This window comes from Microtus pennsylvanicus, chromosome 1 (assembly GCF_037038515.1).
Source record: "Microtus pennsylvanicus isolate mMicPen1 chromosome 1, mMicPen1.hap1, whole genome shotgun sequence".
In the NCBI taxonomy this organism is placed as follows: Eukaryota; Metazoa; Chordata; class Mammalia; order Rodentia; family Cricetidae; genus Microtus; species Microtus pennsylvanicus.
The window spans coordinates 153,921,687-153,993,775 of NC_134579.1; the positions used below are offsets into that span (position 1 = coordinate 153,921,687).

At 36.4% G+C, this 72,089-nt stretch overlaps 1 protein-coding gene across 5 annotated transcripts; it reads right to left on the reverse strand.

Moving 5' to 3' along the window:
• Window positions 1-5,742: 5,742 nt before the first annotated feature.
• LOC142842463 (vomeronasal type-2 receptor 116-like) lies at window positions 5,743-52,994 on the reverse strand. Of its 5 annotated transcripts, none has more exons than XM_075959184.1 (7): window positions 52,798-52,994; window positions 31,822-31,843; window positions 24,003-24,272; window positions 22,916-23,728; window positions 21,310-21,537; window positions 14,705-14,828; window positions 5,743-6,647 (listed from the first exon to the last, which is right to left on the reverse strand). In XM_075959184.1, the coding sequence occupies exons 1-7, from the start codon at window positions 52,992-52,994 to the stop codon at window positions 5,743-5,745; spliced, it is 2,559 nt and encodes an 852-aa protein (XP_075815299.1). The 5 variants fall into 5 exon arrangements, with proteins under 5 accessions (XP_075815299.1, XP_075815302.1, XP_075815301.1 ...); XM_075959187.1 differs by lacking the exon at window positions 31,822-31,843 and adding an exon at window positions 48,958-48,960 and having other exon boundaries at window positions 24,003-24,291; window positions 52,798-52,910; XM_075959186.1 differs by lacking the exon at window positions 31,822-31,843 and having other exon boundaries at window positions 24,045-24,291.
• Between the last annotated feature and the right edge of the window lie 19,095 nt (window positions 52,995-72,089).

The following is a 72,089-nucleotide window of genomic DNA, read 5'->3' on the forward strand; positions in this document are numbered from 1 at the left end:
CATCTGTCTGGAGTGGGGCAATCATGGCGACTCCTCGACTCAGCTTCTTTCTCCCAGCATTTTGTTCTGTTTATTCATCCCACCTATGTTTTAACCTATGAGGCCAAGCAGTTTCTTTATTACTTAACCAATGACCTTCCTCCATCACATATCCACTCTTTCTCCATCCCAACCATCCCTTTCCCCCAAGTTCTCCCCATTCTCATTTTCTCCCTTCTCTCACCCCATTTCCCCTTACTCCAACCCGCCCACCCCCAAGCTCTCAATTTTTGCCTGGCAATCTTGTCTACTACATGTTTTTCTTTGGGTTCACCTTCCAATTTAGCTTCTTTAGGATCATGAATTATAGGCTCAATATCCTTTATTTATGGCTAGAATTCACTAATGAGTGAATACATACTATATATATTGATACAAATTTAAGGCCAATTTTGTTATATGTATATTTATGCTCTTGATTGAGGTATTAGGTGTGTGTAGCTCATTTAAAAATGTAATGTATGATTTAAAAATATAGGTTAATAGATATAATAGTCAAGCTTGTAGTCATGTTAGTTAGATTTTCTAGGTCTATAGAGACAAATTTCAATTAGATTCTTCAAATTTCTAGAGGACTTTAGAATATGGCATTTAAATATTTTAATAACTTAGGACTTTTCATGGCATGAGACACATCTGCTCATGGCAACACCAATCTACTTCAAGAGGAAGATGGGCATTGAGGAGGCTCCTTACAAAGTCTGTTAGTCATTTATGCAAGAATTTGATTTTGCCTTGACTGCAAACTGGACATGCAGGACCCACAGAGAAATGACTGCTGAGCTTGCCTAAAATGAGATAATTCTTCATGGTTCCTGCTTCATGAAAGAGTCTGCTAGACATTCTGCAGGACACATAAAAATATGACTGAAAAACTGCTGATATAGGCAGAACTGTCTTTGAAATTTCCTACTTCATGGAAAAATCTGCTGGATACTATGGGCCTGTAGGCTGAAGATGAGTGCCCTAACTGTATAGAAGAACTTTGGGAGACTGTCCAGGCAGTGAGATGTCTCTGTCAATTCTAGAATTCTTAAAGTTGCTTACTAATGAACATAGATGTAAAAATACTCAGTAAAATACTGGCACACCAAATCCATTAGCTCATCAGAAAATCATCCCCATAATCAAGTTGGATTCATCCAAAGGATGCAGGTATTGTTCATCATACAAAAAAAAATCTTTGGCATAATCTACAATATAAACAAACTAAAACAATAAAAACCAAATCATCATCTCATTAGATGTTGAAATAGCATTCAACAAAATTGAACATCCCTTAAGGATAAAGGTTTTGGAGAGATAAGGGATAAATGAACATATATAAACATTAAAAAACAAGATAGAGGAATCCAAGAGCTAAAATCAAACCACTGGAAGAAAACTTAAAGCAATTCCACTAAAATCAGGAACAAGACCAGGCTTTCCATTCTCTATATTTATCCAATATAGTACTCAAATTTCTAGCAAGAGCAATAAGACAACAAAAGATTAAAGGGATTCACTTTGGAAAGGAAAAAGTCAAACTCTCACTATTTGTAAATGATATGGTAGTATACATAAGTGATGCCAAAATCTCTACCACGGAATTCCTACAGCTGGTAAACACCTTAAAGAATGTGCCAGGATACAAAATCACCTCAAAAAAATTAGTACTCCTTCTATATTCAAATCATAAAATGGCTGAGAAATAAATGAAAACAACATCACCATTTACAATAACCACAAAGAACATAAAATATCTTAGGGTAAAACTAACCAAACAAGTGAAAACTGTGTATGACCAGGACTTTAATTCTTTGAAGAAGAAATTTGTCAAAGATATAAGCAAAAAATTCCCATGCAGTTGGATAGGTAAAGACAAAATAGTAAAAATGGCAATCCTACCAAAAGCACTCAACAAATTCAATGCAATCCCCATCAAAATCCTAGTATAAATCTTCACAGACCTTGGAGAACATTATTCAACTTCATATGAGAAAACAAAAACCAATAATAACCAAAACAGTCTTCTATAATAAAGGAACTTCTGCAGGCATTCCCATTCCTGAAATCAAGCTTTATTATTGAGCTACAGTAATAAAAACTGCTTGGTATTGGCATAAATTCAGACAGGTAGACCAATGGAATTGAAACAAAAATGCTGACATTATTCCACACACTTATGAACACCTAATTTTTGACCAAGAAGCTAAAATTATACAATGAAAAAAAGTGTTGGGAGAAGAGGGAGGCTACATTTTGGTTCCAGGCTGCCCGTCAGCTTAAACTCAAAATAATCAAACAGAAACTTTATTAATTAAATCAATGCTTGGCCCATTAGCTCTATCTTCTTATTGACTAACTCATATTAATTTAACTCATTCTATTTATAAGTATATCACCAACTGGCTGTATCTTATTGGTAAATTCATTAGCTTTTATCTCTGGTAGCTCCGTGCCTTTTATCTATCATCCTCATAAAGTTATATTTGAAATCATTTTCTTCTCTTGTTCTGGGTTAGCATGATGAAGTCTTGCTGTAATACTGAGTTTTGTTGTTACTATGTTGTTTTTTAGGTATTTGGAGAAATTCTTGTATTGGTCCCAGCAGTATCTTTGTATATTGTTCAATCCTTGGTGTAGCTGTCTGTGTCTTGGGGAACGTTTCTGTTCTGCTCTGTACTATTGCTCTCTGTGTCTCAGGTAGACAGGGAGTTCTCTCTGGGCCCTGCTCTCTTATTCCACTCTGTGCAATCACAGTTTGTGCTTCACATTTCCTCTATTCATCCTCTCTGTGTAATAGCAGGCTGTGTTTCAGAGTTCCACTGAGATCGTGGTTGGGTGATAAGAAGGTTTGGGGGTGTAGTGGGACTTGTAGCTTTCATGGTCCGAAGGATGGTTTGGAGTGCTGGAACAGCCTACCCGCAGGAATCTTGACTGCTGGCTCGCTGGAGAAGCTGACACAAGTATAGAAGGAAAACTGTGTGTTTTTCAATGAAAGATAGAATGGAGTGGATAACATAATGTGGTTTTGGGGAGGGTTATGGAAGAATAAAGGAATAAAGGAAGAAGAAGCCATAATCAGGAGATATTATGTGGAAAAATATTTGCAATGAAGAAAAAAGAACACCAGTGTTCCATTTCAGTGTTTTGCAAAATTCAATTTTAAGAAGAACATTATATCCATCCATTTTATCCTGAGTGAAGTAACCCAGACCTAAAAAGACGAACATGGGATGTACTCACTCATTACTAGTTTCTAGCCAAAAATAAAGAACATTGAGCCTATAATTCGTGATCCTAGAAAAGCTAAATAAAAAGGTGAACCCAAAGAGAAACATATAGTCATCCTTCTGGATATTGAAAGTAGACAAGACTGCTGGGCAAAAATTTGGGAGATTGGGGGTGGGGTAGGATGGGGGTAAAAGAAAATGGGGATTGAAAAGTGAGAGGGGGAGGATGGAGAGAGTTTGGGGGAATTGGATGGTTGGGATAAAGGAAGGGTGGATATGGGAGCAGGGAAGTATATATCTTAATTAAGGAAGCAAATTTAGGGTTGGCAAGAGACTTGACTCTAGAGGTGTCCCCACGTGTCCATAGAGACGTCCCCAGCTAGATATTTGGACAGCTGAGGAGAGGCAGCCTGAAATGGCCCTATCCTATAGCCATATTGACAAATATCTTTGCATTTCACCATAGAACCTTCATTTGGCGATGGATGGAGATAGAGACAGAGACCCACACTGGAGCACTGGACTGAGTTTCCAAGGTCCCAATGAGGAGTGGAATGAGGGAGAAGATGAGCAAGGAAGTCAGGACGGCGAGAGGTGTACCCACCCTTTGAGACAGTGGAGCTGGTCTATTGGGAGCTCACCAAGGCCAGCTTGACTGGGACTGTAAAGCATAGGATAAAACCGGACTCACTGAACATGGCGGACAATGAGTGATGACTGAGAAGCCAAGGACAATGGTACTGGGTTTTGATCCTATTGCGTGAACTGGCGTTGCTGGGAGCCTAGCCTGTTTGGATGCTCACCTCCCTAGACCTGGTTGGAGGGTGGGGACCTTGGACTTCCCACAGGGCAGGGAACCCTCAGTGTACTTCTGACTGAGAGGGAGGGGTAGAGGTGTGGGGGGAGGAGGAGGGAAATGGGAGTCGGGGAGGAGGAGGAAATTTTTAATAATAAATAAATAAATGAGACACAGACACATACAAAGAACATTACCTTTTAATACAATCTGTACTCTCAATGAGGAATGTGTTTTATTATGTAGAGCTAACAAAGCACAGTATAGGAGAGTCTGTGGTCTGTGTGTCTATGCTCAAAGATCACAATAAGACTGACAAATGAGAAAACAACCTCATGTAATAGACAAAAGCATATGGTCACCACACTAACTTTACATCTTCACAGAACCTCTATTAAAGTATTTCAGTTTCAGGAATTAAGTTTGTCAAAGTCTAAAGCTAACCACTGAAAGATATCTATCCATATGTTTAAGTATATCTAGATAAATATATATTTTTCGTATTTTCTTCTGTGTTTTAAAAAGGAAGATAGTACAGCAATGAATTCAGTATAATTAATCAAAGATATACAATATTCAGTTTTATATTTTTCCATTCAAAACAACAAATGAGAAATATACATTATAAAGTCTCTATTAACATAATGTAACCAAAATAAAATAATTGTGTGGATATTTTATACATTGTTCTATACTATATAATGTACAATATGAGCATGTATTGTTAAATTGCATCATATTTAAATTCTCATCTTTATTTTTATTTGTATTATCTGTAATAAAAGACTCCTAAATTTAAAAAAAATTAATTTAATTTCAATTATGTATATGTGTGCTTTTTGAGTATGTTATTATGTGCACATCTGTATGGAGGTGTTCTTGGAAGCCAGAGAGAGCAATGCTTTCATTGGAGCTATTATTATTGGAAATTGTGAACTACAAGTTCTGAGGAATGGGAAGTGAACTCATCTCCTTGGAAAAAACATACATGATGCCTGGCAGTGGGGGCGCATGCCTTTAATCCCAGCACTTGGAAAAAAGAGGCATTCAGATCTCTATGAGATCGAGGCCAGCCGGGGCCACAGGAGCTAGTTCCAGGACAGGCTCCAAAGCTACAAAAAAACCCTGTCTCAAAAAACCACAAATAATAAGGAAAAAAAAAACATACATGACTTTAAATGCTGAGACAACTTTCCAACTTTCTTAATATCTTTTATATTTATTTATGAAACATTTTTCTATCCCTCTCCTAAATTCTACTCTTCTTACTCTCAGGATTCAAAATGATTCTCTTTTATTTCCATAAGAGTGGGCAAATTTTTTTTACCATCTGAAAGCTTTATTTCTCTCTACTATAAGATTTCTCTGATTTCATTTGTATTCAAAGTCCCTCATTCACTCAGATATCAATAAAGTTACTTGAGTTTATGTCAAATCTTACTGTGAAATTGTGAAAGAAAGGAAAACATCCCCTATGTGCTAATGTTCAAGAACTGGATCTTATAAAGTAAGTGGCTGTGTGGATGATTATGGATCACAGTGTAGAGAAAAGTAGTGTAAATGACACTGCTGTGCCTCCTCATTAGAAGAAATGATGAGACTCAGTAGCCATTCATGCAGTTTACATTGTATTGTATTTGGTGGTTCTGTGCCAGTTCTGTAGTTGTCAGTTACAATTTATGAAATGTGTGTTCAGGAAGATGTTTTCTCCCTTAACTTTTGAAGAGAATTTCTCTCTGGTCTTAACAAAATTATGTAACACTTGGGGATAAAAATGCATCCCAGTAGGCCTGCACTGGAAGCCAAGATGGACATGACCTCCACAGCCACCATTATCTTGCCCTTGGTGCTGTGGTAGACAGGAAGGAATGTTATCCAGACACTGCAAAACAACAGCATGCTGAAGGTCAGCAACTTGGCTTCATTGAATGTGTCAGGGAGATTCCTGGCCAAGAAAGCCACAATGAAGCTCGCTAATGCAAGGGAGCCATGGTATCCCAGGACACAGTAGAATGCAGTAACTGAGCCCTTGTTGCACACAATGATGATTTGGCCGTGCTCAGAATGCACATCTTTGTCAATAAAAGGAGGAGAAAATTGCAGCCAGATGGTACAGAGAATAATTTGGATGAGCGTACAGATGGCAATGATGTAGTTGGGAACACCAGAAGCCAGAAAATACCTCATCCTTGTTCTAGGGGCTGTGACTTTGAAAGCAAGCAGCACAGTCACAGTTTTGGCCAACACAGTGGAAACAGCCACAGTGAATACAATTCCAAATGTGATTTGTTGCAGAACACAGGTAGCTGAGTTGGGATGCCCAATGAAAAGCAAGGGACAGAGAAAACAAAAGATGAGTGAAATTAGCAAGATGTAGCTGAGATTCTGGTTATTGGCCTTGACAATGGGAGTGTTGTGATGTTTCACAAATATCCCAAGAACCACAGTTGTGAATGCAGAGAAGAACAAGGCCATTAAGGTCAGAACCATCCCTAAGGTGTCTATATAGTTCAGAAAGACCACAGCTTTTTTAATACACTGATTCTGCTCTATGTTAGCATACTCATCCTCTGGACACCTCACACATTTTTCCACATCTGCTGGAGACAGAAAAGCATGATTAGTACAATGTACAACTTCTGCCATTTACTGAGAGAATATTTAAATTAAGTGTCTTAAATAAACATTGTGATATCTGCCTTCTTTACTGATGTAGTTGAGAGACACGGCTGCATAGCAATACTTTCACTTCAGAATACTCACTCATTATTATTATGGGGAATTAAATAAAACAATATGTTGTCTATTTGACTCTTTGTGTTGATGATAATATTTTTTATGTTATCAGAAAATACAGATATTTTCAGTACTTTCTGAATGCTATAATGAATTCTGTGAAACTAGGAGTTTAGAGATTAAAATAATTAATCATAGTATTGCACAGAGTGTATTTTAATATTTCAGACGTCATGGTTACCTAGATGCCTGATTCCTTTCTGTCTGTTTTATTAGTGCTTTTCCTGAAATAGATGTGTCTTCTATTGGTATAAGTTATGTGATATATTATCTAGTATGAATTCACCAGCCCAAACACACTGACATAAAAGAAACAGGAAACAGAATCTGTAGAGACCCATGGCGTCTGCATACAACAGGCTAAGATCAACTTCTCAACTAAAAAGAGATTGGTTTTTCGAAGAGGACAATGGATAGGTAGTGAAAGTCAAAGACAGAAGACAAAGAATGGATAAGAGTATTCAATAAGAGAGGAGAGAATGCGATTTGGTAAAAGAGAACATTGTTCTGCCTCTGGTTAGATGAGTCAGCCATGGCGGGCAGGAAAATAGCAGTTTATAAAGGTAGAAGGGGAACCCCCTGATAGGACAAATAATTTAGTTTTGATTGGATAGGTCAATTAGGACTGCCATAAAACACTTTTTGCTGTAGAAACAAGTAGTTGAAACTTGTACTGCCCTTTTCTGACCCTAGTCTATTTGGATGCACAGCTTCCTAGACTTGGATGAAGATGGAAGGGCCTTGGACCTCCCACAGCAAAGGGTAACTTGCCCTCTGTTAAGGTGGAGGGGGATGGAGGATGTAGATTAGGGGAGAGGGAAGTGAATGGGAGGAGGGGGGAAGTGGAAATTTTTAAATGGAAAAATATATAAAAAAGAAAACAAAGAAATAAAAAATAACAAAAATAAATATAAAAATATAACAAAAAAACACTTTTTGCTAGTTGGAGTTACATACTTTGATAGCTGGACCTTGAAAGTGAGAGCTTGTTTCCTATTTGAGGAATATACTAGTCATGTTAGTGTTTCTGAGGATGTGAAAAGAAACCAAGACCATAGTTACTCTTACAACGAAAAGCATTTACTTGGGTGTCATGAAGTTTGGAGGCTAAATCCATTATTATCATCCTGGGACATGTTGGTATGAAGGCAGACATGATGCTTGAAGAGGAGCTGAGTATTCTATATCTTTGATCTATAGGCAAAAGTAAGTAAATGGTCTAACTGGTAATGGCCTAAGCATATGAAACCTCAAAATCTCCCTCTACTATGACAAGTTTCCACCAAATGACGACACCTATTCTAAGAAGGCAACATCTGCGAAATGGCCAATTACTATCACTGTTCACTCTAATATAATGTTGTAATCAAAGCGAAGGGAATGCGGAGAAGAAGAAGACTTTCTAGAGTCATGCCTTATATTCTCAGGTTGGCAAAAGTCCCTTTAGAATCAGTAAGTTATATGTGTTTGTATATTTACATGTTTGTATACATGTAAAAGTAACAATAGAGCTTGAATATCAGAGTTATTAATTTACATGGGGAATATAGGAAAGTGAGCAAAAGGGAAAAAAGGTTTATAAATATAATTTTTTTATTTTCAAATGAAAATATATTTAAAGAAAATAATGTGTTCACTTGTGTCCTCATCAGGCAGTAGGGATGCCATTCAAAAGATAGATACCTCTGTGCATACTTAACATTAAAAAGCCCTCCATATTTATTCTATCACTTTTGGGAACAAATAACTTAATGCCTTATAACATTTTATTCAAGACCAAGACTCTGTAAATGTAGTCTGGTATCAAGTAGATATTGATATAACACCATGATTATGAAGAGAGGTTATTCAGGCATGTACAAAAGGTTTCCTTTGAAGAATAGTACTGTATTCATAAGATGTACTTTCCTACCTAGAAAATTAAGGAAATGTGATTCAAAATGTTTTTATCTATTGGATAATTGTGAAGAGTAATGATGTGTCCCAGGTTTTAAACATTTTTTATTTAGAAAGATGAATTTATGGACACATGCAATTATTTAATTTATTTAAGTGCTGGAAATTTATTCCAGTTATCAAGAGAATATACTATCCTTGCACAATACCTGAGTTTAATTCACAGCATCCATGTTATCTGTCTCACAATTGTCTGTAATTCTAACTACAGGGGCATTGGATGCCTCTCACATGCACCTGCAATTGTGTATGCAAAACCACCCATCTCACATATATACACATATTTCAACAGTTAATAAATTATTTTTGTTTAACTTTTGTTGTAAATACCCTTTATTCTTATATATTTTTATTTATAAGACAATTTTATTGCAGTTTGATTAATTTGGAGTATGCTCTATGTGCAGGTCCATAGAGATCTGAGCACAATCTTAATGAGTTGGCAACCACTTCCTACCACATGGGGCCAGGGATGAGATCACCATCAGATTTAGTGGCAAAAGATTTATCTTGTGAGTCATCTTACCACTCATAAATATTCTTTATAAACCTTAATTTTCTAGAACGTCAGGCAATAGGGGAGAAAACTATCTATTTGCCATTTTATGTAAGCAACTCTAAACAACCATTTAACTAATAGGAGCTGTGTAGGAGATAGCACCATTTGGGTAATTGTGGCTAGTTGCTTTCACAGAAAATTATTTTAATCCTCTACTCCTTGACATTACTATCGGTGTGCTTTATGTAAAATGGCGATTATAAGACTCCACATTTTCTACATCATGTGCTTCCCTAGATTGCCAATCACATTGATCTTTGAAACAAGGATCTTTTGTTATTGCTTGAAGTCTTCTGTTTAATAAAGAACAGTAGTTGAAAAATTTACAAGTAATTTTTTTACCTCTTCATTCATCTTAGAGTATACTTGAATTTGGCTCCCAAGATATACAAAATAGAATTTAATTACTCTGACTTCTATTCAGCATCGATTTTGCAAATATATGGTGGCTATAAAAATATAGTGAAATATAGAGATATGAAAATTGAAAGAAAGTAAATATTAGTAAAGATTCATGACTGGAATACAATCTATATGTAGTTACAGAAGATATTAATCACTAATAAAAACCTTATGTAGAACTTGGTCACACTGTTGTGTTACTGTGAAAACTGTTTCTTTGAGAAAAGGCCCCTTAATATAGACTTTCAATGAATCAAAGAGGTATGTCATGGTATGAAGCACTTTTAAGAACAACTCAGGGTCAGAAATTGGGGTTCAACCTGAAGATCTAAAAATCAAAACAGCCAGCCACTGCCTTTTAACTCAACCTCCGTCTGAAATGGCTATCCTGGCTCCTGGAATCACAGAAACAGACTTTGTCTGAGAGCTGTCTCCCCCCATTTTTTATTCCCTTTTATTGCTGGGATTAAAGGCATGCATCACTGGGATAAAGGCATGCACTGCCCAATTTCTATATTAACTATGGTGGCTACTGGGATTAAAGTTTTTTTTCCAAAATCTTCTATATAAGGCTGACCAAAGAAATTGCTTTACTCTCAGAACTTCAGGTAGTCTTCATTTATTAAATACAATTAAAATGTCTCTACATTTCTCCTTTTTGTCAAAAAATAATAAAAAGAAGGCTATATTAATATAAGAAAACTATATATAATAAGTATATTGACTATATATAATATATCAGGGAAGAAATATACCCACATTATTTAGTCAATTTGCATTTGACAAATTCAGAGAATATATTTTATATATTGTTATCTTATACTTAATTTATTTCCTATCCTTGACTTTTTTTCACAAAGTAAACTTTATGAAGAGATTCTTCAGTGTCCCTTATCTTCTCTGAACTAGATTGGTCTGCTCTATTTTACTATACAGTTAATATGCTAGTTTTCAAGGACTAGAAATTTGTATTACATTGTTAAAGGAGCCGTATAGATACTATATCTTGAATAATATTCAAAATATTTGTACAATCTGTTTTAAGAAAATTAATCCCAAGTTTGTATGAATATCTAAAATTGGTTTACAGTATACATAAGTAAAACCAATGTGAGATATTTAAAACTAACATTTGCTTTGAAACAGTCAATTCAAAAATCTACTTTTATACCTTGTCATATCTGTATCCTCCTTTTTTCTTTTCAGAGTAGATTCAATAATCTACATTTCTATTTTATACTATTTATATCCCATTTTCTTTCCATTTCTTATTTCATTATCTCACTTTCTTATTTCTTTCTCTCGTTTTTTCTTTCTTTCTTTCTTTCTTTTGAGACAGGATTTTTCAGTAACTATAGAGCCTGTCCTGCAACTCAGTCTGCAGTCCAGGCTGACCTTGAACTCACAGATTCTACCTGCTTCTGCCTCCCAAGTGCTGTGATTAAAAGTATGCATCACCACAGCATGACTTTTTTTCAAAACAAGAATCTTGCATCTAATTTCTTTGCTTAGCTTTTTTTCCTGAATATTAGCCATAATAACTTGTAATGGACATTTCAAACAAAACATATCCATAAGTCGTTGAGGGGGGATTTGTGCATAGTTATCTAGGCTATATCCTGCTGATTGTGGGTGCTGATAATGTTTTGGTGACACAAAGAAAATTTATGATTATAGTCAAGTCCTTATTGGAGTATTGTTTGAGGCTGGATCATTTCAGTAAGTAGTCTTTTTTTAAAAAATTTATTTATTTATTAAGGATTTCTGCCTCCTCCCCGCAACCGCCTCCCATTTACCTCCCCCGATCAAGTCCCTATCCCTCATCTGCTGGAAGAGCAATCAGGATTCCCTGACCTGTGGGAAGCCCAAGGACCGCCCACCTATATCCAGGTCTCCTAAGGTGAGCATCCAAACTGCCTAGGCTCCCCCAAACCCAGTACATGCAGTAGGATCAAAAACCCACTGCGATTGTTCTTGAGTTGTCAGTATTCCTCATTGTCCGCTATGTTCAGCTAGTCCGGGTTTATCCCATGCTTTTTCAGACCCAGGCCAGCTGGCATTGGTGAGTTCCCGATAGAACATCCCCATTGTCTCAGTGTGTGTGTGTGCCCCTCGCGGTTTTGAGTTCTTGTTGGTCGCGAAGAATTAGAAGCTGTAATCAAAAATCTCCCTTCGAAAAAAAGCCCAGGACCAGATGGTTTCAATGCAGAATTCTACCAGAACTTCCAAGAAGAACTAATTCCTATACTCCTTAATGTATTTCACAATATAGAAACAGAAGAGTCATTGCCAAATTCCTTTTATGAAGCTATAGTTACCCTGATACCAAAACCACACAAAGACCCAACCAAGAAAGAGAATCACAGACCTATCTCACTCATTAATATTGACGGAAAAATTCTCAATAAAATACTGGCAAACCGAATCCAAGAACACATAAGAAAAATTATCCATTATGATCAAGTAGGCTTCATTCCAGAGATGCAGGGCTGGTTCAACATAGGCAAATCTATCAATGTAATCCACCATATAAATAAACTGAAAGAAAAAAAAAACATATGATCATTTCACTAGATGCTGAAAAAGCATTCGACAAATTCAACACCCCTTTATGATAAAGGTCTTGGAGAGAATAGGGATACAAGGGTCCTATCTAAATATAATAAAAGCTATTTAAAGCAAGCCAACAGCTAACATTAAATGAAACGGAGAAAAACTCAAAGCTATCCAACTAAAATCAGGAACACGACAAGGATGTCCACTCTTTCCATACCTCTTCAATATAGTGCTTGAAGTTCTAGCAACAGCAATAAGACAACATAAGGAGATCAAGGGGATTCGCATTGGAAAGGAAGAAGTTAAGCTTTTGTTATTTGCAGATGATATGATAGTATACAAAAATGTCCCCAAAAATTCTACCAAATAACTCCTACAGCTGATAAACACCTTTAGTAATGTGGCAGGATACAACATCAACTCCAAAAAATCAGTTGCCTTCCTATACACTAAGGATAAGGAAGCAGAGAGGGAAATCAGAGAAGCATCACCTTTCACGATAGCCACAAATAGCATAAAATATCTTGGGGTAACTCTGACCAAGGAAGTGAAAGATCTATTTGACAAGAACTATAAGTCTTTGAAGAAAGGAATTGAAGAAGACACCAGAAAATGGAAGGACCTCGCTTGCTCTTGGATTGGGAGGATCAACATAGTAAAAATGGCAATTCTACCAAAAGCAATCTATAGATTCAATGCAATCCCATCAAAATCCCATCAAAATTCTTCACAGATCTGGAGAAGACAATAATCAACTTTATATGGAAAAACAAAAAACCCAGGATAGCCAAAACAATCTTGTACAATAAAGGATTGTCTGGAGGCATTACCATCCCTGACTTCAAACTCTATTACAGAGCTACAGTATTGAAAACAGTGTGGTATTGGCATAAAAACAGAGAAGTCGACCAATGGAATCGAATAGAAGACCCTGCCTTTAATCCACAAACCTATGAACACCTGATTTTCGATAAAGGAGCTAAAAGTATACAATGGATAAAAAGAGAGCATCTTCAACAAACTGTGCTGGCAAAACTGGATGTCAATCTGTAGAAGAATGAAAATAGATCCATATCTATCACCATGCACAAAACTCAAGTCTAAATGGATTAAAGACCTCAATATCAGTCCGAACACACTGAACCTGACATAAAGGCAACCCACTTACTGGGAGAAGATTTTCACCAACCCCGCAACTGAAAAAGATTAGATCTCCAAAATATATAAAGAAATCAGTAAGTAGTCTTAAAGCTGTTCTGAATGCAGAACTCAGAAGAAACTGCAACAAACGTACTCTGAATTGTTGGATCATCTGGGTCATCCATTCTCACTTGAGATTTTTCAGGGAGCCTTTGCCAATGAAACCTTATCATTCTTGACCCAGAATCCACAGCCTCTTACTTCCTTTGGAAACAAAAGTAAAATCTCTTTTCCAAAGCAACATATCTTTTGATTTAAATTTTGAAGTAAAGGCATTTTCAAAATATATAGGTTAGATCAATCCAGCAGCACTAATAAACAAATATCTTTTGTTGTTTCTTTCCCAGAAGTCAAACAATTCAAAGACACCACATTAGCATAAAGTATCCAGATTCTCTGTGTATTTTGGATCTTTACATGGAAGCTAAGACAGGGAAGATGGGAGCTTGGAGCTTTAGTTTATCTCTGAAACCAGGTGGCTAGTTTTCATTCCAGCTCCTAGAACTAGAATTCCAATCCCATCTGTGGCTTGGGCCGGTGGATAAAAAGCCACAAGTAAATGTCATTTTCTTGAATTTGTATCAAAAAATGTTAGGTACCAAATGAAGCATGATTATTAAATATTCAGTGTCTGCAACTAGGGTTCAACCTGATGATCTAAAAAGCAAAAGAGCCACAAACTCTTACTTATCCTCAGTCCTCAGTTTGAAATGGGTATCCTGCCTCTCAGAATCTCAAAAAGAGACTATGTCTGAGAGCTGTCACATATTCCTCTCTAGGGCTGGGACTAAAGGCATGGACCACTGGGGTTAAAGGTATGCACCAACCAAATTCCATATCAGCCTAGGGTAGTTCCTGGGATTAAATGTGCATCGCATTGTGGCTACTGGGTTTAAAGGTGTATGTTATTATATTGAAGTCTGTAAGGCTGACCAGTGGGACTGTTTTACTCTCAGATATGCAGGCAGTTTTTATGTTTTAAAATACAATTGAAATGCCACATCAATGGTATGACAATTTACTTAAAGTGACCTTGTTAATAATCATAGTTTTATAAAAACTAAGTTAGGAAAGTAATATATTTCATTTCCTCAGTTGACTTTTGGACCATTAGATCATCCCAGTATAACTGAGAGGAGATGATCTATGTGGTCTGAAGGATTTATCTTAATAGCCAAAACTTACTTGTCTCATTAGAAATTTCATTTTGTTGGCAGTGGCTGCAAACAAAACAGCAGTCTGCCATTCCCTCCTGTGAGAACTTTCTGAATCCAGGACCACAATCAGAACTGCACACAGAGCGCGGTATCTGTGAAAAATCAGACACAAGCTGGTGTCAGGAGTTTCAGCTACTCCTATAACTATATTTTATTATTACATTGATATACCAATAAATCAATTTTATAAACATCAAAGGAGTGATCAGATTAAACTTAATATATTTTATAACACCAGGAATACAAATGTATGTACACAAACTGATGTAAATTTGAGTAGCTTCCCAAATCTAGAAATTTAGGAGAAAGAATGGGTTAGTTGATATGGACAAATACTATAGAGCTTACAAAGTGGTTTTTCTATTTAATTTTCATCACCTTGACATAAAGTACATAATAAGTTAGAGGGAACCATAACTAAAATATTTCTCTCCATCAAATTAGCCTACTGTCAAATCATTTAATCATTTTTTGAATGGGCAATTGATGTAGGACTGTCCTGCACACTTTGGGCAGTGCTGTTCCTAGTCAGGGCTGTGTGAGAATTCAGAGAAAGCCAGTAAGCTATGTTCCTTCAGAATCTACGATGAATTGTAGTCTCCATATGCCTGCCTGCCTTGTTATTTCTTTGCTGTAATTTATGATCCCAATCAAAACTCCTCCTCCATATGAATTTGGTCAGTATTTAATCACAGCAATATCACAGAAGGCTAAGATGAATGTATGTCTGAAATAGGTGGAATATCTCTTTAAATGTCAGATAACACACAGGAACTACAAAAACATCATTAGAAAGAATGACATATTATAAAGAAAAAAAAAAGCTAAATAGGCAGAGTAAGGGCATAATTGATATGTATGTAGCTGGTAGAAATGGTGTTTCCAGAGGTTTAAATGCTTTACAAAGCCTGCAAATATTTGGGGAATCTGAATAAAAGTTTGATTTGGATTATTTGTTCTTTTGAAGACAAATTTCATGAGTTTTTAGTATATTTTGGAGATCAGAACTCTGTATAATGTGGGATCAGTGAAGATCTTTTCCCATTCAGTAGGCTGTGATTTTTGTCTTGTTGGCCTTGTCATTTGCTTTACAGAAGTTTTACAGTTTCAAGATCTCCCATTTATTAACTGTTTCTCTCAGTTTCTGTGCTGTTAGGATTATATTTAGGAAGTGGTCCCCTGTGCAAATGCATTTAAATTTACGTCTACTTTCTCTTCTATAAGTTTCGCTGTGGCTAGCTTTATGTTGAGGTCTTTGATCCATGTATGCTGTAAAGGTTGTGGGGTAAAAGTAACACGTCTGCATTCCTTGGGTCAATGCAAGCTGGTACAGACACTTTGAATGACAGTGTGGTGATTTCTATGAGAATTAGGAAACAACATTTCTTAAAACCCAGTAATATCACTTTTGGATATATATCCAAAGCATACTCAATTGTGCCACAAGGACATGTGCTCAACCATTTTCATAGCAGCATTGTTTGTAATACCAGAACCTGGAGAACACCGAAATGCCCCTCAGCTGAAGAATGGATAAGGAAAATATGGTACATTTACAGAATGTAATACTACACAGCAGAAAAAATGATGACATCTTGAATTTTGCAAGAAAATGGATGGAGCTAGAAAACATAATTTTGAGTGAGGTAACCCAGACACAAAAACAATTATCACATGTACTCTCACAGAAGTGGTGTTTAAACATAAATCAAAGAAAACCAGCTTGCAAATCACAATCACAGAGAACTTAGACAACAAAGAGGACACTAAGAGAGACAGATCCTGAGTAAATTTGGACAACACATAAGACACTAAAAGAGACATACATAGATCTAATCTACATGGTAAGAAGAAAAAGACAAAATCTCCTGAGTAAATTCAGAAATAATGCTTGCGGGAGGATTGAAGGGGAGGGGAAAAGCAAGGAGTGAAGTAGAGAAAAATAAAAATCAATAAAAATAAAAACCACACCTATTCACATAAAATATAATAAAATATAAAAGTTTGATTTTGTAAAAATTACACTGAAGTGTTTCTTACAATTTAAAATAAAGGAACTTTGTATAAAGAAAAAGCTCTTGATTGGTTTCTATACACTCTTTTAGACATCTGCTATTGTTGTGTGCTCACTCTGCATCCACTGTTCAGAACTGAGTTATATGTCATCACCACAGTGTCTCCTCTACATTGTTTTTTTCATGTTCTCCACAAGTTGATTAAATCCAAACCATTTTTTCTCTTGTGGTTTTCTTGAAACAGAGTCTCAAATTGTAGTATTGGTAGACCTCAAATCCTTATCTAGAATATGTTTACTTAGATCACACAGAAATCTCCATCTCCTGCCTTCTGAATACTGGGATTAAATATGTAAGCTATCAGTGCTTTTATTTCTTCTCTTCTTTTCTTTCTTTATTTTTTACTATTTCTTTTTTTTTTTGCTAAGGTATTAAGGACTATTTTCAAGAATAGTGGAGAAAATACTCATCCTTGTCCAATCTCTGTTTGTTTATTTGAGCCAAGGTCTGTTTATGCAACCCTAGTCACTAGGACATGCTAAGCAGTCCAGACTGGCCATAAACAGTAGGGGTTTTTTCATCCTCTGCCACCCAAGAGTTTTGATTAAGCATACTCACCAACACATACAAATGACCTCACTTAGGATTTCATTGGAAATTCTTTGAGTTTATTTTCCTGTAGTACAATGTTGTCAATATGATTGTCATAGAAAACTTTTTAATATGATCAGACTCTAAAACATTGAGTAATTAATGCTTTAACTCTTTTTAAGTCAAGATGGGTTCCTCTGATTGTGAGGACTTCCCATAGGGCAGGGCACACTGACTTCTCTTAGCACTGGAGAGGAAGGGGAGGGCGATTGTGGTGAGTAGTTGGGAAATGCGAGGATGGGCAGAGGTGAAAATTTTTAATAAATAAATAAATAAATACAAATAAAACAAAAACAAACAAAATGAATTGTGTTTGATTTAAATTTTAACTCTCAATGAATGCTAAATTTTATTAAGAGCCATTTCTGCACATATTTGAATAATCATGTAGGCCTCTGCTTGGGTCTATTTCTGGGCTACATTTACTTAACTGATTTGCATATGTTGACCAATCTTTGTAACCTTGGAATAAAGTCATGTCTGTCACAGGGACAGATCTTTCTGTTCTGTTGTTTAAGTATAGTATTCAGTGTTTAGTTGAGAATTTTCCATTCAAGCCATGAAAATGTGTAGTGTCTGATGTTCTTTATTATGTCTCATTTCCATAAGATACCTTTCCTCCATATTTATAGAAAGGATCTTTTTATATTGGTAACTGAGGTTTGTTTTTGGAAGCACAAATATATGTAGGTTTTACAAACCAAAATTTTTGTTTGTGTATAATGATAGGAGAATATGAAAATTAATATTTAGTTTTGAGAATAATTTTCTAATTATTTTTAAATTTTTATAGCTATATATAAAAATTTTCTAATGGTTGTTGTTCTGTCTTTTGTTCAATGCCGTCAATGTCTTGCTGGACTACATATTCATCTTGGTTTTCAGTTTGTAGGAGTTCTTCAAGTGTCTTCTATTGTGGTCATAAATTCCTATAAATTATATGCATCAATGAATATTCATCTATTTCTGTATTAGTTATGGTTTCCCAAAAGAAATAAAATTTAAAGAATTATCCTGCCTCTCTCTATGTTTCTCTGACTCTCTCTCTTTATATATATGATGTCATTTAGTTTGTGGTCTAGCTAATCCAACAATTGCTAGATAAAAATTGGCTAAGAATACAGAAGCTACTCAGTTCATGATGCTTAAATGTCTCAATCTTCAGTAAACACTTGAATCCCAAGCATGTTGGTTCATTATAATTCCAATGAAGGAATAGACTTTCTAGCAAGGTGAGAGCCAGCAGACAGAGTACAAGTTTCTTTCTCTTTGCTCTTGTATAGGTATCCAGCAAAGTGTCTAGCACATACTGTAAGGAATTTTCAAGATCAAATTGTCTAAATGCCCGTCCAGCACAGGGTGTAGCACAGATTATAGGAAGATTTTCCAAATCAAATGAACTAAATGCTTAAAGTTTGTCTTCCTAATTTAAGATTTAGAAAATTAATGCTTTTTCCCCAAATTAGATTAGAAGATGCGATGTAAAGGCATGACTTCCTTCCTTCCTTCCTTCCTTCCTTCCTTCCTTCCTTCCTTCCTTCCTTCCACCTTCTCTCTCTCTCTCTTTCTTTAATTTTTTTGGTTTTATTTTAGAGTCAAATTTCTCTTTCTATCCCTGGTTGTCTTAGAACTTGCTATGTAGAAGAGGTTCCCTCTAACCAAGAGATCCACCTTCATTGCCCTCTGAATTCTGGGATTAAAGACATATTTTACCACAACCTAATGTAAGGCATGTCTTTCTAGCTCAAAGATCTCTGTCTCAAGTGTATCTTCTTGCTTCAAGTTAAGTAAAAAATAACTCACAAGTGTGCTGTCCATTTTTGGGTTCTAATAAATTCCAGATATCATCAAAATTATAATCATGAAGTGCCCTCACAGCCTCTTTTGTTTATAAAGGATATATTTGTTGGGTAAAGTAACAAGATTGTGCACATATATCTCTAACTCCTTTAATTGCATCACTGGTACTCTGCCCTTTTAAGTGAAATCATGAAGGAACCTTCTGTACATAAGGGGTCTTTCTACGAATAGGTTTTCTCACATGCTGCCTTCAATTTTCATTTTTTTCTACCAATATAATACAAATTTAAAGTAAAATACTTCATAGGAAGTTTTTCTCTCTAATATTATGTGTTTAACATTTAAATTTGTCCTGTCTCCAGATGGCCACATATCTCAATGCATTTGCGGAAATTACTACTACATTTTATTGAACATATTGCTTAAGCCTTCATCAGTTCTTTTTCTTCTTCTCCTCTGTCCAGTTTTTGTAACTTTGATTATTTAATCACATTCCCTTTATCTGATATATATTTCAATTGTCTTTACTTATAACTGTCATAGTTTCAGTTTTCTAGTTCTTCTGCTTGTCTTTGAGCACTGCCATCCTTTAATCAACTTGATGTTTTTTGAGATGTTTTATGAGAAATTTTTTTGAGACATTTATATAATTGCTTTTTTGTTTCCTTTACATATTTTAGTTTGAATATTTTTTATCATTTTATACCATTTGAAAGCGTCTGTCACATGCTCACTCAGTTCTTTACGGTAAGCAAGATTTGACGGTTTCATTGCCTTCTGCTAAAAGTGATTTGTGTCCTGTTTGCTGTCCTGGAATTTGGTTATTAATCTTCTTTGAATTTTTCCAGTATGTCTTTGAACATACTCTTTTTTATCCTATGACTATAATATTTGTAGTTGTGTTGGCTTGAAGACTCATATTTTGTTCATTTGTTTTTGCATGAAATTTGCCTATATGGGAGATGAGCACTGGTGGCAGGGTTCATAATCATCTGTATTCTCCAGTGGATTTTTTTGCAATGCTCAATTTGGCTTGGAAAGAGCATACTTGAAAAATTCTTGCTGCTCCCTGAATGGATGTGTTGGTCAGTGGCTATACTTCAGTTTTTATTTTTTTTCCCCTGATAGTGACTCTCCTCATCACTGTAAGAAAGAATATTACTTTGAACATTTTATACTGTTGGTATATCTAATTTAATTTCAAAATTAGCTCTACAAGTTTCCTGAAATTAACTCCTTTAAATTTCAAGCCACATAATACTGAAAACCATTCACAGCAGAATTCACACTTATAGCTTACTTTAGACCCATAATGTAATTCATCATTTATAAATGTCCAAAGTAATTTCTTTTATTACCAATACTTCCTCCCCACACAGATAAGGTAACTAGACACACAGTCTTTGGTTTGAGTGAAATGTGAAAAGATTTACAGGATCAAGCAATGTTCTTCTAGATAGCAATTACTCTAACAGCTCTGCATCCATTGTCACCACACATAGCAGTGTTGCAGAGACATATACACAAACAAAGCACCCATGTCAATTTTAACCAAAAAGAAAGAAAAATGAATAAAATTAAAATTCATAGGATTATGAAAATATTGCGTTAATATGTTTTTCAAGATGTTGGCAATTTAGGAACTGTTGGTAAAGAGATTTAGTAAAAATTATCTAATAAAAATTAATGATTTGTATGTGTTTACTTCTCTCTTCCATTAGAGTTAGCCTCAATCTTTCACACCTGTGTCCATTGTTCTGCAAAAATGAGGACAATAACAGTCTAGCTATCAGAATAGTACCAAGATAAGTGGCTCTCTTACTGGACACAGTATAGCATAGAAGTACAATGTATACATTATACATTGTATATTAAAAACAAAGAAGAAATTCTGGAATGATAAAAATTCATTGTATGCATATGTGAACTCCACAAAGTATTAATAAAATGTCTCAAAAAGAGAAATGTAGAAACCTAAAATAGGAGGTGAGAAAATGTTCTGTAATGTGATTATTTATTTGTAGTTTGTTACAAGACAGCACAAATCTATCCCATTGTGCACGTTACTGCTGTGTATTGCAAAAGAATACAGTTCAATCAGACCCACCTGTCTACTTCCTGTTGCATGCTCTATCATGTCTTCATATAAATGCAGCTGCTGTCCATATGGAAAATATGAGCTAAACTCTCCTATTTTCACCTTTAGTCCAAGACCGTATGGGAAATTCCAAATATGAAAAATGCTATACTCTTCCTGAAGTTTGTCTTTCTGGTTCATAATCACTCTGTCTCCAAGTGGATTAGTGAAGCGTGTTTTCCTCAGAAAGGAGTGCAGCTGAAAGAGACACACCATTCTATAGTGTGTGTGCCCTTCCTTGAATTCATAAAATGCATTTTATTTCATCTTAATGGCAGTATTATTGAAGATGTCCAGCGGTTCATTAACCATGAATCCAGCGGACTATTAATACTATCATAATGTTTCTAGAATTTAAGTTCTTTCAGAAAAAAAAAAACTCCCAAACAGAAACACAGACTTACATGCAAATACCAAACACTAACATGAAAACACATGTACACACACACACACATACACACACACACAGCATGAAAGAGATAGAGACAGACAGAGAAAGCGACGGAAGTTCACTTCCATTCAGACATACATAATGCAGCTACTTACATTTTATACAGATATACTCATAAATGCCAACACTCACACACGAAAACAAAGCTAAATACAGTGAGATATATGTACAAAAACAGACACACAAAAACAGAAAACTACAAAACACATAAACAGGCCCACAAATACATGCACACTTTAATTTACATTACACACATGGGGACAGTTACAGACAAAAACACCTACACAGAGAGATATTGATATAGTTAGATTTATGCTCAAATACAAAGAAAGATTCTGAGAGGTAAGCAGACACACAGGCACACAGAAATAAAAATATCCATATGTGCAAGCAGTATACAACAGTGAGATCAACACATATAAACACATGCACTGAAAAAATACACAGAAAAATATTTACAGAAACAAACTCCTATGCAAAAAGACGTTGACACAAGACACATTCATGTTCAGTTCCACATACAGATAGATATGTAGATATACAGAAACAAATATATATACATATATACTGATAAAACAGAGGTAAACAGGACACACAATCATACAACCGTATACAAGAAGAACCACGCATGCATACATATGGATGCAAATCTATTACCTTAAGTGAAAAATGACACTGTTTACTGTGTAACTGCTTTCACTCAGGATGTGAAATAATGTCCCTAGAGCCTACAGTGTGAGCAGAATCAGTTTTGAACACTTGTGGAACATGATCTCATAAGCTGATTATCACATATTTGACAATAAATTCAAAAGGATTAATTTTCTCATGAGTAAGAGAATTAAGGAGAAAGGACTTAGGCTTGCAATTTTAGAATAGTTGTGGTTATAGTCAGGTACTCTGTAACAAAATCAGTGATCTTCCTTTACAAATTGTTTCTTCCACACCATTGCTTTTGCATTAAGATTTATACCAGCTTCTAGATTTACATTGCTTCTGAAAAAATTCCAGAAATGTTTCTATTTTATGAAATATTCCCTAATTTAGTAAATTGGGATATTTGACAGACACTTAAAGACTTCGATATTGATTCTATCAAATTTCATCTAAAAGATAAAACACTACCTTGAAGCAGTGATTATAGTATCTTTTTCCATTATCCATTGGTTGATTATATACATGCTGAAGAAGCATTTCATGGAAGGCATGGGCCACAGTATACACTACATTATATATGTCATAACTCTCTTCATTAAAGGCCATGCCAAATGTCTGTGCTTTTAGCAATTGCAATGAGGCATTGGACAAACAATTTTTTAGGGTCTTAAACATAGAAGTTGAGACTTTGCAGTTCATGCTCATCCACTCCAGCTTAGCCAGGAATTCATCAGTGTATTTGAGAGGGTTCAGTGTCTGTACAAAAGTTTTAAAGCTAGAAATCTCAGAATGCTTGTGTGCAAAAGTTATTTTCCCATTGAATGAATTAAGTGGGAAGTCATTCTTAGTTGCAGTGCCATCCCACTGTGAGGTGGTGACCCATATTCTCTGTAAACCTAGAGATTCCCATCTTCTAACGCCCACAGCTAGAATACTGTCTGGGTCACCATAAATGATAACTACATTTGTGGATGATGTTACCATTTGGTTATAATACACTTCAGCTCTTTGCAAGAATAAATCCATCTTGACTGGGATCACACTCACAAAGGCAAAGCAGACTGTAATTTTTTCCATCTCTCCTCTTAATTGTGCGAGAAATTGAGTACCCTGATCATTGTCTGAGATGGCCAGGCCAATCCAATTCCAGTTGAAGTAAATCATCAAAGAGATCATGGCCAGAGCTAAAGATGTGTCCTTGGCAGCCATCTGATACAGAATGGGAAACTGTTCATGATTGCTCAGGATGGGATGGAAAGGTCCGTAGGTAATCTGAAGGAACTACAACACAGGGAGCAGCATGAGGTGGCACACACTCAGAAGAACTTGTAAACACATTTTTGGTCAAGAGTTCCTTAAAAACAACTTATATATTACTTTTTCCCTCATCTCAATTTCAAAACAGGAAATGAAGCCCCATCAAGCCTGAATAATAACCATGAACTACACTGTTTAACACAAATTTGAAGGTACTATCCTCCTCACAATCTACTTAGCATCTAGGACTTATAACGGGAGAATGAGAATTTGTGTCAAACACATCACAAAATCTCACCTGTTGAGGTAGGAAGAGGTTAAACATGGTCCCAAGAATCACAGATATTGCCAAATTTGGTCCTGTAAGCACTATTTCACACATAGACTGTTTATAGCAGATATAATTAGGGGGTAACTGATGAACTTCTTCAGAAAATCTCAAGTGACCATAAAATTTAATCCCAAATGCACAATCACCTTCTGAACATTCAAATACAAATGATGAATTTGGTAAAAGATTAGGGTTCCTGTTGACTTCATCCATGGCAAAAGCTAAGGCCAGTGCAAACTGGATGTTTTTAGTTGTTCTGTAAAATAAATATGGTTATTAATATGTACAAAGATCTACAGATGATCCTGTGTAGTCAATAGATGTACTATTTTGAGTTGTAGAGTATTCCCAACCACTGCCAATACTGAAACAATGGCCTATGCTTTGAGATTGGAATAATATAAGTAGCTGGAAGCTTGTAATAAGCTTTAAAAGTTAATCAAAGTGCATCTTCTATAAAAAAGATGAGCCATCAGCATATTTCAAAAAGGTTGTTTTCAACTTCTGGTTTTTGAGTGCTTACTCTAAAGAAAAAGACAATGGCAAAGGCTTTAACCAAACAATATACCTATTTATGTATTTATTTTTATTTATTTTTGTTTTTTTCTTCTTTTTTTTCTTTTTTTTGGAGAATAAAGAAAAGAAAAAAAAAACAAATTTCTACCTCCTCCCAGCCTCCCATTTCCCTCCCCCTCCTCCCACTCTTCTCCTCCTCCTCCCACTCTTCTCCCCCTCCTCCCACCCCTCTCCCCTTCCCCCCACTCCTCTCCCCCTCCCTTTCCAGTCCAAAGAGCTGTCAGGGTTCCCTGCCTTGTGGTAAGTCCTAGGTCTTCCCCCCTCCATCCATATCTAGGAAGGTGAACATCCAGACTGGCTAGGCTCCCACCAAGCCAGCACATTACATAGGATCAAAACCACGTGCCATTGTCCTTGGCATCTCATCAGCCCTCATTGTTCGCCATGTTCTGAAAGCCAAGTTTTATCCCATGCATTTTTGGTAACAGTCCAGCTGGCCTTGGTGAGCTCCCAGTAGATCATCTCCACTGTCTCAGTGGGTGGGTGCACTCCTCGTGGTCCCGACATCTTTGCTCATGTTCTCACTCCTTCTGCACAAACCCCGCAACAGACAAAGGTCTGATCTCCAAAATATATAGAGAACTCAAGAAACTAGACTTTAAAATGCTAATTAACCCAATTAAAAAATGGGGCGCTGAACTGAACAGAGAATTCTCAACAGAAGTTCAAATGGCCAAAAGACACTTAAAGTCATGCTCAACCTCCTTAGCGATCAGGGAAATGCAAATCAAAACAACTTTGAGATATCATCTTACACCTGTCAGATTGGCTAAAGTCAAAAACACCAAGGATAGCCTTTGCTGGAGAGGCTGTGGAGAAAGGGGTACCCTCATCCATTGCTGGTGGGAATGCAATCTTGTGCAACCATTGTGGAAGTCATTGTTTCGGTTTCTCAGGAAATTCGGGATCAACCTACCCCTGGACCCAGCAATACCACTCTTGGGAATTTACCCAAGAGATGCTCTATCACATGTCAAAAGCATTTGTTCAACTATGTTCATAGCAGTATTATTTGTATGTATTTATTTTTAAATCATAGAGCAATGTGAAAAATTAAAGAGACATGTGAACCAATAAGTTTATCATAATTTCTACAGATGAGACTGTCCTCAAATGTACAGAGATACGCCAGCATGCCAGCTCCAGGTTCTTGGTGCAGAGATTAAGGCCATGTACTACCTTCTAAGTACTCTTCACCTGTTTTATGTTTACAAAGAATGTCATATATTCACACTGGATATATCTGACCAATATATTTTTTATACTAACAAACTACTTTTACTACCTTTCCAGTTACAGTTACACAACAATAGTATCCTACATAAATTTGTATATGCCAGTTAACGTCTTTGTAAAACAGAACATGATAAATTATAAAATGCGAGGAAAATGTTTATGAGGCTTTTTTTGGTAATAAAATCGGGTAACAACTATGTTGGAAGTGAATAATACCAATTTGTGTTTATATTTTTGGGAAGAGCTTTAACTTCTGTCTCTTCCTAGTCATTTCATATTATCTGACTGATAAACATCAATTATTCCTTGGTGTGGGAGAATTGTTTGTAGTCTGTCAATCATGTTCTAAATAAACACTGTTTGGCAGGTAGCCAGGCAAGAAATATAGGCAGGAAAACCAGACAGGAAGTAGAGGTGGATCAGAGAGAACAGGAGTATTCTAGGAAGAAGGAAGCTATTTCTGCAGTCCAGCACAGATCACCGAAGAAGTGGGATGTGACCAATGCCACTGAAAAAGGTAACAAGCCATGTGGCTAACATAGATAAGAATAATGGGTTAATATAAGTTATAAAAGCTAACAGGAAGCCTGAGCTAATGGGCCAATCAGTTTATTATCTAATGTAGACTCTCTGTGTGATTTTCTTTGGGGCTTACCGGCTGTTGGGCCCTGGCAGGACAGAAACCCCAACAAGAAGCCCCTCATGTTATAGAATGGTACCCAATGTCCTCTTATAATACCTCTTTGTTCTAAATAATTCACTCAGAGTAAAATGAATCTATTTCCCACTTAGATATTGTACTGCTATGATATCTTTATGTATTTACCTATACATTTTAAAATTAAAAATATATTTTGAATATTTTTATTATCACACAGAAAAAGTGTCATTGAAAATTGAGTAATCACAACAGGAATCTGAGACTAGATCTTGTGAAGCCAAAACACTAATTTCTTTCCCCCAAACATTAAGAAACATAAATCCCTTGAGCAGTTAGAGTGTCCCAGTAGACTAAATTTCTATATTTGATAACAACATTATTGTTTGTTTTTATTTTTTTTAATTTTAAAAATAAAACAAAAATATCCCACTTTCTTCCCTCCTCCTACTTTCCACCTTCTCCTCCCACCCTCTCTAGAAGGTGCCCTGGGGGATGTCCAAGGCCCTCACCACTATATCCAGGCTGAGTAAGGTATGCATCCAAAGAGATTAGGATCTTAAAAGGCCAGTACATGCAATAGATACAAATCCAATGCCATTGTCATTGGCACCCCAGTCTGCCGAACTGTCAACCACATTCAGAGGGAACAGTTTGATCCCATGCTCATTAATTCCTAGTCCAACTGTACTTTGTGAGCTCCCATTAAATCAGGTACACAGTCTCAGTGGGTGAAGCCCTCACAGTCCTGACTTCCTTGCTTATATTCTCCCTTCTTCTACTCTTCAACTGGACCTTGGAAGCTTAGTCCAGTGCTCTGATGTGGGCCTCTGTCTCTGTCTCCATCTGTTGCCAGATGAAGTTTCTATGGTGATATTCAAGATACTCATCAGTTTGACTATGGGACAAGACCAGTTCAGGCACCCTCTCCTTCACTGCCCAGGTTCCTAGCTGAGGTCATCCCCATAAACTCCTGAAAACCCCTTCAGAGCCAAGCCTCTTGACAACCCCAAAATGGCTCCCTCAAATAAGATATCTCCTTCCCCTCCCATATCCATCCTTTCTCCATCTCAGCCATCCCACCAACACTAGCTCTCCCCAAACCTCTCCTTCTCCCCTCTCTCTCACTCTTTTCTTTTCCCTCTTCCACTCTTCCTCCTCCATGTTCCAAATATGCCTGGCAATCTTGTCTGTTTCCAATTTCAATGTTGATCTATACATGATTTTCTTTTGGTTCACCTTATAATTTAGCTTCTCCTGGATCATGAACTATAGGCTCAATGTTTTTTATTAATGGCTATAATCCAATTATGAGTTTGTACATACCATATTCATATCTGTGGGTCTCTGTTATCTCACTCAGGGTAGTGCTTTCCATATCCATCCATTTGCATGTAAAATTCAAGTTTCATTGCTTTTTTTTTAAACAATGAGCAGTACTGTAATGTATATATGTGCTACACATTTTTATCCATTCTTCCATTGAGGGCATCTAGGTTTTCCCCAGGTTCTTGCATATTACAAATAATGCTGCTATGAACGTAGTTGAACAAAAGCTTTTGTTGTATGATTGGGCATCTCTTGGGACTATTCCCAAGAGTGTTCTTGCTGGATCCTGAGGTAGGGTGTTTCCTAGTTTTCTGAGAAACCACCACACTGATTTCCAAAGTGTCTACTTCCCACTTTCTCTTCTATCAGGTTTAGTATGGTCAGATTCATATTGAGGTCTTTCATCCATTTGGACTTGCATGGTGATGGCTATGAATATATTTTCATTCTTCTACAGGTTGACAGCCAGTTAGGCTTTAGCACATGCTAGCACATGCTTTAGGACATATACATTGATGAATTCCATCAGTTGATTATATTCTATAACCATTTACTTTGGCCCATATATGATGATACTAATTGAAATAGAATGTGGTTTTATTTAATAAGTCATCTCTTGATACAATGCTATAGAAACTGTAAAGTGGATGGATATATATTATGGAACAATGTAGAGAGTTCTTCTTTTAGTCAGCATCCAGTCTCAAAAATTAGAGGATAACTGTGTTTAAAACAGAACAATTGTTGGACAAAATAAAAGAAGAAAAATATCATTAATTTTCTAAAAGAATTTCGATTTGCATATTGGTGTGCAGGCTGTAAAAACAGGACAGAAAATTCATACCATTTTTCTGATTTTCATTGTCTTTTTCTCAAGTAATATTTATGGTGACATTTCATACAAAGCATTATATTGTATATTCAAACTTTTGTCGAAAGCTCATTTTCTACATACATAGACACTTGTGCATTCCTGATTCCCTATTTTTGAAAGCATTTCCTCAAACACTGAGATCTTCAACACTCCTTTCAAAGGTACTGCATCTGAAGTCTGTAGTCCATGTGATGAATGCATATGAGACAAATTCAGGTAGTTTAATGACATTCCTCTTCCTTGAAGGCATTAAAGCCATTTTAACCAAAATCTAGTCCTTACATTGTTTTGAGAACTAATAATCAAACTATATCCTGAAAATTTCTATATTCTAATATTCCAAAACTATCCAGCACATCATAGAACCACAGTTCAATTACATTTTAAATGCTGATTTTTAAATATTCAACAAAATCCAGAGAGAACAGCAGACTTGTGATTCATTTCATCCACTACATAAGACCTATCACTCCTCTTCTCAAACAATCATTAATAATGAGAAGGCAAACTGAATATTTAATATCTAGCAATTATATCCCTCCATGATGCTCTATTCTCGCAGATCAATTAAATCTGTTGACTAATTTTTTTCTGCTTTGTCTTTCATTTTCTTTTTATTCATTTTTTTGCTCACTTTACAATCTAGTAGTTGCTGCAAAGAAATCTTTTGTCGATTATCTTAGAAGCAAATGGAAGCTAGGAAGTGACATTCTTATACCATTTCTCTAATCATGTATTTAGTTTTCTCTCAAAATCCTGCACTAAAAATAGGATTTGGGAGGAGACACTTGTTTGTACTGGGCACCTCTGTTTCTGATGGCAGTAGCTCCATGGTGTCCCTCCAACTCTACCTTCTTCCTCCCAGCATTTTGTTTAGTTTTCCTCACCTACCTAAGTTCTGACCTAACAACAGGCAAGGCAGTTTTTTTATTCATTAATGGTAATCACAGCATACAGAGGGGACTCCCATATTACGATGTGGGAATCCTTTCTTAACAAAAAGTTTTCGTTATTAGAGCTAAAATATTTGCATGTATTTACACACTCACATTGTCTTTAATAATTAAAAAAGAAGTAAAACTTATTAGTTGTAAAGAAAATCGCATTACTAAATTTTCGTGTTGGCCATAGGCTATCTCTAGACTGCATCCATCTTGATGATTTCTGTTCTTTACATACTTATTATCTTCAGTACTTTTACAATGAAGTGCTGTTCTATTTTGTTATCTAATGAGATGATCACATGTTCTTTCTTTTTCTTTTTGCTTATATCATTGAAACATTAGTTGATTTTTTTATATTGATCCATCCCTGCATGTCTGTGATGATCATTTTGATGAGATTTTAGATTATGTTTACAATTATTTTACTGAGTATTTCTTCATTGATACCCACAAGGGAAATTGATCTGTCATTCCCCCTTTTATTGCTCATCTGTGGTATGGTTATCATATCAGGGAAATATAGTTATTAGGGAAACTATAGCTCATAAAAATATTTAGTCAATATTTATTTTGTTTCTGTTCTATGGAATGACTTGAGATGCATTTGTGTTGAATCATCTTTGAAAGCATAATTCTATTCTGTACTAAAATTATATAACTGCTGGCTTCCCCTTCTTGGAAGATTTATAATGACTGCTTCTCTTCCCCGAGGGGTACTGGGTACTGTATCAAAAGATGAACTTGTAAATAAGCACATTGGTCTATATTCACCACAAAGTCAGACCCTAGAAACCAGTGCTACTATACTATCAGCAACACCTGAAGCAATATGTCACTACCAATGTCAGTTATCTTACTACTACAAAACCTCACAGTTCCAGCACAACTGAAGCATAATCAAAGTCTTTAAAACCAACTTCATGAATATGAGTGAGGACCTTAAAGAGGAAATGAATAAATACATGAAGGAAATTGAGAAAAGGGGAAACTAAAAAATGTAGTAAATGAAATATATTACTTAAGGAAAGCAAAGAAAACATAATCAGTTGAAAGAAATGAATAAAAATGTTTAAGACATAAAATAGGCAGCTGGTACATGAAATAAAACAAAATCTGAAGGAATTGTGCAAAAGGAAAGTCTATGTAAGCAATAGGAACTACAGAAACATGGATCACAAACAGAATACAATAGATGAAAATATAGAAACAATTATCAAAGGAAATATTAAATCTAAAAAGTCCTTGAGATGAAGCATCCAAAAACCCTGAAACTCTTTGAAAAGATTACACATAAGAATAATAGAAATAGAAAAATGAGAATAATCCCAACACAAGTTCCCAGAAAATATCTTTTACATACTACAGAAGAAATTTTTCATAACCCAAAAAAGGAGAACCATCAAAAGGCACAAAAATTTACAAAATGCTTAATAGATCTGAACAGAAAACAGATGCCCTCACAAAATAGTAATTAAAATGTTAAATAAACAGAAAAAGAAAGAATATTAAATACCCCACGGTAAAAAGGTCAAGTAACATATAAATGTAGACTTATATGAATTTCACTGCAATTTTCAATGAGTACAAAAGACACAATATTGTTTTCAATTGACCTGTAGATTCCAAAAGAATACAGATTTCAATCCATACCACTATACCCTGCAAAACATTCAATCCTCAGAGACTGGGAGAAGATATCCACCATAAATGCAAATTTAAACAATATCTACCCACGTATAGAGCACTAAAGAAGGTACCACAAGGAAAACTCAACCATGAGTGGTTAATTACATGCACATAAAAACAAGAAATAAAGATTCTCTTCCGAGGAAAACAAGAACAGGAAACATCCACACAAACCACCATCGTAGCCATCAACAACAACAAATAACAAAAATAGAAATTTAACAATGACTTGTCATTGATATTTAAGTGGTATCATCTCCAAAACAAAAAGTCACAGGCCAAAAGAATAAATGCGGAAGGAGTTCATCCTTCTGGAAACAATAAAAATACCGCCAACACAAAGAGAGTCATGCCTCAGAGGAGTTAATGAATGAAAAAAGTTTTCATGAAAATGACCTAGGACACAAGAGAGTGAAGCCTTTTTCACATCTAATGAAATATACTTCAAACATCAAATTAATAGAAGAAGATGATAAAAGGTACTTGGTGTAGGAGGGTCTTCTGTCTATGTGCTACGTTCATTGGTTAAATAAAGAAGTTGCCTTGGCCTTTTGATAGGCCAGCCCTTAGGTGGGTGGAGTAGACAGAAGAGAATGTTGGGAGAAAGGAGGCAATGAAAGAGAGATGCTGCTATGAAGCTGCCAGTTCAGACATGCTGAATCTTTCCTGGGGTTGAAGGCAAGATAAATGTAGCTACTTTCCTCTCATGAATGGAAAATTCACAGAGAGCTTAGATTCTGTATATTGTATTTTCTTTAAATTTTTTGACTGAAAGGAAGCTAAAAACATAGAGACATTATATTTTGTGAGCTACTAAGCTGATCTAGCATATATGTTCTAAAGTTATCATGACTTTAGAATTTGGATTTAAGGATATGATGCTTTGGAAAAGAGGTCCTTTTATTTTTACAGAGGATGAGACCCTATGGATTGTTTCTAGAACAATATGTTATGAGAGACCATGCCCTCCTGAAAGGTTGCTGTGAATACCTTCATAAACTACTTCACTAAACTGCTGACTGAGATAAACCTAGCAAACAGGATACACCATGAAAGACCTGATTAACAGCGCCTCCATAGAGTATGAAACAGTTTGGAGAGAAATAACTACGTCCATATTCCCAAATATTGTTTATAAATGTTCTTTTACATTTAAAGGGGGATATGATATATATATGAATAATTTGCATTGATGTGAAGCTTGGTTTGCTGAATCTAATTTAAGGTCAATTTTGTTATATGTATTTCTGATCTTGATTAAGGTATTGTGATTGTGTAGTTCATTTAAAAATGTAATGTATAATTAGGAAATATAGGTTGTTAATGGATAATCACTGATAATAGTCAAGCTTGTAGTCATGTTAGTTAGATTTCTTAGTTATATAGAGATATATTTCAGTTAGATAGGCATTCTTCATATTTTTCAAAGACTACAGGCATTTAAAGTTTTAATAACTTAGGGCTTTTCACGACAATTTGACATGTCTGCTCCTGACAGCACCAAGCTTCTTTAAGAGTCAGATAGCATCAAAGAGGCTCCTTATGGAGTTTGCCAGCTTTTGGGCAAGAAACTGCTCTTGCTTGAATTGTTGCATAAACTGCACACAAAGAACCCGCAGATAGAGGACTGCTGAACTTGCCTAAAGGTGAAATGATATTTCGGGGATCCTGATTCATGAATGGATCTGTGAAACATTCTGCAGGATACAAAAGAAAGTGACTGAACTGTCTTTGAAATTTCCCAATGGGCCAGGCAGTGTTTAAATGAATACAATTTGTGTGTTGTTATTTTGGGATATAAGCTAGCTGGAAGGCCAGGAGCCAGGCAGCGGGAAGTGGCTCGCTGCTTCTATTACTACAGGTACTTCATTTTTATTATAGTATACAACCCAAAGATTACATTATTTCTTAATGTCTATAGTTTAATGCATCCAGACTCACATTTGCTAAAGAAATATAACTAAACTTACATGACACACTGTCTTTCAGATATTTCACCATCCTACTTTCTCCAAAAAACAGGTCATCCGAACAAAGCAAGGCAAAGAAATACTTCTAGTAAGAGATATTATAACAAAATAACCTCTCAAATATCTCCAGAATGCTGAATACAAACACAAACTAGTATTTCATCTTTTCAGGATCTAATGGAATTTTCCCCAAAATTGACCACATACTTGGTCATAAAGCAAACCTCAAATGATGCAAGAAAAGTAAAATAACCCACCGCACCCTATCAAATAAACAGAGTTTAAACTTGAATATCAGCTTTAAGAGAAAAACAGAAAACTTTCACACTGAAAACAACTTTCAAATGAATGATGAGAGAATCAAGGTAACAATAATGAAATTAAAGACTTTTTAGACCTAATTAAATATCAATACTACATATACCCAAACATATTGACAAAGTGATAGCAGTGGTGAAAGAAAATGTCATTTAGGGCAAGAAAACCTGCTTCTGTGCTGGGGGGATCTAGAGAGGTCCTTGGAGCCAATTAAGACTCCCTACTCCCATGTTGAGGTTAATCCAAAGAACCCTCCTTTTTGTCTTCTCGGTACTTGGAACCCAGTAAGAAAACCTATTACCATGTTGGGGGTATATGGAGAGCTTGCCTTTTTGTCTGTAAGGTGCTTGGAGCCCATCAAGAGGCCCTGCTCCCATGTAGGGAATCTGGAGAGGAGGAGATAAGATGTGTAGGCAGCAATCAAGAATTCCTACAACATCCTAAAAAGCAACATGTTATCACCAGAACACAGTGGACAGACACAACAGGAAGACTTGAACATCCTAACCCAGAAGAAGTAAAAGAAGTCAACTTTAAAAGTAACCCCATGATAATGATGGACACTGTATTCATTTAAACACTGCTTGACTCATTTCTACCTAGCATCTTCTAGGCTAACTCTCCCACCTGGACTAGCCCATTTCTTATCATCTGTATAGCACTTAAACAGGAAGTGAAAAATTCTCTCAAAAAAATAGAAAAGAAGACAAACAAAAAGTTAGAAAATATTAATAAATCCCTCAAAGATACCCAAGAAACCCAAGAAAAAGCAATCAAACAGGTAAAGGAAGCTGTTCAAGATTTGAAGACTGAAATGGAGGTAATAAAGAAAACACAGACTGAGGGATGTCTGGATATGGAAAATGGGTAAATGAACAGGAACTACAGAAACAAGTATAACCAACAAAACACAAGAAATAGAAGAAAGCATCTCAGGCGCTGAAGATACTATAAAGAAAATAGACTTATTGATCAAAGAAAACAACAAATCCAACAACTTTTAAACACAAAACATCCAGGAAATCTAGGACACTATGGAAAGACCAAACCTACGAATAATAGGGGTAGAAGGAGAAGAATTACAGCTCAAAGGCACAGAAAATATATTCAACAAAATTATAGAAAAAAAATTTCCCAACCTAAAAAAGAATATTCCTATGAAGGCACAAGAAGCTCCCAGAACACCATATGATGGAGGAAGGTCATTGGCTAATAAAGGAACTGCCTTGGCCCATGTTATTGGTTAGGACATAGGTAGGTGGAGTAAACAGAACAGAATGCCGGGAGGAAGAGGAAGTGAGGTCAGACTCCACAGCTCTGCTCTTGGGAGCAGACACCTCAGAGAGAGACGCCATGCTACCTGCTCCAGGGAAGACACACGCTATGAAGCTCCGACCCAGGATGGACTTAGGCTAGAATCTTCCCAGTAAGACCGGTGCTATACAGATGATAAGAAATGGGCTAGTCCAGGTGGGAGAGTTAGCCTAGAAGATGCTAGGTAGAAATGAGCCAAGCGGTGTTTAAAAGAATACAGTGTCCATGCCCCGCCGCTCCTTATTACAACAAATGGTGCCCAGACGTGTCGCTAACTGAGTCCACAGAAAGCCTGAGAAAGCTTGGAAAAGAATAGAGTAAAGCATGTTTCCTGTGGCTATCTCTTGGGTCTACTCTGCTTGCCATAGGCAAGCAAGCGCCTCATCTAAGAGAGGCTTCCTGACTCAGCTTTAGCTGCAAAGCCTGCAGCTCATTAAGAGGTCCTGCCACGAAACACTTAAACGGTGTTGATGAAAAGCTGAATGCATGTTTTTCGGTTTTTAGCCGTAGCAGAAAAAAAGCTGTGACGTTTAAAAATGCCGGCTTACTGGGCCATCCTGCCAGCGCAAACTCTGACTGGTTGAGGCAGGAGGGCCAGCTACCGAGAGAGGATTTTAGTGTTGTCTGTTGTAGCTCGCTGGCTGGCAGGGACCTTGAAATGCCATAGAGGTGTGGCTATAAACATGGCTGCAGCCTGTATATCTGCCATGAGGCTGGAAAGCTAAGGAATGGACTGGATCTAGCTGGCAAAGCCACAGCTTTAGTCCTACTGATATTGCTTGGTAAATTAAAGACTCATGTGGTCAGAAAAAGAGATATACAGTAAAGAGAGATTCAAAGACAGAGAAAATTTCTGAATGGTTTAAGGTGTGTTAAAAATATATGCAGACTAAAAGTTAAAATTCTTAAAATAACCTCTGTGACTTCAAGGTGTGGTAGCACACGCCTTTAATCCCAGTGCCTAAAAGGCAGAGACAAACAGATCTCTGTGAGTTCACGGTGTAGTAGCAAACACCTTTAATCCCAATGCCTGGGAGGCAGAGACAGGCGGATCTCTGAGAGTTCAAAGACAGCCTGGTCTACAGGTCAAAGATATACGCTCAAAAAGCAAAAAGTTAACCTAGGAATGTCACAGCTTAGACTCTTAAGCGCCTAGTGATTTAAAGGCGCAAATCAAAAGTGCTCCTGGATAGTAAAAAATTGAAGATTCACAATAGGACAGATTCAGACCACTAAATGAGTTACACTGTTGGATGAATGTACGTAGGCTTGGGAGAGAGAAGAAAAAGAATATAGAGAATAAAGTTAATGGCTTATAAAAAAGGTGAAGTCTTTAAAGAGACAGAGTACAGATAGTTAAGAGATTAAAAGAAATAAAGAAAAATAAGCCATGTAAAAATGGAAAATTCACAGAGAGTCTGGATTATGTACATTGTGTTTTCTTTAAAATTTTTGACTGTGAAGGAGCTAAGTACAGAGAGACATTTCATTACATGGGCTGCCAAGCTAAACCAGAATGGATATAAGGGTATTACGATTTCAGAATTTGGGTCTAAGGATATGATGCTTTGGAGAGAGTCTCTTTTGTTTTCACAGAGGATGAGACTCTATGGATTTCTTCTATTCCGATTTGGTATGATGGACCACGTCCTCCTGAAGGGTTGCTGTGAACATCTTCAGAAAATTGCTTTGCTCAACTGCCAACTGAGATGACCCTGGCATACAGGTTATACCATGAAAGACCTAATTAATGATGCCCCCATTCAGCAGGAAGCAGTTTGGAGAGAAAAAACTGTGCCCATGTTCCCAAAATATTGTTTATAAATGTTCTTTTACATTTAAAGGGGGAAATGATATAGGTATGAATAATTTGCATTGGTATGGATTTTAAGGTCAATTTTGTTATATGTATATGTATTTCTTGATCTTGATTAAGGTATAGTAAAGCTTGTAGTCATGTTAGATAGATTTTCCAGATATATAGAGATATATTTTAGATAGACATTCTTCATGTCTTTCAAAGATTACAGAATAGGACATTTAAATATTTTAATAACTTAGGACTTTTCATGACAATGAGACACTCTGCTCCTGGCAGCACCAATCTACTTCAGGAAGAAGATGGGCATCGAAGAGGCTCATTATGGAGTTTGATAGCCATTTGGGCAAGAAACTGCTCTTGCCTGGACTATTGCATAAACTGGACACAGAGAACCCACAGAGAGAGGACTACTGAACTTGCCTAAGGTGAAATGATCTTTCGGGGTTCCTGATTCATGAAAGAGTCTGCGAGACATTCTGCAGGACACAACAGATAGTGACTGAACTGACTTTGAATTTTCCTGCTTTATGGAAATGTCTGCTGAATACCATGGGCCTGAAGGCTGAAGATGGATGCCCCAACGGTACAGAGGAACTTTGGGCGACTGTCCAGGCAGCGAGATGTCTCTGTCATTTCTAGAGTTTTAAAAGTTACTTTTTTCTTGTTTGCTTATTTAGTATTGTATCTTTCTGGAGTCTTTGATGGAGTTAAGAATAATTAGTTATAGTTATATTTTTCCTTAGTTATGATAAAGATTATTGTAACTTTTACTTGATAACTGTTTTGTTATATGTAATTTTGCTATGTTAAAGTTAAAGCCTTTTTTCGTTGTTGTTGTTTAAACCGAAAAAGGGGAAATGATGGAGGAAGGTCATTGGCTAATAAAGGAACTGCCTTGGCCCATGTTATTGGTTAGGACATAGGTAGGTGGAGTAAACAGAACAGAATGCCGGGAGGAAGAGGAAGTGAGGTCAGACTCCACAGCTCTGCTCTTGGGAGCAGACACCTCAGAGAGAGATGCCATGCTACCTGCTCCAGGGAAGACGCACGCTATGAAGCTCTGACCCAGGATGGACTTAGGCTAGAATCTTCCTGGTAAGACCGATGCTATACAGATGATAAGAAATGGGCTAGTCCAGGTGGGAGAGTTAGCCTAGAAGATGCTAGGTAGAAATGGGTCAAGCAGTGTTTAAATGAATACAGTGTCCGTGCCCCGCCGCTCCTTATTACAACAACCATATAGACTGGATTAAAAAAAAATCCCCTTGCCATATAATAAACAAAACAAGAAACATTCAGAATAAAGAAAGAATATTTAGAGCTGCAAAAAAAAGGGCAAATAATGTATAAAGGTAAACCTACCAGAATTATACCTGACTTCTCAATGGAAACAATGAAAGCCAGAAAGTCTTGGATAGATGTGCTGCAGACATTAGGAAACCATGTTGCAAGCCGAGACTCCTATACCCAGCAAAGCTTTCTTTCACCACAGATGGACAAAAAAAGATTTAAACAATACATATCCAGAAATCCAGCCTTACAGAAAGTACTAGAAGGAACACTTCAACACAAGGAAGCCAACAATACCCACCATATCACAGACATCTGACAACCCACCATCAACACAACTCAAAGAAGTGAAAAACACAACTTCTACCACAAAGAAAATAACCAGAGTTAACAACCACTTGCCATTATTTTTGCTCAATATCAATGGACACAATTCACCTATAAAAAGGCACAGGCTAGGAAAATGGATATGAAATCAGGATCCAACATTCTGCTATTTATAAGAAACACACTTCAACCACAAAGACAGATGCTATCTCAGAGTAAAGTGTGAGGCAAAGATTTTCCAATCAAACAGACCTAAGAAAGAAGCTGGTGTGGCTATCCTAATACCTTCCGAAATTGATTTCAAACAAAAATCAATCAGAAGAGATGGAGAAGGATCCTTTATACTCATACCAGGAACAATTCATAAAGAACAAGTCTCAATCCTGAATATCTATGTCCCTAATATAAAAGCACCCACATAGGTAAAACAAATATTACTAGAACTCAAATCACACACCAAACCGCACACACTAGAAATAGGAGGTTAAACCACCCCACCACCCCATCACCAATGGACAAGACAACCAGACAGAAACTTAACAGAGAAATAAGAGAACTAACAGATGTAATGAAGCAAATGGACTTAACAGACATCTATGAAACATTCCACCTAAACAAAAAAGAATATACCTTCTTCTCAGTATCTCATGGAACATTCTCTAAAATTCTTCACATACTCTGTAACAAAACAAACAGCCAAAAATAAAAAAAAAAATGGAGTAACCACCTGTGTCTTATTGGATCACCATGCAGTTAAGTTAGAATTTATAAACAATTCCACCCCAGAAAGCCTACAAACTCATGGAAATTGAACAGTCAACTAAGGACCCACCCCTGGGTCAAGGAAGACAGAAACTAAAGTCTTCCTTGAATTAAACAAAAATGAAGAAACAACATAGCCAAACCTATGGGACACTATAAAAGTAGTGCTAAGGGCAAAGGTGATAGCACTAAGTGCCCACATTAAAAAAAAAAAAAAAACAGAAAAGCTCACATTAGAGGCTTAACAGCACAACTAAAAGCTCTAAAGAAAAGAACCAGACTCAACCAGGAGAAGTAGAAGACTAGAAATAATCAAACTGAGCGCTAAAATCAACAAAATAGAAACACAGAAAACAATCCAAAGTATCAATAAAACAAAGAGTTGGTTCTTTGAGAAAATCAACAAGATTGACAAACCCCTATCCAAACTAATCAAAAGGCAGAGAGAGAACGTGCAAATTAACAAGATCAGAAATGAACAGTGGAACATAACAACAGACAATGAGAATATTCAGACAATCATTAGGTCTTACTACAAAAGTGTGTATGCCACAAAATTGTAAAATGTTAAAGAAATGGATATTTTTTAAAAATAAATACCTAATACCAAAATTAACTCAAAACCAGGTTAACAATATAAATAGACCTTTAAGTTGTGAGGAAATAGTAGTTGTCATCAAAAACCTCCCAACCAATAAAAGACCAGGACCAGATGGTTTCAATGTGGAATTCTACCAGAACTTCCAAGAAGACATAATACCTATACTCCTTAAAGTATTCCACATAATAGAAACAAAAGTGTCATGACCAATTTCAGACCAATCTCACTCATGAACATGGATGCAAAAATTCTCAATAAAATACTGGCAAACTGAATTCAAGAACACATAAAAATATCCATTATGATCAAGTAGACTTCATCCCAGAAACGCAGGCTAGCTCAACATATGAAAATCTATCAATGTAATCCATCATATAAATAAACAGAAAAAAAGCATATGATCATTTCATTAGATGCTGAAAAAGCTTTTGACAAATTCAACACTCCTTTAGGATAAATGTCTTGGAGAGATTAGTGATACAAGAATCATACATAAATATATCAAAAGCAATATACAGGCAAGCCAACAGCTTAAAATTAAATTAACATAAAATTAAATGGAGAGAAACTCAAAGCGATTCCACTAAAAGCAGGAAGAATAAAAGGCTGTCCACTCTCTCTATATCTCTTCCATTTAGTGTTCAAGTCCTAGCATATAGTAGTAACACATCATAAAGAGGTCAAGGGGATTCGACTTGGTAAGGAAAAAGTCAAACTTTTGTTATTTGCAGCTGGTATGATAGTGCACATAAGTGACCACAAAAATTCTACCAAAGAACTCATACAGCTGATAAATACCTTCAGTAATGTGTCAGGATACAAGATCAATTAAAAAAAATCAGTAGCCCTCCTACACACAAAGGATAAAGAAGCAGAGAATGAAATCAGAAAAAAACATCGACTTTACGATAGCCACAAATAACATAAAGTATCTAGGGATAACAATAACCAAGGAAGTGAAAGATCTATTTGACAAGAACTTTAAGAATTTGAAGAAAGAAATTGAAGAAGCTACCAGAAAATGGAAGAATCTTCCATGGTCTTGGATTGTTAGGATCAACATAATAAAAATGGCAATTCTACCAAAAGCAATATATATATTTATATATATATATATATTTATATATATATTGAATATATATATATATATATATATATATATATATATATATATATATATATATATATATATATTTTCAATGCAATTCCCATCAAAATCCCAACAAAGCCGGGCGGTGGTGGTGCACGCCTTTAATCCCAGCACTTGGGAGGCAGAGGCAGTTGGATCTCTTTGAGTTCGAGGCCATCCAGGTCTACAAGAGCTAGTTACAGGACAGGCTCCAAAACCTCAGAGAAACACTGTGTCAACAAAGCAAAAAAAAAAAAAAAAAAAAAAAGAATTGTCCCAAAATCCCAACAAAATTCTTCACAGACCTTGAAAAAACAATAATCAACTTCATATGGAAAGACAAACAACACAAAATAGTAAAAACAATCCTTTATAATAAAGAACATTATGGCGGCTTTAACATCCCTGACATCAAACTCTATTATATACTTACAGTAAAGAAAGCAGCTTGGTATTGGCATAAAAACAGAGATGTTGACCAATGGAATCAAATCGAAGATTCTAATATTAATCTACAAAACTATGAACACCTGATTTTTGACAAAGAATTTAAAACTATACAATGGGAGAAAAAAGCTTCTTTAACAAATTGTAGAAGAATAAAAATAGATTCATATTGATGGAGGAAGGTCATTGGTTAAATTAAAAGAAACTGCTTGGCTCTCATTGGTTAGGAGATAGGTGGGAGGAGTAAACAGAACAAAACCCTGGGAGGAAGAGGAAGTGAGGTCAGACTCGACAGCTCTCCTCTCTGGAGCAAACGCAGGAGAGACGCCATGCTACCTGCTCCAGGGAAGAGGCACGCTATGAAGCTCCGACCCAGGATGGACTTAGGCTAGAATCTTCCCGGCAAGACCGGTGCTATACAGATGATAAGAAATGGGCTAGTCCAGGTGGGAGAGTTAGCCTAGAAGAGGCTAGGTAGAAATGAGCCAAGCGGTGTTTAAAAGAATACAGTGTCTGTGTAATTATTTCGGGCAAAAGCTAGCCAGGCAGGCGGCTGGGGTGTTGGGGACGCAGCCCCGCCGCCGCTCCATATTACTACATCATATCTATCACCATGCACAAAAATCAAGTCCAAATGGATTAAAGACCTCAATATAAATCCAACCACACTTATCCTGATAGTAGAAAAAGTGGGAAGTATCCTTTAATACATGGACACAGGAGACCAATTTTTTTTTTAATTTTTATTTATTTATTTTTTAAATCTATTTATTAAAGATTTCTGTCTCTTCCCCGCCACTGTCTCCCAATTCCCTCCCCCTCCCCCAATTATGTCCCCCCCCAGACCAAAAAGCAATCAGGGTTCCCTGTACTGTAAGAAGTCCAAGGAACCCCCACCTCCATCCAGGTCTAGTAAGTTGAGCATACAAACTGCCTAGGCTCCCATCAAGCCAGTGCATTCAGTAGGATCAGAAACCCATTGCCATTGTTCTTGAGTTCTCAGTAGTCCTCATTGTCCACTATGTTAAGAGAGTCCGGTTTTATCCCAAGCTTTTCCAGACCCAGGCCAGCTGGCCTTGTTGAGTTCCCAGTAGAACATACCCATTGTCTCAGTGTGTAGGTGCACCCCTTGCGGTCCTCAGTTCCTTGCTCGTGCTCTCTCTCCTTCTGCTCGTGATTTGGACATTGAGATTTATGTCTGGTGCTCCAATGTGAGACTCTGTCTCTGTCTCCTTTCATCGCCTGCTGAAGGTTAATATTCAGGAGGATGCCTATATGTTTTTCTTTGCGTTTTCCTTATTTAGCATCTCAAGGATCACTAATTATAGGCTCAATGTCCTTGGTTTATGGCTAGAAACCAAATATGAGTGAGTACATCCTATGTTCCTCTTTTTGGGTCTGGCTTACCTCACTCAGGATAGTGTTTTCTATTTCCATCCATTTGCATGCAAAATTCAAGAAGCCCTTCTTTTTTACTGCTGAGTAGTACTCTAATATGTATATATTCCATACTTTCTTCATCCATTCTTCCATTGAAGGGCATATAGGTTGTTTCCAGCCTCTGGCTATCACAAACAATGCTGCTATGAACATTGTAGAGCATATACTTTTGTTGTATGATAAGGCCTCTCTTGGATATATTCCCAAGAGTGGTATTGCTGGGTCCAGGGGTAAGTTGATCCCAAATTTCCTTAGAAACCACCACACTGCTTTCCAAAGTGGTTGCACAAGTTTGCATTCCCACCAGCAATGGATGAGTGTACCCCTTTCTCCACAACCTCTCCAACAAAGGCTATCATTGGTGTTTTTTATTTTAGCCATTCTGACAGGTGTAAGATGGTATCTTAAAGTTGTCTTGATTTGCATTTCCCTGATCGCTAAGGAAGTTGAGCATGACCTTAAGTGGCTTTTGGCCATTTGAACTTCTTCTGTTGACAATTCTCTGTTCAGTGTCCCATTTTTTAATTGTTTTAATTAGCATTTTAAAGTCTAGTTTCTTGAGCTCTTTATATATTTTGGAGATCAGACCTTTGTCAGTTGCAGGGTTGGTGAAGATCTTTTCCCAGTCAATGGGTTGCCTTTCTATCTTAGCGACAGTGTCCTTTCCTTTACAGAAGCTTCTCAATCTCAGGACGTCCCATTAATTAATGAGGTCCTTAATGTCTGTGCTGCTGGGGTTATACGTAGGAAGTGGAGGAGTCCACTTTTTAGGTATAACTTCAGTAGCAACCATGAATAAATGGGATCCCATGAAACTGAGAAGCTTCTGTAAAGCAAAGGACACAGTCATCAAGACAAAAAGGCAACCTACTGAATGGGAGAAGATCTTCACCAATGCCACATCAGACAAAGGTCTGATCTCCAAAATACATAAAGAACTTAAAAAACTAGACATTAAAATTCTAAAGAACACAATTAAAAAATGGGGTACTGAACTGAACAGAGAATTCTTAACAGAAGAATTTTAGATGGCCAAAAGACACTTAAGGAAATGTTCAACTTTTTTAGCTATCAGTGAAATGCAAATCAAAACAACCTTGAGATACCATCTTACACCTTTTAGAATGGCTAAGATCAAAAATACCAATAATATCCTATGCTAGAGAGGATGTGGAATAAGGGGAACACTTATCCATTGCTGGTGGAAATGTGAACTTGTTCAACCACTTTGGAAATCAGTGTGGCAGTTTCTCTGAAATTTGAGATTCAGCCTACCTCAGGATCTAGTGATTCCACTCTTGGGAATATACCCAAGAGATGCCCAATTATACTACAAAAGCATTTTTTCAACTATGTTCATAGCAGCACTATTTGTAATAACCAGAACCTGGAAACAACCTAGGTATTCCTCAATGGAAGAATGGATAAAGAAATTTTGGCACATCTACACATTAGAGTATTACTCAGTGGTAAAAAAAAAAAAAAAAACCCGACATCTTGGATTTTGCATGCAAATGGATAGAAATAGTAAACGCTATCTTGAGTGAGATAACCCAGGCCCAAAAATGCAAATATGTTATGTACTCACTCATTAGTGGATTCTAGACATAAACAAAGGCCATTGAGCCAATAATTTGTGATCCTAGAAAAGCTAAGTAATTAGGTGAATCTAAAGAAAAACATATATAGCTCCTCCTGGAAATTGGAAGTAGACAATATTGTCAGGCAAAAGTTAGTAGCATGGGGGTGAGAATGGAGTGAGGTAAGGGGAGAGGGGGAGAGAATGGAGTAAAAGAGGTTTTGGGAGAGCTTGCGGAGTGGGATTGCTGAGATGGAGGAAGGACAAATATGGGAGCTGGGAAGAAGGTATCTTAATTAAGGGAGCCATTTTGGGGTTGAAAGGAGGCTTGGGTTTAGAGGGTTTCTCAGGTGAACACGAGGTTGTCCCCAGCTAGGAACCTGGCGGTGGAGGAGAGGGTGCCTGAACTTTCCTTATTCAGACTGATGACTATCTTGAATGTCACCATAGAACCTTCGTCTGGAGACAGATGGAGACAGAGACAGAGACCCATACGGAGCAATGGACTGTGCTCCCAAGGTCCAGCTGAAGGGCAGAAGGAGGAAGGACATCAGGACTGTGAGGGGTTGGTCCACCCACTGAGACAGTGTGCCTGAACTAATGGGAGATCACCAAAGCCAGCTAGACTGGGACTGAACGAGCATGGAATCAAACTGGACGCTCTGTTTGTGGCTGACAATTGTGGCATAGTGACAAGCCAATGATAATGACACTGGGATTTGTGTCTATTGCATGTACTGGCTTTTTGGGATCCTAGTATATTTGGATGCATACCTTTTTAAGCATGGATATAGTGGGGGAGGACCTTGGACTTCGCATAGGGCAGGGTACCCTGCCCTTTCTTAGTACTGGAGGAGGAGGGTAGAGGGTAAGTGGGGGGTGAAAGGGAAATGGAAGAAAGGGAGGTAGTGGAAATTTTGAATGGTATTATTTATAAAGGAATAAAAAATAAAAAACCAAGTATTAAATAAAAGAAAATGACTTTCATCTAGCATTTGACAAAAAAATAGGTGAGATTGTATACTCAATATATTGTATATACTATCAATTTAAACACCTAAATGCTCTAGAACAAAAAGAAATATGGACATGCAAGAGGAATAGACACAGGACATAATTAAACTGAATTATGTATTGAATAAATTAGATAAAAGAGAACAATAAAAGACAATGAAACTAAGAATTGATTCTTTGAGAAAACCAACAAGAAAGCTTAATATGTTTCCAAACTAACTTAAAGATTGACTATCTAAATTAACAAAATCATAAATAAAAGGGGAGAAATAAAAGTATACATCAAGGAAATCTAGATAATCACTAGGTCTCACATAAAAAACTTACAATAACAAAATCTGAAAAATCTAAAAAAAAGGATACTTTCTCAGTAGAACTATCAGATTCATTCAATAACAGAGAAGCAATAGAAATACTCCAGCAATTCCTCAGGAAAGATAAACCATTATTAAGAATCTCACCACTAAATAAGGCCCAAAGACAGATACTTTTACCACAGAAGATTACCTGACATTTCAGTAAGAGCAAACATCAGGTTTCTTCAAGTTATTCCACAAAATAAAAAAAGAAGCTAAATTTCCAGCTTCACTTTATGAGACCACAGTCATCTGATACACAATATACAAATAATTCAAATGTGAACAAAAATTCCAATGATTTCCCTTTTGAATATCAATGTAAAATACTCAATAAAATACTTGCAAATGGAATCCAAGAATACACCACAAAGATTACGAAAAACCAGGCTTTATCCCAGAGTTTGGAGAATGGTCCAGCATATGAAAATCAGTCAATATAATTCACCATATAAGCAAATTGAAGAAAAATACAACATCATAATCCCATTTGATGCTAAAATTCCTTTGACAAATTCTAACAGACTTTCATGAAAATAGTCTTTGGGAATGTATGAATTCAGAGAACATACCCAAACATATAAAGCTATTTACAGCTCTCCTACGCCCAATATAACTATAAATGAAAAAAACTGAAAAAGATTTCTATTAAAATCAGGACCAAGTCAAGTTTGTCTATGCTCTAGATGTCTATTTGAATTTTTAGTAAGAGCAGTAAAACTGTAAAAGAACATCAAAAGTCTACAAATTGAAAAGTAAGATTTTAAATATAGGTATATGGCAGCATATATAATTGATTCAGAAAATTCTAGCACAGAATCCCTACAACTGAATCATTACTAAAGTGGTGGGATACAATAGAAAGTAAAAAAAAATGTAGCTCTTCTATATAATAATGACAATGAGACTACAAAAAAATTAGTTAAACAACATCCTTCATGATAACCAGAAATGATGTAAAATATCTCTATGTTTCTCTACAAAGTAAGTGAAATATTTTTATATTGTATATTTAGATTAACTTGTTAACTATCATATTACATTCAATGTTCCCAAGGGTGATAATAAAGTTTGTGTTGAATTGGTTCATGTACCTAGCTACTCGTGGACGAAAATTAACAGTAAGTAATAGTGGGCCTGTAGAGAGGGACTTGACTCTTTTGAATGGGGAAAAAAGAGATAGGTGGGCACTTGTTGCTTCTCCACTACTACTCGGACCACTCAGGCTCTTACACTGACAGCTGACTCCTGAGTTTTTATTGATAAAAAAATAAGTATATAAAACCATCATCTGGCATTCAACTCCGGGCTGAAAATCAAGAGTTAGCCAGTTACTCTGCAGCTACTTTGGTGACTGCCACCAATGCTGGCTTTTCTTCCCTTGCTGCCAGTCCTCAAAATAAGTCCGTCATCTTCCTTTTTCATTCTCTTACAAGAGTCCCTAGCTGTTGCACATTCCCTGATCCCAAACGCCACAGGCCTTAAAGTTCACAGGCAAAGGAAGTCCTAATCTAACTATAGTTGCTGCCTGATAACAGACAAGCTTTTCCTACAGGCAGACCCATTCCCTCACATTTTGAAACAATTTCCTCTTTTGCACATTTCCATATATACTTTAGTGGCTTTTTCTCTATTTCCATGATTTGCAGGCTTTCCTCGGACCCCACATTCCAGTTGCTTCTACTTCGTTTGAGCTGCTTCAGCATAGATATGAACTGCACACACACACATAACAGAGAAACTGCTACACATGGAGATACTCACATCCATAGAGAAATAAATGCATATTACAGCCACATACTCATTTATACATACTCATTCATTTGTGCAATGACACACAGATAAGCACAGTGGCATATGTACTCATAGAGACATATAAAACCCAAAGAAACACAGAAAGAAATTATGCAAAAAAGAGACATAAACACATATACATGCATATTCTCAGACAAATACACACAGGGAAAAATACACAGACATAAATAACCACACAATGAGACAATGACATAGACAAATTTATGCACATAAACAAAGACATAACAACACACAGCAACACAGATATACGTATTTGCAAGAACATACAAAGAAATATGAAGAACATACACATAGGCACATGAAGAGACATGTATTTACACACAAACACAGGAAGTTATACATAAAAAACTCCCAACAGAAAGAAATTACATAAGGAAAATATATGCTTATTTCTAAACACAGAGATACAGCTATAGAGAAGCATACATCAAACACACACATATTATATCAACACAAATATAAACACAGATATAAAGAAATACATAAACATACATCCATACAGAGTGAGAAATCTCCATTCACATATATGAATATGCATGCACCCATTGAATTGAATCACAACACAATTTCTTCTGTATTTACTCTCAGAGTTATATTTGAGCTCCCCAGAGTGTAAAAGGGGGCAGAATCAGTTAAGAAAACTTACGGAAAACATAACTCTCAGTAATTAACACATATGTGACAATTAACAAAGGAGGGTTCATCTAATCAACATGGAGAGCATTAATAACTAAAGACTGATATGTTTTCAGTATTAGGATGGGATGATGATATTCATGTGCTTTGTAGCAGTCACTGATTTTCATTGATACTTAGTTTCTTCCCCTTCACAGTCTGTATTAGAAATTTATATCAAAGTCTAGATTTATTTCCACAGCAGAAAAATATTCAAAAATCTTTGTATTTGGTGAATATTTCTTAAAATACTAGATCTGAGCATCTGAGATCCTCTAAGCATTATGGCATTGATGACACCAAATATAATCCAATAAAAGAAGCTCTCCCTTCAAGCATGTAATATCAGATTTTTTTCCTATCATCCAGTGACTGTTCATCTTATTGAAGAATCTAATGCACTGCTTGGGACACAGCATGCACAGCGCTGTATACATCATATGTTCTCTTACTAAAGGCCATGTCAAAAGTCTGTACCATTAGCCATTCCAATGCGGTATTGAATGAGAAATTTTTCAGTGTCTACACTAGAAGCTGATACATCTAGACCTCATCCACCTAGTCTTGTCACGTTTTCATCTGGATTTTAGGAACGGGTGCATGTAAGGTCAAAATTTAAAAAGCATAAATCTCAACAGGCAGATTTGTAAATTCACATCCCAATGGTATGAGTCAAGTGTGAAATTTCTATTTCTTATAGATACATTCAGCCTACTGTGAGGGGGTGACCCATATTCTTTATGTACCTAGTGATTCCCACATTCTAAGCACACAGTGTGAGTATTGTCTGTGTCACCGTAAATGAAAAATAAATTGTGGGTATGTCATTATTTGGTTATAATATACTTTAGGTCTTGACAAGTAAAGTTGACTGCGATCATATTCACAAGTCATAGCAGATTGTATATTTTCCATGTATTTCTCAATTTTGAGAGAAATTGAGCACCGTCTTCATTGTTTGAGATGTGCAGCCCAGCCCAGTTTCAGTTTAAGTGAAGCACAAAAGAAATCATGGCCTGAGCTAGAGATGTATCTTTGTTGGCCACCTGATCACTTAGGACAGGATGGGCAGGTGCATAGATAAGCTGAATGAATCACGCAAGGTGCATAAGTAAGCTGAATGGACACAGGGACCTGCATGAAGTAGCTTGCACTCCTGAGAACATAAAAACACTGTTCTGCCAAGAGCTCTAGAAAGCCACCTCACTTTTTAAACTGTTCTCATCTCTGTTTTTCACAAGGAAATGCAAAAGATTCATCAAGTCTCTGAATCGTAGCTTTTAACTACATATTTTGACATACATATGTGGCCTTCATCTTCCTCACACTTTTTTTTAATGACAACCATAAAATAATTATAATTGGTTTCTCATAAATCACTGAACAATGATATAATATTAATAAAATTTAAAACATTTAAAGACATTTTGTGCAGAAAGTAGCATTAAAATCTTTGCATAATTACACACAATTTTTAACACTTCCATATTGGTCTTGGTAGTACAGGCAAATTAGACTAAAGATGAACCGATCTTACAATGAACAATAAAAACTAAACACAAAAACTGATGTCTCATGCCAGATATCAGTTAAATGACCTTTAAGAATTAAAACAATCTGAGTAATTTTTTGCTTTAAAAAATGAGTATACAAATTATACTAGAAATCTGAATGCACTTAAGTGTACAGAGTATTCCATAAGTCATTATGTTCTTCGGTCCACTAGTTTGGTTCATGACTTCAATTACCTGGCAGCATTTTCATGCACTAAAAACATCAGATGATAACAGTACCAATACAGTCTCACATAATTTTTTAGCCTCTTTGATGGTACAAATAAAGACAAGGATTTCTTTCAAATATCCAAAAATACTCACTTGCTGAGATATAGAGAGGTATGTGACTAGTCCTATAATGATAGATGTTCAATAATGTCCTCTAAACTACATAGTATATGTGAACTTGTCATTACAGACATAATTAGGGAAGTTTCTTTATTTTGTTCTGAGAAAATGAATGAGACTGTGTAATTGTGGCACATTGTTACACCATCCTTGCTGGTAATTGAAATACTTGTGACATATTTGCTAAAAGATCAGGTTTCTTGCTGACATCACCAATGCAAACAGTCAAGATCAGAGCAAACTGACAGTTTTCATTTTGTGTTCTATAAAAGGCAACAGTGTTTATTATAGACAGAGATTTACATATGATATTTGTAGTAAAATGAAGGATTAGAAAATACTGGACAGTATTCCTAACATCCCTCAATAATTGCAACAAATGCCCTGTGTTTTGAGGTTGGAATGACATCAGTTGCTGGAAGTTTGCAAAAGCTTTAAAAGTTCATGAAAGTAAATCTCCCATAAATAAGATGAGCCATTTGGAGCTTTCACAGAAAGGGCTGCCCTTCTCTGGTTTTTAGTGCTTGCATAGAAGATAAATAAAGGTTACAGGCTTTGATGAAACAGAAAACCTGATCATATATTCAGTTTGAAATTATTGAGCAAGATTAAATGTACACGTGATGCATTAGCCATGATTCGGGTAATTTTTATAAAACAAACTTAACTGGGTAAAGGCATTCAAGGAATGATGGTGACTGCACAGTAGTCTTCTGGGGCAACCTTTGGCTCCTGTACTAATAATTCCTTCATATTTAGTGGACAACATAGTTAACATATTCCCTCACGTCTATCATCACCATCTTGTATTTTTCTTCTTTATTGATTATTGGCAAAAAATTCTTTAAATACTTAATTTTTAATAAATTTAAATACCAGAATACAGTGGGTAAATAGATCATCTGTATGTATGGACATGAGAAATACTCATATAGACCATAAAAAGGGAATGGAATTCATTGTTTTCATTAATATCTGTCTTAGTTGTCACTGGCCTTGGTGTGCAATGATGCACCTACACCATTTACAAGTGCAGAGATTAAGGATAATAATACCAGGTATATCTGAACAACATACATTTTCTTGTCTACATTTGAGATAAGAACTTATGGAAGTGAAACACTAACTTCTGCACACCGAACAACAAAATAGGTCAATGCACTCCTGAAAAATCAATCACTAGCAAAAAAAGGGTATTTTTGAATTAGAGCATTCGATATAATGTAACTGAACTTGTACCTTAGAGTAGTTTTTATTTCCTCTATAAATTGTGTAAGGAAATGCACAGCTATACTGTGTTATTGTTGTTATAGGTCTATAAGTAATGTACATTTTCGGTCAACTACTAGATTACCCAATCTGTGAAGAAATATCCGAGATAAAGCCATCTTCAACAAGAGTGAAAGAAAACTAACAAAATAACATGAAGATTCAGAAGCAGAGAAAATGTTTTATTGCTTTCTCACATGCCTTCAATAGGAAAAGATAGGAGATTTCTGTTTGCCTCACTCTAAATCACAGAGCTATTTTTCATTTTGTTTATTTTACTAAAAGAATGTCCATCCATGCACCTTAATGTCATTTAAAAATATCATTTAATAAAATCTTTAGTTGTTTAATTCAGAATGAATAACTAATTTGGTAAAAAAAATACATCAATGCATAGTGACCTAAAGTTCTGTATTTGAAAAGAGCTATCAAGAATACATGAAAATCAAAAGTACATATGCCTAAATTGGTAAAAGACAAAGCTATAACTAGTAAAATCATTGAAGAGAAAAATAAGGTGTAAATGAGATATAATTGACAGTGAGTTAACAGTCTGGAGTTATAGAGAAGAAACAGGTCCTTCTTAGAGAACAGCAAAGAGCTGGGAGATCACTATTCTCAAGTGTTTTCAAGGATCGTATGCTGCAGCTGCCAGTTAGCCAAATGCTAGGAAAGTACGCAGTCACCGCTATTAGTGACAATTCCTAATACAAAGAATGCAAATATATCATTTATACTACAAATATTCTTTCTCTAGTTTAAAGAGACAGTGAAGAAGTGTACTGTGGAAACAAAGGCCTATGGTTATATGTAAGTGAAGTATGGAGAAACACAATCATATAAGAATTTAACAGTGGGCAAGTATCCTGTTTTTATTCGTTATGCAGCTTTAGAAGGCACAGTGTGTCCACATGCAGAGCATTTGAGAGACTACTGAATATCTATGTAAAAAGTCTTTGGATCCAAAGATGTCACACATATTAGTTGCTCTGGGACATGCATTTGAAGCTGCATGGTCGTCACAGTATCTAATCCACATCAGTTTAGTTGCACCCATTTATTATGATATTTATTGACCAGTATGGGTTTCTTTCGATAAGATATTACTGGCTACTCAGTTGTGGAAACAGTCAAAAGGACAGATACACATGATGAACAAAGTTATACAGTCCCCTTTTCCCCACAGTTTCCAACCTTATAAATAGGAGGGTAACTAGGAAAATAATATTACACCACATTGACAAACAAAACGTAAAAAACAAAAAAGCAATGGGTCTCAAAAAACATGGGGTTATTTTTTTAGGTGTTTAGGTGTGAAAATTGAAATGACAGGACAAAATATTTTAAACATTTTTCTGATTCTCATTTTCTGACCCCCTATGAAATATTTATGTTGACATTTACATTGAAAATTCAAAGAAACTTACTGCATATTCAGAATGTTGTTGAAATAATCTTTCTCCACAGGCTGCTGCACTATTTTAAGGAAGAAGACATAACCTGTTGTCAAGTCTTCGCCCTTGTCTTTATTCTGCCTCATTCTCCAAAAGCACCTGGGTTGAGTGAACCTGGACACAAGAAATGGAATGTTCAGGATAAAGAATAGGAAAATCAAAGGAAACATCTTTGTCCTCCTTGAAGCCTGGTCAGTGTGTGTTGTGAAGTGCTCTTCAGATCAGCACATTATATGGGCACCCATATATTCCCAATTGCTTTTATTTCTGCAACCAAAGGAGAGGCTATTTGTGAATTCATGGTTCCTTTATTTCCCAGTTGATTCCTCAGCTCTGGAAGAATCTTGGACACTTTCTTCCCCTGAGGCTGTGCACCTGATATGCATGTGATCACAATTTGGTTCAGAAATATATATGGGGATAATTCAGGTAGTTTTATGACATCATTTGTTTTTGTGGAAATTAAGGCTCCTGGGTGATGTTATTTTGAGAAAAAATTGGTTCTATTAGAGCCAGAATTATCTTTTTATGTTAATGCCTTCAGAAATGATGTCAGTGTACTTTGTTAGATGATCAACATGGAGGACACACAAAGTCAAAATTCCTAGTTGCACACTGGTAATTCTTTCACAAGTCTCTGTCAAGGAACAACAGTTCCATAGTTAGAGAAATTGAGTTTCACACAACTTGCACGTGGGGCTTATACTACATGACTGACAGTAACAGATTATCTAACCAAATACTGTGCTCCCATTGTCTTGAGAACAATAATCAGCCTCAATTCTATTTTTTCTGAATTCTGCTGTTCTACCATTATATAAATCACCACAGAATCAATTCCATTTATAGCATTACAAATTTTTTATGAATATTCAACAAGATCCCTTCATGTTCTGTTTCCTACATTTCAAACTCTCAATAATATCTCTCACTCCTTCTCCAAACACAAATATTAAATAGAAGACAAGGCAAATGTTTTATGTCTAAAAATGATCTCCCTCCATGAGCCTAAGTCTCATAGAAGCATTAGTCTTCTGATCAAATTCTTCTGCCTTATCTGTGATTTCCTACAGTGTTTTACTCATTTTAGATTCTTGTAGTCATTGTGAATACGTTTTGTTGAGAATCTTCCAAAGCAATAAATACCGTGAAGTTACCATGGGCTCAATGCATAATTTTTTTTCTTTTTTTGGCTGAATTTAAGCAAGCTTTTATTAAAATTTACATATTGACCAAGATAGAATTTGCTCAAGACCAATATCTGTAAACATTCCAGGTTAGTTATTCATTAATTCTTCTCATACCATTTTCCAACTCATGTCTTTTTGCTTGCCTTCTAGACTGTGCATTGCCACTCTGAGGGTGCACTGATGAGTGTGAGCGGATGACTCTCTTTCAGTGGATAGATATGGACTGCAGTAAAAGCAGAACAAAAATAGGGCACGAAGTCACAAAAATATGAAATTATTTCCACATTTACCTAAAGTCAGAAAGTTGGAGCCCACCTCTATTACTTCAGGGTTACTGTGTTTCTATGTAAAACAAACGGATCACCTAGATTTAGGTCAAAGAGTTCTGCTCTCTCTCAGTTTATTTATATGGTGGATTACATTGATATATTTGCGTATGTTGAACCAGCCCTGCATCTCTGGGATGAAGCCTACTTGATCATGATGGATAATTTTTCTAATGTGTTCTTGGATTCGGTTTGCCAGTATTTTACTGAGAATTTTTGCGTCTATATTCATGAGTGAGATTGGCCTGTGATTCTCTTTCTTCATTTGGTCTTTGTGTGGTTTTGGTATCAGGATAACTGTAGCTTCATAAAAGGAATTTGGCAGTGACTCTTCTGTTTCTATATTGTGAAATACATTAAGGAGTATACGTATTAGCTCTTCTTGGAAGTTCTGGTAGAATTCTGCATTGAAACCATCTAGTCCTGGACTTTTTTTGGAAGGAAGATTTTTGATAACGGTTTCTAGTTCTTCGTGACTAACAGGTCTATTTAGATCATTCACCTGGTCTTGGTTTAGCTTTGGTATGTGGTACTTATCTAAAAAAAATGTCCATTTCTTTTGCATTTTCTAGTTTTGTGGCATACAGGCTTTTGTAGTAAGAACTAATGAGTCTCTGAATTTCCTCAGTGTCTGTGGTTATGTCCCACTTTTCATTTCTGATCTTATTTATTTGCGTGTTCCTTCTCTGTCATTTAATTAGTTTGGATAGGGGTTTGTCGATCTTGTTGATTTTCTCCAAGAACCAACTTTTTGTTTCATTGATTCTTTGGACTGGTTTTTGTGTTACTATTTTGTTGATTTCCGCACTCAGTTTGATTATTTCCAGTCTTCTACTCCTCCTGGGCGTGTCTGCTTCTTTATTTTTTCTAAAGCTTTCAGGTGTGCTCTTAAGTCTCCAATGTATGCTTTCTCGGTTTTCTTTAAGTGGGCACTTATGCTATGAACTTTCCTCTTAGCACTGCTTTCATAGTGTCCCATAGGTTTGAGTATATTGTCCCTTTATTTTCATTATATTCAAGGAAGACTTTAATTTTGACAAAATTCAACATCCCTTTATGATAAAAGTATTGGAGAGATTAGGGTTACAAGGGTCCTACCTAAATATAATAAAAGCTATATACAGCAAGCCAACAGCTAACATCAAATTAAATGGAGAGAAACTCAAAGCCATCCCACTAAACTCGGGAACACAACAAGGCTCTCCACTCTCACCATAACTCTTCAACATAGTGCTTGAAGTTCTAGCAATAGCAATAAGACAACATAATGGGATCAAGGGGATTTTAATTGGAAATGAAGAAATGAAATTTTCGTTATTTGCAGATGATATGATAGTGTACATAAGCGACCCCAAAAACTCCACCAAAGAATTTTTACAGCTGATAAACACTTTCAGTAATGTGGCAGGATACAAGATCAACTCCAAAAAAATCAGTCTTTCTCTTGTACACAAAGGATATGGAAGCAGAGAGGGAAATCAGAGAAGCTTCACCTATCATGATAGCCACAAACAGCAAAAACTATCTTGGGTTAACTCTAACCAAGGAAGTGAAAGATGTATTTGACAAGAACTTTAAGGCATTGAAGAAAGAAATTGAGGAGGATACCAGAAAATGAAAGGACCTCCCTTGCTCTTGGATTGGGAGGATCAACATAGTAAAAATGGCAATTCTACCCAAGGCAATTTATAGATTCAATGCAATCCCCATCAAGGTCCCATCAAAATTCTTCACAGATCTTGAGAGGACAATAATTAACTTTATATGGAAAAACAAAAAACCCAGGATAGCCAAAACAATCCTATACAATAAAGGATCTTCTGGAGGCATTACCATCCCTGACTTCAAACTCTATTACAGAGCTACAATGATGAAAACAGTGTGGCACTGGCATAAAAACAGAGAAGTCGACCAATGGATTTTCGATAAAGGAGCTAAAATTATACAAAGGAAGAAAGAAAGCATCTTAAACAAATGGTGCTGGCATAACTGGATGTCAACCTTTAGAAGAATGAAAATAGACCCATATCTATCACCATGCACAAGACTCAAGTCCAAATGGGTTAAAGACATCAATATTAGTCCGAACACACTGAACCTGATAGAAGAGAAAGTGGGAAGTACCCTACAACAGATGGGCACAGGAGATTGCTTCCTATGTATAACCCCAGAAGCACAGACATTAATGGCATCGTTGAATAAATGGGACCTACTAAAACTGAGAAGCTTCTGTAAAACAAAGGACACTGTCACTAAGACAAAAAGGCAACCTACTGACTGGGAGAAGATCTTCACCAACCCCGCAACAGACAAAGGTCAGATCTCCAAAATATATAGAGAACTCAAGAAACTAGACTTTAAAATGCTAATTAACTTAATTGAAAAATGGGGCACTGAACTGAACGGAGAATTCTCAACAGAAGAAGTCCAAATGGCCAAAAGACACTTAAGGTCATGCACAACCTCCCTAGCGATCAGGGAAATGCAAATCAAAACAACTTTGAGATATCATCTTACTCCTGTCAGAATGGCTAAATCAAAAACTCCAATGATAGCCTTTGCTGGAGAGGCTGTGGAGGAAGTGGTACTCTCATCCATTGATGGTGGGAATGCAATCTTGTGCAACTACTTTGGAAATCAGTGTTTCAGTTTCTCAGGAAATTCAGGATTAACCTAACCCTGGACCCAGCAATACCACTCCTGGGAATATACCCAAGAGATGCCCTATCATATGACAAGAGCATTTGTTCAACTATGTTCATAGCAGTATTATTTGTAATATCCAGAACCTGGAAACAACCTAGATGCCCTTCCATGGAAGAATGGATGACGAAAGTGTGGAATATATACACATTGGAGTACTACACTGCGGTAAAAAACAATGACTTCTCGAATTTTGCATGCAAATGGATGGAAATAGAAAACACTATACTGAGTGAGGTAACCCAGACCCAAAAAGATGAACATGGGATATACTCACTCATAATTGGTTTCTAGCCCTAAATAAGGGTCATGGAGTCTACAATTGGTGAACCTAAAGAAGCTAAATAAGAAGGTGAATCCAAGGAAAAACATATAGTTATCCTCTAGGCTTTGGGAAGTAGACAAAATTGCCGGGGAGAAAAGTGGAATCTTGGGGGTGGGGTGGGATGTGGGTAGGGGGAGATGGGGAGAGGAAAGGGAAAAGGGGAGGATGGGGGAACTTGGGGAAACAGGATGATTGGGATAAAGGAAGGTTGGATAGGGGATCTCTGAAGCACAACCTTAGGGTTGGCATGAGACTTGAACCTAGAGTGGCTCCCAGGAGCTCAAGGCGATGTCCCCAGTTATTTCCTTGGGCAGCTGAGGATAGGGAACCTGAAATGACCCTATCTTATAGCAATACTGACGAATATCTTGCATATCACCATAGAACCTTCATCTTGTGATGGATGGAGATAGAGACAGAGACCCACACTGGAGCACTGAACTGAGCTCCCAAGGTCCAAATGAGGAGCAGAAGGAGGGAGAACATGAGCAAAGAAGTCGGGACCACGAGGGGTGCACCCACCCACTCAGAAAGTGGGGTTGATTTATTGGAAGCTCACCAAGGCCAGCTTGACTCCTACCGAAAAACCATGGGATAAAACTGGACTCTCTGAACATGGCGAACAATGAGGGCTGATGAGACGCCAAGGACAATGACACGGGGTTTTGATCCTACGTAATGTTCTGGCTTTGTGGGAGCCTAGTCAGTTTGGCTGTTTACCTTCCTAGATATGGATGGAGGGGGGAGGACCTTGGACTTTCCACATGTCAGGGAACCCTGACTGCTCTTTGGATTGGAGAGGGAGGGGGAGAGGAGTGGTGGGATGGGGAGAAGGGTGTAAAGAGGGGGAGGGGAATGGGAGGCTGGGAGGAGTCGGAAACTTTTTTTTCTCAATAAAATAAAAGAAAAAAAAAGACAATTTATTTACAGATTTTTTAATTAATTTGAAGTATGCTCTATTAGCAGGTGAATAGAGATCTGAACACAATCTCAATGAGTTGGCAACCACTTCCTACCACATGGGTCCTTGGATGAGCTTATCTTCAGCTTTTTTCGCAAGAGATTTAACTTCTGAGCCATCTTACCATACCTAAATACCCTTTATAAACTTTCATTATATAGAATGACAGGCAATAGGAAAGAAAACTATCTATCTGTCATTTTTATGTAAACATCTCTAAACCATCTTTTAACTAATATGAGCTGTGTAGGAGATAGCACCATTTGAGTACTTGTGGCTACTTGCTTTCACAGGCAATGATTGAAATCCTCTACACTTTGATATTACACACATTATGTGTGCTGTATGTAAAAATGATGATTATAAGACTCTCTATTTTCTACATCATGTGCTAATACTTATTTCACTTCTATAGATTGCTAATCACATTGATCTTTGAAAAAAGTGTCTTTGGTTATTGCTTGAAATCTTCTGTCTAGTAAACACAGTCATTGAAAAAATTACATGGAATGATTTCCTCCCCTCATTAATCTTATAGAGTACTTGAGTTTGGTTCCCAAGATCCACAAAATAGAGTTTAATGACTCTGATGTCCTAGTCTTTTCTCCATTGATTTCTGCAAATATACGTGGCTGCAAAAATATAGTGACATATACAGACATGAAAATTGAAAGAAAATAAAATTCAGTAAAGATTCATGACTGGAATAAAATCTATATTGATCACTAATGAAGACCTTGTGTAGAATTTGTTCACAATGTTATATGACTGTTAAAACTGTTTCTGAGAAAAGGCCAGCTAAGATAGACTTTAATGAATCAAAGATGTATGTTATGGTATGAAGCTCAATTAATAAAAGCTCTGCTTCAGAAACTGGGATTCAACCTTAAGATCTGGAATTCAAAACAGCCAGCCACTGGCTCTTATTTCAACCTCACTCTGAAATGGCAATATTGCCTCCTGAAATATCAGAAAGTGACGGTGTCTGAGAGCTGTCTCCTGCCCCTCCCCCCCAAATTTTTATATTCCCCTCTAGGTTTGGGATTAAAGACATGCACCACTGGGATAAAGGCAAGCACCACCTGATTTCTATATCAACTCCTCTGACCATTGTGATTAAAGGTTTTTTTTTTTACCATAATCTTGAATATAAGGCTGACAAGTGAAACTGTTGTTCTCTGAGATCTTCAGGCAGTCCTTATTTATTAAAGTACAATTAAAATGCCTCTACATTTCCCTTTTTCCCTAAAAACAATAATAGAAAGCCCATAATTAATATAAGAAAACTATAAACAATAAGTACAATGACTATGGACAATTTATACAGGGAAGAAATATATCTACAATATTGAATCCATTTGCATTTGACATATTGAGAAAAATATTTTGTATACAGCCTGTCTTGGTGAGTCCAAAGGCTTATACCTAATATACTTTCTATCAATGATTTACTTTTGACCCAAAGAAAGTAAACTCCATGTGGAAGCGTTTCTTCAGTGACCATTAGTTTCTCTGAAGTAGATTGGTCTGCTCTATCATCCTAAACAGTTGATAATACTAATTTTCAAGGACTAGAAATTTGCATTACATTGTTAAATGAACTGTATAGGTACAATAACTTGAATAAGATTCAAAATGCATGTACAATATGTTTTAATAAAATGAACCCACAGGCTCTCACTTCCTTTGGAAACAAAAGTAAAACCTCTTCTACAAAGTAACATATCTTTTGACTTAAATTTTGAAGGTTGGATCAATCCAGCGGCATCAATAATCCAATGTCTTCTAGCAGATGTTGCTCCTTCCTCAGAAATCAACCAATTCAAAGACATCACAATAGCATACACTATCCAGATTCTCTGTATATTTTGGATCTTTACATGGAAGCTAAAGCAGGGCAGATTGGAGCTGGGAGTTCTAGTTTTTCTCCTGAAGCCAGGTGGCTAGATTTGGATCCAGCTCCTAAAACTTGAATTCCAAACCCATCTGTGGCCTGGGCTGGTAATAAAAACCCTAAGCAAACATCATCTTCATGAATTGGTATACCAAAAAGTTGTGTGCCAAATGAAACATGATTAACAAAATTTCAGGGATCCGAAATTGAGGTTCAACTTGAAGATCTGAAAAGCAAAGCAGTCAGATACTGGCTCTTACATCAACCTCAGTACAAAATGATTATCCTTCCTCTCAGAATCTCAAAAATAGACGGTCTGAGAGCTGTCTTATATTCCTCTTTAGGGCTGAGACTAAAGGCATGTTTCAGTGGAATTAAAGGTATGCATCCGCCAATTTCTTCTTAGGGTAGTGACTGGGATTAAATGTGCACATGTCATTGTGGCTACTGGGATCAAAGGTGCATGTTACTGTAATGTGGTCTGTGTTGTTGACCAGTGGGACTGTTTTGCTCTCAGATCTTCAGTCAGTCTTTATTTATTAAAATAAAATTGAAATGCCAGTACAATGGTATAACAAGTTCCTTAAAGCGACCTTGTTAATAATCATAGTCCTATAAAAATTAATTTAGGAAAATGAGATATCTTCTTTCTTCAGTGTTTTTTTGATCACCTCAGTATGACTGAGAGAAGATAATCTTTTTTATTTTTATTTATTTATTTTTATTTTTCTTGTTTGTTTTCTGGTAGCCGTGGGTGCTGAAGAAAGAAATAAACCCGTTTGAAAATTTTCTTTTTTTTATTTAAATTTATTTATTTATTAAGGATTTCTGCCTCCTCCCCGCCACCGCCTACCATTTCCCTCCCCCTCCCCCGATCAAGTCACCCTCCCTCATCTGCTCGAAGAGCAATCAGGGTTCCCTGACCTGTGGGAAGCCCAAGGACCGCCCACCTCTATCCAGGTCTCCTAAGGTGAGCATCCAAACTGCCTACGCTCCCCCAAAGCCAGTACGTGCAGTAGGATCAAAAACCACTGTGAGATCTCATTTCAGATGGTTGTGAGCCACCATGTGGCTGGGAATTGAACTCAGGACCTTTGGAGGAGCAGGCAATGCTCTTAAGCACTGAGCCGTCTCTCCAGCCCCACACGGTGGCTCACAACCATCTGAAATGAGATCTGGTGCCCTCTTATGGCCTTCAGGTATACACGCAGAAAGAATATTTTATACATAATAAATAAATAAATATTAAAAATACACCCACTGTGATTGTTCTTGAGTTCCCATTCTTCCTCATTGTCTGCTATGTTCAGCTAGTCCAAATTTATCCAATGCTTTTTCATAGCAGCATTGTTTGTAATAGCCAGAACCTGGAAACAACCTAGATGCCCTTCAACGGAAGAATGGATGACGAAAGTATGGAAGATATACATATTAGAGTATTACTCGGCAGTAAAAAACAAGGACTTCTTGAATTTTGCATACAAATGGATGGAAATAGAAAACACTATCCTGAGTGAGGTAAGCCAGACCCAAAAAGAGGAACATAGGATGTACTCACTCATATTTGGTTTCTAGCCATAAATAAAGGACATTGAGCTTATAATTCATGTTCCTAGAGAAGCTAAATAAGAAGGTGAATCCAAAGACAAACACATAGGCATCCTCCTGAATATTAACCTTCATCGGCGATGAAAGGAGACAGAGACAGAGACCCACATTGGAGCACCGGAAAGAAATCTCAAGGTCCAAATCAGGAGCAGAAGGAGACGAAGCACGAGCAAGGAACTCAGGACCGCGAGGGGTGCACCCACACACTGAGACAATGGGGATGTTCTATTGGGAACTCACCAAGGCCAGCTGGCCTGGGTCTGAAAAAGCATGAGAGAAGATAATCTATGTGATGTGAAGGAATTACCTCAATAGCAAACACTCACTCTTCTCATTAGAAACTTCATTTTGTGGGCAGGGGCTGCAATCAAAACAGCAGGCTGCCATTCCCTCCTGCAAGAATTTTTTGAATCCAGGACCACAATCAGCACTGCACACAGAGGGCGGCATCTGGGAACAAACAGAAACATGCTGGTGTCAGGAGATTTACCTACTTCTATAACTATATTTTATTATCATGTTGATATGCCAATAAGTCCAATTTTATATACACAAAAGGAGTAACCAGATTAAATTTAATATATATTATAATACCAGGCATACATATGCATGGAAACAAACTGATGTAAATTTGAGTAGTTTCTTATACCTAGAAATTAAGAAGAAAGAATGGGTTGCTTGATATGGACAAATACTATAGATCTTGCAAAGTAGTTTTTTACTTAATTTTCATCACAGTGACACAAAGTACACTAATAAGCTAGAGAGAACCTTAACTAAAATATTTCTTTCCATGGAAATAGCCTGCTGTCAAATTATTTAAGCATTTTATTAATGGGTAATTGATGTAGGACTGCCTGTTCACTGTGGGCAGTCCTGTCCCTAGTCAGGGCTGCGTGTTCCGGCGTGTTGTGTGAAAATTCAGAGAAAGCCAGTTAGCTATGTTCCTTCAGGGTCTACAGTTTAGTTGCAGTCTCCATATGTCTGCCTGCCTTGTCATTTCTTTGCTATAATTCATGATCCCAATCAAACCCTTCCTCAACATGATTTTGGTCAGTATTTAATCACAGCAACATCACAAAAAGTGAAGATGAGCCCTAATGTCTGCGAGGTTCTTGACCCAGAAAAACTTCCTGCTCCTGCACAGAGGTGATCAATCCAGATGGGTAAATGTGTTCCTGCCTGTTGGATGGTCCAGGAACCGAATATAGGCCCCTCCAGCTCCTGCTGCAGCAGATTCTTTGTTCCACATGACCCTGCTCCTGTACTAAGATCTATTCAGAGGTGTAAACTGGAAAAAAAACTCACACTAGTGAATTAACAGAACATTTAGAACAAAATGAAACAAATCACCTAAGAGAACTAGACAGCAAAAAAATAATCAAATTGAGAGCTGAAATCAACAAAATAGAAACAAATAAAACAAAACAAAGAATCAATGAAACAAAGACCTGGTTCTTGGAGAAAATCAACAAGATTGACAAACCCCTATCTAAACTAATCAAAGGGCAGAAAGAGAACACGCAAATTAACAGGATCAGTAATGAAAAGGTGGACATAACCACAGACACTGAGGAAATTCAGAAAATCATTAGGTCTCTCTATAAAAGCCTGTATACCACAAAATTGGAAAAAGTAAAATAAATGGACATTTTTTAGATAAGTACCGTATACCAAAATTAAATCAAGATGAGATGAACAATTTAAATAGACCTATAAGTTATGAGGATATAGAAGCTGTAATCGAAAACCTCCCAAACAAAAAAAGCACAGGACCAGATGGTTTAAATGCAGAATTCTACCAGAACCTCAAGAAGAGCTAATACCTATACTCCTTAATGTGTTTCACATAATAGAAACAGAAGAATCATTGCCAACCTCTTTTTATGAAGCTGCAGTTACCCTGATACCAAAACCACACAAAGACCCAACCAAGAAAGATTACAGACCAATATCACTCATGAACATTGACACAAAAATTCTCAATAAAATACTGGCAAACTGAATCCAAGAACACATCAAAAAATCATTCATCATGACAAAGTAGGCTTCATCCTAGAGATGCAGTTTTGGTTCAACATATGAAAATCTATCAATGTAATCCATCATATAAATAAACTGAAAGAAAAAAACCAACATGATCATTTCATTAGATGCTGAAAAAGCTTTTGACAAAATTCAATATCCCTTTATGATAAAGGTCTTGGAGAGATTAGGGATACAAGGGTCATACCTAAATATAATAAAAGCAATATACAGCAAGCTAACATCAAATTAAATGAAGAGAAACTTAAAGCTATTTCCCTTCAATCAGGAATTAGACAAGGCTGTCCACTCTCTCCATACCTCTTCAATAGAGTGCTTGAAGTTCTAGCAATAGTAGTAAGACAATATAAGGAGATCAAGGGGATTTGAATTGAAAAGGAAAAGTCAATTTTTGTTATTTGCAGATGATATGATAGTGTACATAAGTGACCCCAAAAACTCCACCAAAGAACTCCTACAGCTGATAAATACCTTCAGTAATGTGGCAGAATACAAGATCAACTCAAATAAATCAGTAGCTCTCCTATACACAAAGAATAAAGAAGAGAGGAAAATCAGAGAAACAATCTTTCATGATAGTCACAAATAGCATAAAGTATCTTAGGGTAACACTAACCAAGGAAGTGAGATCTATTTGACCAGAGCTTTATGTCTTTGAAGAAAGAAATTGAAGAAGACACCAGAAAATGGAAGGATCTCACATGATCTTGGATTGGGAGGATCAACATAGTGAAAATGGCAATTCTACCAAAGGCAATCTATATATTCAATGCAATCCCCATCAAAATCTCAACAAAATTCTTCACAAGCCTTGAGAGAACAATAATCAACTTTATATGGTTAAACAAAAAACCCAGGATAGCCAACACAATCTTATACAATAAAAGTACTTCCAGAGGTATTACCATCCTCTGGAGAGAGAGAGAGAGAGAGAGAGAGAGAGAGAGAGAGAGAGAGAGAGAGAGAGAGAGAGAGAGAGAGAGACAGAGAGAGACAGAGAGAGACAGAGAGAGAGAGAGAGACAGAGAGAGAGAGAGACAGAGAGAGAGAGAGACAGAGAGAGAGAGAGACAGAGAGAGAGAGAGAGAGAGAAGGAATCTTAGGATTAGTGCTTCAGATAGTGGCAAAGATTCCTTGAGATAAAGTTAAAAGAAAAAGTTTTACAATAAAGATTTATTTATTAAACAAACAAACAAACAAACACAACAACAAAAAATACAGCTATATAGGCAGAGTGAGGAAGGGAATAATTAATATGTATTGAGCCAAAAGGAATGATATTTCCTGAGATGTAAATACTTTACAAAGACTACAAATATTTGAGGAACCTGGATAAAAGTGTGATTTTGGATTATTTGTTCTTTTGATGACCTACTCCTTCAGTTATTTTTTTATATACCTTGGAGACCAGACCTCTGTCTGATGTGGGGTTAGTGAACATCTTTTTCCATTTTGTATTTTTGACCATGTCCTTTTCTTTACAGAGTATTTACAGTTTTAAGAGGTCCCATTAATTTATTGTTTCTTTCAGTGTCTGTGCTGCTGGGGTGATATTCAGGAAGAGGTCTTCTGTGCCAATGCACTCAAATGTACTCCCCACTTTCTTTTCTTTTAGGATTGATGTGTCTGGCTTTAAGTTGAGGTCTTTGATCCATTTATTTTGGAGAAGCTCTGAAGTAAAGGCAACACTTCTGCTCTTCTGGTGGGAATGTGAGCTTGTACAGCCCGTTTTGATGTCAGAGTGTTTATTCCTCAGAAAATTAGAAAACAACCTTCCTCAAGAACCAGTAATACCACTTTTGGGTATATATCCAAAGGATGCTCAATTGTGCCATAAGGACATGTGTTCAACCATGTTCATAGAAGCATCATTTGCCTTACCAGAACCTGAAAACAACCTAAATGCCCCTCAATCAAAGAATGGATAAGGAAAATGTGGGATATTTACACAAAGGGGTACTACACAGCAGAAAAAATACCATATCTTGAATTTTGCAGGAAAATGGATGGAGCTAGAAAACATTATTTTGAATGAGGTAACGCAGACACAGAAAGACAATTATCACATGTACTAACTCATAGGTGATTTTAAACATAAAGTAAAGAAAGCCAGCCTACATACCACAATCCCAAAGAACTTAGATAACAAAGAGGACATGCATAGATCTAATCTACATGAGAATTAGAAAAAGACAAGATCTCGTGGGTAAATATCATGAGGATCTTGGGGGCAGGTTTAATGCAAGGGGGATGGCATTGGGGGAAGCAGAGAAAAAATGTAGAGCTCAATAAAAATCAATAAAAGTAAAAAATATATGAATTCACATAAAATATAATGAAAAATATAAAATATATATATAGTCATTTACTTTGTGGTTTAGCTAATCCAACAACTACTAGGTAAGAATGGGCTCTAAGAATACAGAAGCTACTCAGTCTGTGATGCTGAATATCTCAGCTGATCTTCAGTAAACACTTGAGTCCCAAACATGATGGCTCATAATAATGCCAATGAAGGAATAGACTTTCTAGCAAGGTGAGAGCCAGTAGACAGAGTCCAAGTTTCCTTTCTCTTTGCTCTTGTATAGGCTTCTAGCAAAGTGTGTAGCAAATTTTGTAGGGGATTTTCAATCTGAAATTATCTAAATGTACTTCCAGCAGAAAGTGTAGCACAGATTATAGGAAGATTTCCAGATCAAATGAAATAAATGATTAAAATTTGTCTTCCCAATTTAAGATTCAGATAAATAATACTTCTTTCCCAGATTAGATTAGAAGGTGTGATTTTAAAGGCATGACTTTCTTTCTTTTTTATTCTTTCTTTCTTTCTTTCTTTCTTTCTCTCTCTCTCTCTCTCTCTCTCTCTCTCTCTCTCTCTCTCTCTCTCTTTCTCTCTTTCATTTTTTAGTTTTACTTTAGATACATATTTCTCTTTCTAGCCCTGGCTGTCTTGCAACTTGCTATGTAGAAGAGGTTCCCTCAAATGAAGAGTTCCACCTACGTTTGCCCGCAGGGTTCTGGGATTAAAGTCATGTATTACCGCTACTTGATGTAAGGCATATCATTCTATCTCAAAGATCTGGGTCTCAAGTGTATCTTCTTACTTCAAATTAGGCAAAAATAACTCACAACTGTGCTCTCCAATTTTGGGGTTTTACTAAATTCTAGATGGAATCAAATTTACATTTTTGAAGAGCCTTCACAACCTCTTTTGAATATAAAGGATAACTTTGTTGCATATAGTAACATGATTTTGCAAACATATCTCTGACTCATTTAATTGCATCGCTGATACTCTGCCCTTTTAAGAGAATTCATGAAGGAATCTTCTGTTCTTTATAATGGGTCTTTCTATGAAAAGAATTTATATCCTGCATCCTCAATTTCCATTCTTTACAATTATAACACAAATTTAAAGTAAAATACATTATAGGCAGGTTTTTTTCTGATATTATGTTTTTATAAATGTCTCCTGTCTCCAGATGGCCACATATATTATTGCATTTTGGGAAATTGTTATTGCATTTTATTGAACATATTGTTGATGTCTTCATTTGTTCTTCTCTTTTGTCCAGTTTTCGTAACTTTGATTATTTAATCACACCCCCTTCGTCTCATATATATTTCAAGTGTCCTTTTTTAAGGTGTTTTAACTCTTCTGCTTGTTTTTGAGCCTTGCCATCTTGTATTCAACTTGAAGTTGAGAATTTTTGAGACATTTATTGATTTGCTTTTTGTTTCATTTAAATATTTTAGTTTGAATATTTTTTCTTATCATTTTTTACCATTAAGAATGTATCTGTCGGGACAGAAATCTCAAGGTCCAAATCAGGAGCAGAAGGAGACGAAGCACGAGCAAGGAACTCAGGACCGTGAGGGGTGCACCCACACACTGAGACAATGGGGATGTTCTATGGGGAACTCACCAAGGCCAGCTGGCCTGGGTCTGAAAAAGCATGAGATAAATCCGGACTAGCTGAACATAGAGGACAATGAGGAATACTGAGAACTCAAGAACAATCGCAGTGGGTTTTTGATCCTACTGCACGTACTGGCTTTGGGGGAGCGTAGGCAGTTTGGATGCTCACCTTAGGAGACCTGGATAGAGGTGGGCGGTCCTTGGGCTTCCCACAGGTCAGGGAACCCTGATTGCTCTTCGAGCAGATGAGGGAGGGTGACTTGATCGGGGGAAGGGGAGGGAAATGGTAGGCGGTGGCGGGGAGGAGGCAGAAATCCTTAATAAATAAATTAATAAAAAAAAGAAAGTATCTGTCACATGCTCACTAAGTTCTTTATGGTAAGCAAGATTTTATGTTTTCATTGCCTTCTTCTAAAAGTGATTTGTGTCTTATTTGATGTCCTGGAATTTTGTTATTATCATTCTTTGAATTTTTCTAGCATATTATTAAACATACTATCATTTTTGCCTGTATTTCTAGTTTTGTTGTCTTGAAGACTCAAATTTTTGTTCATTTGTTAATGCATGAAATTTGTCTATATGGGAGATTAGCAGTGGTTTCAGGGTTCATAATCTTTTGTATTCTCCAGTGGATTTTTTGCAATGCTCAATTTGGATTTAAAAGAGCATCCTTGAAAAATTATTGTTGCTCTCTGAATGGATATGTCAGTCTGTGGCTATACCTTCAGTTCAGATGTTTTTTTCCCTGATAATAACTCTGCTCACCACGGTGAGAAAGAATATTATTTTGTAGATTTTGTACTACCTGGGATATCTAATACAACTTCAGATATAGCTTGATGAGTTTCCTGAAATTAACAACTTTAAATTTCAAGCCACATAATATTGGAGAAGTTAGAATTGGATATCTTAAAACCATTCACATCAGAATCCACACTTACAACATACTTTAGACGATAATGGAATTCATCATTTATAAATGTCCACAAGCCATTTCTTTTATTATCACTATTCCCTCCTCACACAGATAAGGTAACTAGACATACACTCTTTGCTTTGAGTAAAATATGAAAAAATTTACAGGACCAAGCAATGTTCCTCTAGTTAACAATTTCTTTAAATATGCATCCATTGTCACCACACATAGTGTTGCACAGACATATATACAAAGTACCCATATCTACTTAAAACCAAAAAGAAAGAAAAATGAATAAAGTTATAATTCATGGGGTTTTGAAACTATTACCTTAATATATTGTTCAAGATGTTGGCGATTTAGGACCTGTTGATAAAGAGACTTAATAAAAAATATCTAATAAAAATCAATGATTTGTATGTGTTTAATTTTCTCTTCCCTTAGAGATACCCTCAGTGTTTCATACCTGTGTCAAATGTTCCACCAAAAGCAAGACAGTCACTCTGTATCTATCAGAATAGTTCCAGTTAAAAGTGGCTCTCTTTACTGGAAACAAGATAGCACAGTAATAATAGTCATTATTCAATATATATTAAAAACTAGAAAAATATTCTGGAATAATAAAAATTTATTGTATGCATATCTGAAATCCTCAAATAATTAATAAAATGTCACATCCAAAAGGGAAATGTAGAAACATAAAATAGTTCAGAAAATGCTTTGTATTGTGACTATTTCCATTATGTTACAAAACAGCAGATATTGAACCCATTGTCTGTGTTACTGCTGTGTAACGCAAAAGAATACAGTTAAGTCAGACCCACCTGTCTACTTCCTGTTGCATGCTCTATCATTTCTTCATATAAATGCAGCTGTTGACCATATGGGAAATATGAGCTAAACTCTCCTATTTTCACCTTAAGTCCAAGGTTATATGGGAAATTCCCAATCTGGAAAATGTCATACTCTTCCTGTTGTTTTTCTTTCTGGTTCATATTCACTCTGTCTCCCACTGGATTAGTGAAGGATGTTTTCCTCAGAATTGAGCGCAGCTGAAAGTAACACAACATGCTAAAATGTGTGTGCCCTTTCTTGAACCCATAAATGCATTCATTTCATCTTAAAGGTAGTATTATTGAAGGTGTTCAAGAGCGAAATAACAATAAATCAAGTGGACTAATAAAATTATCATAATGTTCCTAGAATTTAAGTTCTTTCAGTAAAACCTACCAAACAGAAACACAGACATACATGCAGATACCAAATATCAATATGAAACACACAGACAAACACACAGCATGAGAGAGATAGAGAGAGACAGAGAGTCACATCCAAACAGACACACATAATGCACCTACAGACATTTTATACAGATATACACATTAATGCCAAAACACACACATGAAAACAAAGCTATACACAGTGAGACATATGCACCAAAACAGACACACGAAAACTGAAAGCTGCAAAACTCATACACAGGCCAACAAATACATGCACACTTTAATTTACAAACACACACTGGGAAACACTCTCAGATAAAAACACCTACACAGAGAGATATTGATATGATGGACTTATGCTCACATGCAAAGACTGATTGAGAGTGGTACACAGACAGACAAACACACAGATACAAAGATATATCTATGTGCAAGCAATATACAACAGTTGGAATGACGCATATAAAGAGAAGCACTGAAAGAAATCACACAGAAAGATATTCATACAAACAAACTCCCATACAGAAAGACATTGACACAAGACTAATTTATGTTCAGTTCCACATACAGAATGATACAGAAACACATGCTACACAGCAACACAGATACAAACAGATATTCCCAGAAACACAATAACATACAATACCCAGGTAGAAACATGCTTTCACACTTACGGATACAAATGCATGTCCTTAAATGAAGAATGACAGTGTTTACTGTGTCATTGTTTCACTCAGGATGTGAAATGAGGTCGCCAGAGCCTACAGTGTGAGCAGAATCAGTTTAGAACACTTGTGAAAATCATCCCATAAACTGGTCATTACATATTTGATAAGAAATGTACAAGGATTCATCCTCTCGTAAAGAAGAGTATTAAGGAGGAAGGACTTAGGCTTACAGTATTAGAAGACGTGTGGTGATATTCAGGTACTCTGCAACAAAATCAGTGATCTTCCTTTACAAATTGTATCTTCCACACCACTGCTGTTACAATAAGATTTATACCAGCTTCCAGATTTATATCACTACAGAGAAAAATTTCCAGAAATCTTTCTGTTTTATTAAAAGTTCCCTAATCAAGTACATTGGGTCATTTGAAAGACACTTAAAGACATTGATGACATCAAATTTCATCCAAAAGAAGAAACACTACCTTCAAGTATTGAGCATAGTGTCCTTTTCCATTATCCGTTGGTTGATTATATACTTGCTTAACAAGCATTTCATGGAGGGCATGGGACACTGTATACACAGCATTATATATGTCATAACTCTCGTCAATAAAGGCCATGTCAACGGTCTGTGCCTTTAGCCACTGCAATGAGGCATTGGATAAGCAATTCTTCAGGGTATTACACATAGAAGCCAGGACATTGCAGTTCAGTTTCATCCATTCCATCCTGGCCAAAGATTTGTCTGTGTATTTGAGAGGGTTCAATGTCTGGACAAAAGTTTTAAAACTAGAAATCTTAGAATGGTGGTGTGCAAAAGTTATTTTCCCATTGAATGAATTAAGTGGGAAGTCATTCGTACTTGTAATACTGTCCCACTGTGAGGTGGTAACCCATATTCTCTATAAACCTAGAGATTCCCACATTCTAAATCCACAACTAGAGTACTGTCTGGGTTACCATAAATGATAACTACATTTGTGGATGTTGTCACTATTTGGTTATAATACACATCAGCTCTTGTCAAGAATAAATCCATCTAGACTGGGATCATACTCACAAAGGCAAAGCAGACTGTATTTTTTTCCATCTCTTCTCTCAAATGTGTGAGAAATTGAGTACCCTGATCATTGTCAGAGATAGCCAGTCCAATCCAGTTCCAGTTGAAGTAAAACCTCAAAGAGATCATAGCGAGGGCTAAAGATGTGTCCTTGGCAGCCATCTGATACAGAGAGGGAAATTGTTCACGATTGCTGAGGATAGGATGGAAAGGTCCGTAGGTAATCTGAAGGAACTACAACACAGGGAGCAGCATGAGGTGGCACACAGTCATAAGAACTTGAAACATACTTTCAGCCAGGAGTTCCTTAAAAACTCCTTATCTATTAGTTCTTCCTTCATCTCAGTTTCAAAAAAGGAAATGAAGCTCCATCAAGAATGAATAATAACCTTGACCTACTCTCTTTAACATAAATGTGAAGGT

Coding starts and splice junctions, on each gene's coding strand:
- LOC142842463 (XM_075959184.1), bottom strand. CDS start 52,994: ATGTTTCCTTTGATTTTCCTATTCTTTATCCTGAACATTCCATTTCTT. Junction 31,844..52,797: donor AACAACATTCTGAATATGCA/GTAAGTTTCTTT, acceptor CGTAGCACATAG/ACAGAAGACCCTCCTACACC. Junction 24,273..31,821: donor AGAAGACCCTCCTACACCAA/GTACCTTTTATC, acceptor AAAAACATCCAG/TTTGCACTGGCCTTAGCTTT.